Genomic DNA, 72,089 nt, shown 5'->3' on the forward strand with positions numbered 1-72,089 from the left:
CCAACGTCGATAAATGCCCGGATATTCAGACATCGGAAATGTATGTTTACAAAGGAATGGGTTTTCGCCAGCATGACGCCATCAACGACGACCGACATTGAGGCTCTGGCTACCCTTCGAATTACGATCAGAACTATCTCGGAGAGCACATTATGCCATGACTAAATGGAACGGGGGTTTACACAAATCCTTAGCGAAACTGTGAGAGTTTTACTACTGGCCCGGGATGTCGATGGATGTGCAAAAGATAGTGAAAGCATGTAAAGTATGCAAGGTCAGCAAAACAACCAACAAAAATAATCGTACACCCATGGGGGTGTCGGCTTTGTTGTCGGCTTTTTATAAACTTCATAGAACCGTATCCACGGAAATCGAGAACTCAGAAATTTGCTTAGTTACAGCCTGTCAAACATTTTACATCAGTATGGGGTTTTCCAGAATACATACACTCCGACAACGGACAACAATTTATTATCCCAAGCATTTGCTGACCTAGTGGACCGCTACGGCATTCAACATGTAAGAACCGGACCTTATTCCGAACCTAATTGCCGCTGAAAGAAAACCGATTAGTGCTACAAATTCTACGCGCTACAATTGCAACTAATCAAAAAATATGTGCAACTCAGCCGAATAGTAATACAGCAGAGGGGTATAATGCCAAGCTCGGCCAAAATCGCGTGCGCGGTGTTATTTTAGAGCGTAAGGGCAAATTGTTATATGAGCTGGCCGATGCCTAAAGTATCGGAGCGTTCCACGCAAAAGATTTGTATGTCACCAGAGAATCTGAAGTCTTGCTCAAAAAATCCGCAATATATTCGACGAATCGCTAAGCACGGATATCAGAAGAACACCGAGCGGCAAATGGACAACAATATGAACGCCATCGCAATCATGACGGCAAGGAGACTGCGAGATAGTCCAAGCTGGTCCGGGCGCAGCTCCAGAAAGTAACCTCACAACTGCACTCCCCGCTGGAGTGCATATATACCAAATGTATACTCTTATTAAATTTCCCTGTGTTCACATAAATACACATAGTCCGGCTTGCTCAGTCGGTAGAGCATGAAACTCTTAATCTCAGGAGTAGATCGAAGGCACACGTTTATGGGCGCCTGATGAAAAGAGAAGGAGAAATCAAATCACGTCATAATACAGATGGCGTACGAGTTTCTTTTGCAAAGTCATTTCATGCGTCAACGTATCGATCACTTCGATCATGTTACGTACACCCTATTTGTAAAATCATAAGACTTTGAAGATTCGTACATAAAACCAGCCAGAATCTGAAGCAGGGGAAGGATACAAACCATTTCGTTGAGTGTGCAACCAAGAAAATACAGTTCGTCAATAAACGAGTGTCTAATGACCAGTCCAACGGCCGCAATCGTTGACATGGAAATTCTACTTCAGTAACGGTTCATAATTCATCAACAGGGTATTGACTCCCAAATTAAACTCGCATAATTATGACCGAGCATAAAACAGCCGGCAACAAAAAAAGAAACAAACAAACAAAAACTGTGAACCTATGGATTTCATTTACACATACCAGCAAAATCAAAATAAAAACAATTACTTCCAAAAGAAGTGCGGGATTCAACTAGTTTGAGAATCAAATAGCAGCCGGAGCGTGCCGCAGGGAAACATACATAACACATAAAAGATATTTTATTGTTAGCCTCTTCCAAGGCAATGCATCTCTTTGATAAAAATTAGATGTTTAATGTTTAATATTGGTAGAAATAAAAATAACCTTTCACCGGCGAGTATCCGCCTTGTTTTTGATATGCAAAGACAAGAACCCTCAGAGCGACGTTTGTAGTCGTGAATTTTTTTTTGTTGACATCTGCTCCGCTAAAACAATTGTTGTCAACTTCATAGATCTTTTGGGGAGGGAATGTGGCCGAAACAGTGCCCGATCGTTTTACGATCAAGCTAACAGCTACGCTTGTGGGGCATTGTGGACAGCTGACTGACGAACGGTACGAATGTAATTATTTTTACTGGCACTTCTTATATTCTCGTTATATTCTCGTTCTCGTTTTGTTATAGAGGGTAAAAGCTTACCAAGATCCCACGATCCAAATACGACGGGCATACCCTGGCAACCTGGTGCCTGAAAATCGGATGCCTCTTCCTCGGCTCTATTCCTTAACCAGGACACGGGTACTTACACGCCGAAGTAAAAAGAGTTTTATCAAAAATTCAGAATCACAAAAAGGGGGTTATTAAATTCCAATGACAGCAAACAAAATTCTTATGAAAAATATTTAAAATTATCATACAAACTAGTTATAGGGTCTTGTATACGAATATATAAAAAGTCAACTAATCAAGAAACTGTTAAAAAACGTTCGTACCCGTATATTCCAGCTTCTCATAAGTCCTATATTGCTTTTCCACGAGAGCAGCTCATTTGAAAGTTTTCCAGGATCTCACGACAACGACAGCTGAGAAGATTTATCAGCCTTCGAGGCACTCCGCGTAACATTTGGAGTGACATCCATTCTTTGCGATGTCAGGACTGGGAAAACCAGTTTACTTTCCCATACCATTTCCCACATTTTCCCGTATAGCTGGCAATAGAAAAATCCTTTTACAACCGTTTGTTAAAATGAGGCGTAATCGAGGGCCCTTGGTGTTCGCCAGTTGTGTTGGTGCAGTTCGTCTTTGTCTCGACAGCCGAAGGGTTAATGCGGTTACAAAGAAAAATGCATATCCCCACGCCAAATCGATGGGATTCCTAAAAGGTTTTCCAGAGCAAATTTCATATCTAGCCTTGATCTCAAATACGCCTATTGGCAAATTCCATTACATCCTCAGTACCGCGATAAGACTGCCTTCATCACCGGAAAAGCCATTATATCAGTAAAAAGTTATGCCATTTGGTCTTACCAACGTTTCGCAAACAATGACTAGACTGATGGATACCTGCCGAGCATAGAAATTAACTTTTTGGGTACCTCGATGATTTGCTCATCTTTTCAGATAGCTTTCATAGCCATTTAAAGGTTTTAGGTTGGTTGGTTGTGTTAGGGCAGCAGGTTCAACCCTAAACGTGGACAAAAGTCATTTTTGAATGAGAAGTGTAAAATATTTGACTTTGACCAATTTTCCGTAGCCGAAGTCTTTGAAAGCACCTTTAAGATTTTTGGGCGTGGTCGGTTCGTACCGGAAATTTATCTGTAATTTTGTTGCAGTATTCACGCCATTAACAGATCTATTAAAGCCCAGGCAAAAATTCGTGATGACTACTGCGGGTGAGAAAGCGTTTCACAAGCTTAAGGAGATGCTGTGCTCTGCGTCAGTTTTGCATAGTCCTGACTTAAGCAAGCCATTTTACATTCATTGTGACGTCAGCAATACAGGAGTTGGCGGCGTTTTGGTGCAAAAATCAAAGAGTGGCGAAGCATGTCCCACAGCATTTGATTCCAAAAAAAAACTCAATAAGGCCCAAATAAACTATTCGGTCACTAAACAGGAGTGTTTGGCAGCCATTATTTGCATTTAAAGATTTCGAGCTTTTGTCAAGGGTCACAAGTTTACGGTGATCACCGACCACGCGTCTCTTAAGTGGCTGATGTCGCAGGCCAATCTACATTCGCGTCTGCAAGGTAAGCATTGAAATTGAAAAGTTTTAATTTTAAAATTGAGCACCGAAGTGGTAGGCTAAATGTTGTAAAAGGTGCTTTGTCTAGGGTGAATGAAGAAGATGTATCAGCGCTAGATGCTAGTCACGGTTTGCTCGTGCAATTGCTTCAATTTCTAGTACTTAGAGCTGGTCGAAGGAATCTAAAGGTTCTAGACGGGGTAATTTATCGAAGAACAGAGCATGCTTCAGGCGAGCTTATTCACAATTTTTGATGGGTACCCCGAAGATTAGTCACGGAGGTCCTAAAGAATGCCCACGGCAAAACCCCTTCGCACGGAGGGGTTCATATAACTTTAGAGAAGGTAAGACGCTATTACTTTCGAGGAAAGTAGCACCTGCAAGATGACAAAAGCACCTAACATCACGTTGCGTCCTCCTATAGGAGTCCAGCCAGAGTCTCACAGAGCTTTTCAAAAACTGTATGTGAATTTTCTTGAACACTACCCACGTTCGAGAAGTGGCAATATTATATTATATGTATTATGTATTATTATATTATATTATAAATACTTATTGTATTAGATCACTTGTGTTTTTGTTGGCGGTGAAGAAGTTGACAGCTGACCTAATAGTAAAATACTTAGAACAACACCTGTTTCATACGTTCGGGGTTCTGGAGACAATTGTGTCCGACAATCGTAATACATAATGTTCGGCCAACACTTCGTTACTTCTGCTTGCACTTATAAGGTGTTAAGGACCTTGAATTTATTGAAAGATAGATCTCTGGCATTGCCTCGGGAGGATTCTTTCGATCTGGTTCGTAGCAAAGCGTTGGAAGTCATGAAGAAGCAATATGAGAAGAATCAGCGACAGTATTTTTGGCTTTTTGGAACTCCATATAACATTTCTGCGGTCGATGACTTTAGGTCTTTCTTGAAACACATACGTAGTCCTAGAAGTGCAGCTGGTAATAGTTTTGGCCACGAAGTACTACTGTTGCACATTAACGCTGACTTGAACGAACGATGCGATCTTTCCACAAGACTGTTGAATTGGGATTGGTGTGAATACGCTGACTCCTGAAAAGTTTGGCAAGTTCCTTAAAGAACACTGTCTCGAACTGGAATTCCTGGTCAGCGGTAATGGTTCTGGGCGTCCAAAAACGTTCAATCAAGTGGGTCCAAAAAGCGATGCCTAGCGTCTCGGCAGTAAAGTTTTTTTTAAAGGTATTGCTTCTGGCCAACGAGAGAAATGATCAATCATTATTAGGCAATTGCGCAAATTTTGGAAAGCTGGCATGACCACTATTTCCAGATGTACATGATCTAATCTACCATTTGAAACAGCTATATTCTAAGGAATCAAGTGATTGTGTTTGCTGAATTTCGAATGTTGGCAAGCAAAACAGTTTCTGCACCAGGTGGTAATATTCTTGTTCATATGCGGCCAAACGATGGTGAGCCACTAGGGTGAGATAAATTATGGATATATCCAACAACTTGTTGACGTCAAGTCTGAGGACTTTATGGACGCGAACCTCCTGTATACGCCCTGGATACGTCCAGTACAACCAGGAACTTCTGGACGAACGGATACCGGCATCGAGATAGCCGACAAGCTTTTGTGACCTGGTCGCTGTTTGAATGCATAATCCGTCCTAATGACAAAATTTCGTGCTTCAAGAAAGTACCTAAAATTCTTAATAGCTTCGTAAATGGCCAGTAATTATCTGTCATAAATGCGTTAATTTTTTCAGGTGAATTTAACTTTTTTGAGAAAAATTCCAAAGGCTGCCAAGCAAGCATTTTCCCAGTAAAGGAAAAGAAATAACGGCAGCTTCGGTTGCGCTCCTTATGCATTTTTCGAAGGCACGAATAAGTTTTGGTGTCCAATCGATTTTCCGTTGATCATTTTCCTATACATTTTTAAGAAGCTCCCACAAAGGTTCTTGGATGTATGATGAGTGCATATTGACGACAATAATTTACAAGCCAAAGAACCTGAGAACTGACTAATAGTTTCAGCGCGAGCGTGACTCTGCATAACGTGGACGCGATCGGTTGTTGGTTTGATCCCATTACTATTAATGATATCTGAAGAAACGTGATTCTGATTGAGCTACGTACGATTGATTGAATGATTCAATTCTAGAAAAGCTAGAATGATTCCACGATAGGGTAACTTGAATAACATGGGGTTCTGAATATATGGGGACTTGGGGGACTGAACGACTATTGGATAGGTGGGCTTATGAAACCTCTAAGTATTCGAAAGAGGTGAGGATTGGGACTCGGCCGGAGTAAAAGAAGGCTTTGGCACTTTTCATTTCGTTAATCTATTAGACTATTTACCACGCTAATTAGATAGTATTTATCATTACGAACAGGCAATTAAATAGAGTCGGGTATCTTCATTGTTGCCTTTTATATCGGCAACCCACACGGCTTTGTTGAAAGGAGAACGTGATTTTGATGCCGTTTGCTAGACGTCCTTTTTGCTAATCATTAAATTGAATTCATTTCTTACCGCGATGGGCATGTCCTCGACGTTTAAAGCTGACATCTTTGTATTTCGCAAATTGTAGGGTCTCAGTGCCGCTGTCATGTGCTATAGTAATCTTTACAAAAATACGTGTTCCCCATCAGAGCGGATAGTAGCGATCGTATTTATATTGTAAGGTAGGGTTTGAATGGGGTCTGGGAATGCCCCGGCCCTTTTGCTGATCATTAAATTGAATTCCCTCAGGAAGTCCAGCCAAACTATTCCATTAAATTCCTTTAAACAATTTAAAATAAAAAAATTTTTTGAACCACTTTTGTTTTACGAGTGTTTATTCGTGGCTCGAGGTTACCATGAAGGCTTTTTCCACGGCCATAATATCTGTTAGCCCCATTAGGGCATGAATAGTGTTTATAGTTCTTCATATTAGGTCCTGCTATCGTACGGAGTATGTACGGTAGCATAGGCCTAAATTACAGCACTCGAGATCTGAAGTTTATTCTTATCCGTTTTGTTTGAAAAAGTTTAATTTGGATGAGGCCTTGTCATGTATTTTTTTAGTGTTTGTTTGCAGCCTAGAGCGGGAAGTCCGATCTACGTTCTCTGGAACATAATGTTAATTTCTTTGGAAAACTGGTCGTTTCTTGGAACTACCAGAGTCTCTAAATTTAAAACTTGTATCGTGCCCAGCTTGGTCGTAATACGAACTTTTTTGTCCGCTACCAAATTTCTGGCTGGGCTGTCTGCCGGCTTTTGAAGACCTTTCTTATTCGATTTTGTGCTTAGCCAGGCTTGCGGCGTAAGCGCACCTATCATAAGCCTGCGCGAGTACCAATGCAGCTGGCATATATGACAAGTTAACTCTATTAAAGAGTTAACAGTATTAAAAGAGGCTAAGGCCGCGTCTCCACACTTTATTTTGGATTATTGCTATCGCTTGCGAGTGCCTTGTGCTACCCTTAAACGCCTTTAAGACCGTGCAAGCGGCATTAGCCGCCTGTCACCATGAGAGAAAGACTTTACGATGTTTAATGGTTCATCGCATTGTCTTCTGTTATGGAACTTTGTTCATACACCTCTATGGTAGGGGATGTAACCCTCAACCCATTTATCTGCTCGGAAAGATCACATATCTCAAAAATCTGTTTCCACTGATCTATAGATATTCTCTACTGACGGGCTGAAGCCCTTGTTATATGAAATTTCTTGTAGGTTCTTAGTAGTTTCTCATCTGATTCTTCGGTATTTTCTTCCTCCACTGCCAGTTTCCATCCTCGCTACGATCTAAATCTGACATATTTTTTCTCAACTGTGAGAATACTGTTTTATCTAGGAATTGACATAGATTTTTTCCTTTAAAGATCAAAATTATAAATTAAATTATAATTATATTAAATTATATTTATAAATTAAATTATAAATTATAATTCTCGGTAAGGTTTTTAAATAATGGGACTAATAAAAATTTTTTTCAATAATTCTTTTCAATATATCTCTTTGATTAATCTAAATATCTTATAGCATTTTTTCTTAGTTTTAAGAAAACCAAACTTAGAATAATTTTCACGAGAAGTTTACTTACATGATATGTTGAATATTATGTTTTAGATCCCTAAGGCTAAAATTTTTCCAAATGTTCCTTTGTATTTGATAATATGATGATGAATAAAGAAAGCTTTTCCTACAGATATTTATTTTAGAACGGTTTCCGTTTTAAATTCTTCCTCAGTCTCTCCTCAATTTCCGCCAAGGGTCTTTTTTGAATTTGTTATAATTTTAAGAATTTTTTTCACTTTATTCAGAATATTGGAAAGACTGTTTTTTCTTTAGATGTAGTTGAAGTTATTTTTACTTAACGTTTCATTAGATTTTTGTTAAGTATGTTTTCAGTATTGTTTCCCCCAATGTTTTTATTGTTATTGTATTGTTAGTTATTTGTCTTATTTTATCCGTTACTCGTAGAGTGGAAAGGGTATACTAGATTCGTTGAAAAGTATGTAACAGGCAGAAGGAAACGTTTCCGACCATATAAAGATTTTTCATGATCAGGATCAATAGCCGAGTCGACCTGGCCATGTCCGTATGAACGTCTCGGTCTCAGGAACTACAAAAGCTAGAATGTTGAGATTAAGCATGAAAGTGCCAGAGACATGTATACGCAGCGCAAGCTTGTTTCCAAATGTTGTCTCGCCCACCCTAACGCCCATAAACACTTTGAAAAATGTTGCGATATTTTTTCATTTTTTTATATATATTGTTAAGTTTTATTAGTTTTACGAAAACATTTTGCCACGCCCACTCTAACGCCCACAAGCCGCACAAAATTCTTACGCCCACGGATATCTGATAGTCGGGGAACTAGACTATAGCATTTAATCTTGTTTTTATATGGACTCTTGTGAACTCAGTTGGTTGCCAATCAACACAATACTATATATCCAATTATATTTACAGCTTATTTGGTCGGAATTTATTCTGTTATACATATGCTTATACAAGTACGAATAAAATGGAAATAGGTAGTGATTTCGTATTTCACTAATTGTCATTTCGCTTAGATGTGAATGGTGTGATTTGGTTATTGTTAGATAGAAATTCCGCAAAATATGCAGGCAGTAGTGTTCTATTACCAACGTTCCACTTTTAATACATATTTTTATTTCTCTTTTGGTTCTACTGTTGAGGGTACCGCGGCCACATATATATGTATTTCTAATTCAGTAAAATACACGTTTTAAAATATGGTGGACGATCAGGTTCATATTTTGAAATATTTGTGAAACAACTGATTACCCTTTCATTTCTCTAGTTATCTGCAGCTTTGCGAGATTTACCAGGCAGAGTTTTAAACGTCCCTGTTGAAGAACGACAACATCTATTTCAAAATGTATCCTCAGTTTTAAGAAATTCTGGTAAGAGAATAGTTAATCCACTCAATTTTTTCTGTTCAATTATTAGATCAATTATAATTAATCCATATTGTATAATACACCTATTTGTATGTACATCTTGTTACTATAAATTGCTTTTGTACCTTTTGTAAAAACACGTCAGACGGTAATTACATACATATGTACATTAGCTAGCAGCTTATTTTTGACATTTACGAATTGAGTTTCTAGTTCTTGTTAAACTAAGAAAGATAGTAGAAAAATTGAAACGGCTTATTTCCAACAAACGAAAATGATTTTCCTTATTATAGAAACGAAAAAAATATTTAACAAAATGCAAATGTGCCGGCTTTTTGTAACTGGTAGAAGGAAGCGTTTTCGATAAGGATCAATTGCCTAGCGACCAGGGCATGTCCGTATGAACGCCTCGATCTCAGGAATTATAAAAGCTAAAATATTGAGATTAATCAAGCATCTTCCAGAGACATATGTAGACCCAGTGCAAGTTTGTTAAACGATGTTGCCACCCAAACACGCCCACACCTTTTAAAACATTTTAAATATTTTTTTCATTTTATTATTGTTTTCTCCTATAGCAATATATAGCATTCTCTCTTGCATTGCTATAGCATTCTCTCTTGTTTTTTTAGTGTCATGATTTATGAAATGAAATGATTTATTTTTTTATTTCATTTTTTTCGGATCCCCCAAAAGAACACCGCATCTGCACAAAATTAACTAATATATTTTCTTAATATAATTTAAATATATTAAATATTTGTATTTATAAAGCAACCTGAAGAATGAAATCTCAAGCAAACTAACTGGTATAGAAGTGCTCAGTTACGAACCGGTTACCAACAACGATGTGCTACAATTTATCGTAGTTTTGTTTGGTTGTTTAGCTAAAACGATTTTTTTGATTCCAGATTATTGTTGTTGATTGCGGAATAAACGTAATCTGAAACATAACTTATTTGCCGATTGTTACGCCTCCAAATGTCCTGGAGGTCGCTATGTTTGAATTCGAACTTGCCTATGTATATAATCAAATTCTTAGAAAACGAGCAAAAATGGGCAAAAGAAATTACTTTACCGTCAAAAACAATAGTTAAAGGTACAAACTGACGTTTTTAACTTTTGTCAGAAAATTAGTTATACTCCACGAAGCCAGGGGATACGTTAGAATTTTCTATTAAAATACACATAAATTGAATGTTACACAACACAAAAACAGTACAACTACACATATATTAACTACATACATACGTTAAAAACAACATACCTTGGCTTTTATTTTCCATATTTTACTATAATTTATTAACAATCGTACCACGTGCAAAAGTAAGCAAATAATTTGGCGGGAATTGCCTTCTCTCAATCAGCTGTTTAACACTGCACCCCTAAAAGCTCATTAAAAGCTTTAGTAAAGCTTTCCGTCAGTTTTGTTTTTTATTTATTTGATCAATTTTCTTTTCGAAAATAATTGATAAAGGACGAAATATTGACACAAAAAATTTGAACTAATGACAAAAAAACGAATTCTGGACCATAGTGCAGTGGTTAACCAGTGGTGACCAGAGTCCCAGATTTTTGAAAATCGTGAAGTGTAGTGTCGATGGCCGTGGAACGTAATTTCCAAGGGGGCGACTTGATGACTTTATTCCAACGATAGGGTGTTTCAATGTTGTAACTCTTCATAAATTGTATGCATCTACGTATCGGAGATTGGATTTTGAATTACCGACGATGTTTCAAGGCAATTTGAAAGTCTTTGTGAAGGATAGAGTTCGTTGAGCACATGAGTTTTGGTATTAGTTTGAAGGTTGTTTGGACGACTCTGTCTTTAATGTTTGGTAGTCCTGCTTCAGCCAATAAGTATTTAGTTGGGGTCGTTGGGAATGCACCAATGCTGCACCTAACGGCAGCGTGATAGGGAGGCAGGATTTTCATTAAATTAGATGGAGCCTAATAGTCTTCTCGATTATTATGCCGAGGATTTTAAGGGAAGGAACGCGTTCTATATCTATGTTATTAAAAGCTAATTGTGGGTATGTACAGCGTTTTTTACGGATATTGAAAATTTTACATTTGTTTATAGCGAGGGTTGCACCGGAAGTGTTGCCCCAGATTTGAATTTCGTTCAGCATTTCTTTAAACTTATTATTTAGTGTAGTAGTGTTCTTACAGTTGCTAAAAATTATGGCATCGTCTGCGTATATTGAGAGTTTAATTCGTTTATATCTTAGAATAATGTTATTAAAGAACAATCATGAACAATATCACAGAGAGAGGAGATCCTTGGGGGATGCCATTGTGGAGGGAATAGAATTCGGATAGGGTGTTGTTTACTCTGACTCGGATTGAGCGATTGATCATGAAAGCCTTCGTCAAGTTGAAGGTCTTTTAACCTATTCCCCACCGGGAAAGTTAATCCAATACTGTATGCGCCCCTACGCGATCGAACGCCCTTTCAAAATCATGTGCCAGTATGGTGACATGATTTTTGGTAGAAATGGCGTCAGATGCATAATGGTGGAGCTGCAATAGCAAATCAAGAGTGCTATGCTGTTGTTTAAATGCAGTTTGGTGGGGGCTGATAAGTTTAGAAATAAATCACATAAGCTTTTTGGCTAACATTTTTTCAAGTGTTTTGCTTAAACAAGGAAGTAGGGAAATAGGTCTAAGAGGTGTAATTTCGTGTGTTGGCTATTTAGGTTTTAGAATTGGTATAATAATTGCGGATTTCCACGCATGGGAGTAGGAGCCCCGAGCGAGCATTGTGTTATACATTTCTAATTGGCTTCGGAAGGTAGCTGCTTAAACATTGGATAGGAAATACGGTCAAAATCGGGTGTTTTTCAAGCTCACTAATAGTGCAGTTGCAGTCGAGGTCTACAGCTGCAGCGGACAGTTTAGTGGGATTGTATTCCTGAGACAGGAATTTTACTTTAAGGGTCTTGTATTAGAATAGTCCGAACAAAAGTCCCCAAAAGCATCGCCAATGTCTACAGAGTGATGTAGCTCTACATTTTTATAATTCATAGTTCTGAGGGAATTCGAGGAGTTACCTATTAGGTGATTTAGGTCGGCCCAAGTCTTCTTTGTAGATGCTTGGGGGCTTATGTTCCTGTGAATTTTTCGAAGGATCCCCTTTTAGCTAATTTTGATCTGTACTTGAATAGGGCATTGCATTTTCTGTAGATCAGAGCAGCGGTGCTTCGAGTTTGTTTGTATGCATGCCAAAGGGATTGCTTTTGTTGCCTAAGATCTTGGAGCGTTTGGCTCCACCAAGCAACGCTTCTCGGACGTAGAGATGGTTTGGTTTGCGGAATTGCTACATTGGCTGCCGCTTTAATACCTTTTATTATTTTGGCAGCGAACAGATTTAAGTCGTTGGTTGTAGGAAAATTGAAAATTGGTACAGATCCCAATCGGCTTTAACCATCTTAAATTTTGGTGGTGGGGGTAGGGTTTTACTATTTATTCGCGAATAGATATCTGTAATTAAGGGATAGTGATCACTCCCATACAGGGAGTCTTTTACGGACCACGTACAGAAAGGAAGCAGTGATGCGGAGGCAAATGTAAGATCAATAGACGTGAAAGAGTTGTGAGTGGAACAGTTAAGATTGAATTGTTTATGACTTCTTCAATTTGATGCCCTTTAGAGTTATATGAGGGGGACTCCAAATTGGACTCCAGGCATTGAAATCACCAACATATACGATATTAAGAATTTCGCTTGCTGCAACGAATTGGGATGGAGGTATGTATGTATTAAAAATACAGATATTGGGTAGAGCTAGGATTTCAATACCTAAAGAGCATGTACTATCATTTATTGTTATAGGTCTGTGTGGAATGTCTTTACGGACGAGTATGCTGACACCTTGCTTGGCATAGGTATTAGAAATGAAGTTATAGAAATATCCAGTAAATTGCTTAGGGGAAGCAATATTCGTTAGGGAAGCATTAAGATGAGTTTTCTGCAGACAAATAACATCCGGGTTGGTATCGATAATCAAGAGTTGTAGCTTGTGGTAATTGTTAAGGTAACCATTCATATTCTATTGAACTAGTGTAATGGACATGAGCGGGAAGATAAGGCGGATATTATTTTATTAGATATGAGGTAATTCGGGGATGAAGAAATTATGAATCGCTCATAGATTCGTCGGAAGGTTCATTGTTCGGTTTTTGGGTATTTAAAATATTTTTATGCAATGTTGATTTATTTTGAATTATTTTATTATTTTATATTATTTTATTAGATATGAGGTAATTCGGGGATGACGAAATTATGAATCGCTCATAGATTCGTCGGAAGGTTCATTGTTCGGTTTTTGGGTATTTAAAATATTTTTATGCAATGTTGATTTATTTTGAATAGAAGATGTTGATGGGCTGTTTGTATCATGTTCTGCATGAATTTTTTGATATAGTTGGGGAAGGGGAATGAGAGCGGGAGTTATTCGGGGCTACGTCGATGGACGCGTTAATAATTTTGTCATTTTTGTTTTGGTTTGCGTTATCGCTGCATTGATGTGTTGTTTTGGCTATGAAGCGGTGATAACCGGAGTGTGTGATGTTGTCTTGAATATTGTTTTCGCTTCACGCATAGTGCAATTTTTAACGGTCTTAATTCCTTTCCTTTTTTCCTTTCCTTTCCTTTCCTTTCCTTTCCTTTTGTTCTTGGTACTTTGGGCATTGTCGGAAAGATGCCGAATGCTCAGCAGAACAATTGGCACAGTTGATTTTTGTGCATTTAGTTGGAGTGTATGGTGGAAGCGAGCAATCAGAGCAGCGGGGAAAATTATTGCAATGCAGTTTGGCCGAGCAATTGGCAAGACTTGCAACGCATAGGGTTTGGTGTATACTCGCGAACTTTAACAGAGTGCCAAGAGATTTCGATGTGAGATTATATAGTTCGAAGGTCAATAGGATAACTCAACTAGGATTGGACGCACCATCGTAAGATTTCATAAATTTTTACACGTCAGTCACTTTTTGTGACTTAAGTTCATTGACAATTTCATTTTCGGGGATGTCGCAGAGATATGGGGCATAAACAGTCCCTTTTACCAAATTAAGGGCCTCATGAAGGTGGTGTTAATGAATTTATCGGCATCGGCTTGGGTTTTAACTAGCATTAGTAAATTTCCGTTTCTGAGGTTCGAAATTGACACGATGTTTTTAGAGATCATTTTTAAGGCACGATGGACGGCAAAGCATGAAAATTGGGAGATTGTCTTTTCGGTGTTGGTGGAGGCAATTATGATATATTTAGGATTGTCGACAGGTTGGTGGAAGGTCAGGAATATAAAAATATTTCGCCATTAAATAATAAAGTTAATTTTTTTTTTTCATAATTTAAATGGTCGTTTCGAATATCATTGGTGGTCAGTTTGTTTGGAATGAATATATCTTTATCATCTATTATATTCAAAAAGGGTTGATTACTATTTTCAGTTATATTACAGTATTTTATTAATTTTAGTATAATTATTTGAAATTATATTCTATTTGAGGATGTATAAATAAGACTAAAAATAAATAAGACTTTATTCTCTAATTTATTCTCAATTTTTGTTTTTATTGTTGTGGTGTTATTTCGGAGGCTGGATTGTCTGAAAATTGTTGAATATATCCAATGGCTCAAACTCACATTGCTGATCTAATTCATACACTCGGAAATTTTGGTACTCTGAGTACTAGAAGAATCCTGTCCTTGATTGTTTATATTGATTTCTCAAATTAGTTTTATCACTGCCATGCCCAAACTTTTGAAAACATTTTTTTTGTCAGAAATGTATATTTTTTTACGGTCTTATGAAACCTCTCTATATCGGACACATCCTTTTTACTTGCAGTGACAGATATGTGCCCTCAGATCTTAACCAATTCTGCAAAGCTATGCACATAAAGGCTGATTCCTTATCCTCTCTCATCCCCTGTTGTTTTCCCATGTCATTAAATATTTTTGTTATGGCCCTCTTTTCCTCTAACCAATCTCTACTTTTCACCTCAACTATATTTGGTTACTATATATAGAAGTCTATCACGTAATTTTCTTCTACATTGAATATCTCCGGAGTTGTTTCATTATATATCATTGATTATATTATATTATTATATTATATTATTATATTATTGATTATTATATAATAATAATATATATTATATATTATATATATTATATAATTATATAATATATATTTATATTATAAATTTCAAACTCATTAATGATGTTCTGGAGTAATTTTTGGCTATCTGGGAAATAGTATTTCTTTTAAACAAGTTAATGGTTTTGTCTATGTCTGGATGCACAACTTCCTTATGCCTTTTCAGTATTAGGTCTTTAAATTCGGCGTAGATTAAGATATCAATTAGCTTAACAATTTAATGAAACTGTTATGATTTCGGTGTATGCCCTCTGTAAAATCCGTCTTCGTTATTAGGAAAGCAAATTGCGCTGTTCTTAGTGCACAAATATTCCTTAATGATGTTCTTAGCGAATTCAGCTGCCATTTCTTTGTAAATTATTTTCATTTTTAACTTCTGAAAATAATGACACATTGGTTGTATCGCTGTTTCCCTTTTCTAATTATAGTTGTCTATAGAAGAAATTAAGTGGTCTTTCAGTTATTGATTTGTAATTTAGATTATAAAGCTCGCGCTGTGGCCTTTGCGTTTGCACTATCTGCGACTTCACCAAGCATGGCTTCTTCAATTATTGTGCAGAAAAGGGCATCCGCTACATGATTTTCTTTGCCCGGAAGATATTTAATTTTGTAATCAAACTCATTAAATTTTATTTTCCATCTATGTAAATTTACGTTTGGCTCTTTAATATTATTAAGCCATACTTAAGGTTTGTGATCACTTAGTATTTTAAATGGTCTACCAAACAAATATTACCTAAAATATTTCTTTGCCCAGACAATAGCTAACAATTCTTTCTCGATTGTGTCAAAATTAGTCTCATGCTCATTCAGCGTTCTGCTGGCATAACAGATGGGTTTATGATTTTGAGATAACACAACACCAATAGCTAAATTATTTGCATCAGTTGTCAAAGAAAATGGCTTTGAGAAATCTGGATAGATCAAGATCGATCAGATAGATCAAGTCTATACATTTGGTATCGATTACTGCATATGTCTTTATGTCTTTATGTCTTTTATGTCTTAAACTAAAGACAAAGGCAAAGTTAACATAATCCACATAATCCCAAAAATGATTTGATTTGTTTTGGTGTCTTAGGTAATGAAAAATTCGGAATTGCGTTAGTTTTATTTGTATTGGGTTTGATGCCATTTGTGGTTACAATGTGTCCCAGGAATTCAGGTTCCTTCTTTATGAACTTACATTTGTCTAGCTGCAATTTTAAATTTGCATCCTTAGTTTTCCAAAGTCTTTTCTTAGAGACAGAATGTGTTACTCCAATGAAGTGCAATAAATTATAATGTCATCCAGGTATACTAAACAATCTTTCTATATTAAATCTTCCAAAAGATTGTTCATACATCTCTGAAATGTTTTTTTCATGTAAATTTTCAGACCAAAGGGCATGCGTGTATATTCGTAGTGCCCATGTTTCGATAAAAAAGCTATTTTTGCAATGGAATTACATGTTGGGAAGGTACAATTTTCTTCTTCTTTGTACTGAATGTCAAGACCTTCATGTAGGACCTCGAGTCGTACTCGTTACATTCGCGTAATTTATTATTTATCGCGAAGCTGACTATATTGTCGGCAAGGTACTTGTGTTCAAAGTGCTTTACATCATTTTCAACAGTGTCATGTTTTCTTTTCGAGTGAGGCATTTTGCTGATGCGGTCTCCTCCTTCTGTTGAAGGCACTTCTGTTAAGGCACTTTGCAGGTGCGATCTTATCATTTTGCTATTTCGGATAGAATTTCTCCACTGGTGCAGATTCGTCCATTTGTTTTGGGTCAAGGCATTTTCTAGATACGGTCTTGTCCTTCTTTTTTCATAAATGAACCTTTAGGTTCTTGAACCTAAAGTTATAGTTTCCTTTCTCATAATCAGTTTTGGCTTTCGTTTCTTCGGGATATTTTCGACCTAATAGGAAATCATAAGTATCGGAACATTTGTGGATATCGAATTTATGTACGGACGGACATATCCAAGTAGTGAAGTCTACTCTACTAATAATACTCTTCTTTAATTTAATTGGCCTTTTATAGTGTGTACTGTCAAATCTTCTTCTTCCTCTATGTCTGCAAAATTTTCCTTTATGATTTTCATAGAGGAACCTGTGTCGATTATTCCGTTTTAATATTTGTTATGATAGCTTATTAGAACATGTCTAGTTATGTCTCCTGTTAAAGTAAATTGGATTATTGCTTTGATTCATACTTCCCTTGTTCTTTTGCTTATGGCTTTCTAATTTATTAAAATACTGATAGGATCATAGAGACCTAGCTCCATTGTGGCTTGATTTAATTTGGAAATAGTATAAATGTCTTTACGCGCTAGCGTAAGTCTAGCATGTTAATGCTCCTAACATTAACTTTTAAATATTCAGGATATTGGGTGGTCTTGTGTAAAAAATTCAATTGTAGCCTTCGTTTCGAGGTCGTATGAAGTAATATTTGTGGAGTGGTGTCCAAAATTATTCCAGATTGTGGAATCTTCATCTATTACTGGTATGTAGACTGCGTGTTAACAGTTATTTATTTCAAAAGCGGTCGCCATGAAAAATTCCAGAATAAAAGTCACAAGCTTTATCCTAAAGCAAGAGAACGAAAGAAAATATTTGAATAAAATTAATTTTATGAGTGACATTGTAGTGTTTTTCTTTAAAATTGTCCTTATGGACCACCCTCCCTTTATTGAGAACCGTCGTTTCCAGGGGTGCCTCAAAGACTTAAAAACATTGGATACAGGTTATTTCCTAGGAGCAATGAACATAATTGACGACAGCGCTATAGTCAGAATGCTGACCTTGTTCCTAATTCCCTAATTCCCACCATGTATCGTTCGAAATGTTTCCGGGAATAATGTGGAACACAAGGTACACGTTTATAATAAATATATGTTTAGTTATTAATTGCTGAAGTGATAGGGTCTGACCGGCGACTAGACTTAATTCTGGTCATAGTAATAATTATTATTTTTTCTATTTTAAGGTATAAATTCAACAATAATTCGTGGAATATGTAAGGTGATTGGAACTACGATAACGAAATACAAGGACCCGACATCGCAACGAATGGTTAGAGATCTTCTAATAGACCTTCTAACTACTCATCATGATTTAACAATTGAACATATGTTAAACGTCTTTAAAGCTTTTATATTTAAAGAATTCGCTAGTGTATCACCTCAAAAATCGTGTAAATTGGCTGTTATAGCGTTGGGATGGATATCTATCATACAAAAACAAGCACAACGTGAATCAAATATCTTTAAGACCGAGAAAAAAAAATTGATTGAATATCAGTCCTTGTTATATCAAATAACTGTAATATCACCAAACCAAAGAGTTACAGACGCAAGAAAAAAAATATTGGACGATTTATGGGATAACACTGCAATTTATAATGAAACAATGGACATATTATTTCAAATGGAAGCAACTAGTAATGTAACAATTTTGTTAATGGCAATGATTCAATTTAAATCTAAAAACTATAATGCAGTAATATTAAACCAAGATACGGAAAAGCTTTCAGAGTACTTCGTAAAAAGTATGATTTCATGCAAAACCAAACCAGACACGTCCTTTATTGCAGCTTGCAGTCCATTATTGGAATCCCTCACCGATACTGAATTTGATTCTTACATATATCCCTCTTTACAAAGGTCTATATTGCGAAGCCCCGAAAATACACTTCAAAGTATTGGGTTTATTTTTAATATGTTGAACTTTGACTGCAGTCGTTATGCTCATAAAGTTGGAATAGTTCTCATTCAAAATTTATACAGTAAAGGTGACATCGCACGACAAGAGTCACTTGAATCGTTAAAGCTTTTGTCAACAAAATGTTCTGATTGGAATATCGTAAAACAATTACTAGAGCGCATTTTCTCTGTTTTAAATGGATCCGACGGCAAAATTAATGTGATCGAATATAGAATAAATATCATACAGGTAATTTAAAAATGTACATATGTTTTAAAAACAATATAATTTGATCTGCAAAATATGTAATAGAAAAAAAGCACAAAAGAACGAAATAGTCGATCTCCACGACTATCAATAATCCATTACTTAGCTAGTAAGAGTACGTGGGAGAAATTTAAAAGCTTTCTGGCATATCTATATAAATAGTCAAACTAAGGCACTAAGGCAAAAGTGCAGTGCAATACTAGAATGTTCATGCTTACTCTCAATTTTGTAGTATTTATTCGTTACTCGTAGAACAGTATACTAGATTCGTTGAAAAGTTTTTAATTTTTTCCATTTAATTCTTTTATATAATATATAAAATATAATCAATTTATAGTATATATATACTTTATCAAAATCAATAACCGAATGGCTGACCATGTCCGTCTGTCCCTGCGTATGAACGTCGAGATCTCTGGTACTATAGAAGCTAGAAAGTTGAGATTAGGCAAGCAGATTCCAGAGATATAGACGCAGCGCAAGTTAGAAGGAGCTGCCACGATCACACTTGAAAATAGTTTTTAATTTTTTTATTAGTCTTGTAAATCTCTCGATTTGCAAAAAAACGTTTTTCCATTCCCACGGCCAAAACTGCCACGCCCACTTTTGAAAAAGTTTTTAATTTTTTTTTCATTTAATTCTTTTAAATCTCTATTTGTATAAATATTCCAGAAAAATTTTACAATTTCTTGTTCGCACTTCCGCTAGCTGAGTAATGGGTATCTGATAGTAGGGGAACTAAAAGTCTCTGGAAGCTGCGTGCTTAATCTTACTCTGCCTATTACATACTTTTCAACGAATCTAGTATACCCTTTTAATACGAGTAACCGGTATAAAAAACAAGTCGAGTTCACGGTTAGTCAGCTAGTAGACGCACGTAGTAAACATTTACAATTTGGTTCGGCCTACAAATTAAAATGGCCGAGAAAAATATAAAAAAAAATTGAAAAATTACAAATTATCAAACAACATTTCAAAAATGGACGTGAAAGTTTAAGGCAACTTGTGTGGATCTTAGAAAGAGCCTGGCACAAATGTTTTTAGTATTGTGATAGAATAGTTACTGAAATCTCGACCTTCATACGGGCGAACAGACAGACGGACGGACAGACGCACATGGCCAGACCAAAGACACTAGAATAATAAGATGCATAACGCCATGCGATTTTTTCGTGCTGGCTTTAGATCTGGTTTTGTTCAAGAGCCAGAGAGCGCGCTAGAGCGTATCCAAGTACCAAGATACTTACTAGTATCCAAGTAACAAAAATATGTTACTATATGTTAATATGTATATATATTAGTTTGGCAAATATCTCCCTTCCTTTTTGTATTTTGAATTTCGCGGCTATGTACAAAGCGCTACAGAGCTCGTAGAGCAATACTATACATAATTTGAAAGGTCTTGACATAACCTACAAAACGACGCTATGCATGATTAGTTTGGATATTGCGTTCAACAGTTATAGACGTGTAAACATGGAGTTCACTAACGCCGAAACTCGCGCTATTTTAAAGTTTTCCTTAGTTAAAGGCAAATCCGCTAGAGAAACGTTCCGTGAGATTAATGGTGTTTTGGGGGATGGTACTATATCACTTCGAACCGCGGAGGAATGGTTTCGACGATTCAGAGCCGGTGAAAACGACACCATGGATAAGCCAGCCGGCGGAAGACCTGTGACGACAAATACCGATCAAATCATGGAATACATCGAGTTAGACCGGCATGTGGCATCTCGTGACATCGCCCAGGAGATGGGAGTTAGTCACCAAACCATTTTAAACCATCTGCAGAAGGCTGGATACAAAAAAAAGCTTGATGTTTGGGTGCCGCATGATTTGACGCAAAAAAACCTTCTGGACCGAATCAACGCCTGCGATATGCTGCTGAAACGGAACGAACTCGACCCATTCTTGAAGCGGATGGTGACGAAAAATGGATCACATACGACAATATCAAGCGAAAACGGTCGTGGTCGAAGGCCGGTGAATCGTCCCAAACAGTGGCCAAGCCGGGATTGACGGACAGGAAGGTTTTGCTGTGTGTTTGGTGGGATTGGAAGGGAATCATCCACTATGAGCTGCTCCCATATGGCCAGACGCCTAATTCTACCATCTACTGCGAACAACTGGACCGCTTGAAGCAGGCGATCGACCAGAAGCGTCCAGAATTGGCCAACAGGAAGGGTGTAGTGTTCCACCAGGACAACGCCAGACCACACACTTCGTTGATGACTCGTCAGAAGCTAAGGGAGCTCGGGTGGGAGGTTTTATCGCATCCACCATATAGCCCGGACATAGCGCCAAGTGATTACCACCTGTTACTGTCCATGGCGAATGACCTTGGTGGTGTAAAGTTGAACTCAAAAGAGGCTTGTGAAAAGTGGCTGTCCGAGTTCTTCGCAAATAAGGAGGGGGGCTTCTACGAGGGAGGTATTATGAAATTGCCATCTAGATGGAAACAGATTATCGAACAAAACGGCGCATATTTGAACTAAATCCGATCACTGTAACACTTTTTATAAGGCATTGAATAAAGAGCAAAAAAGCGGAAGGGAGATATTTTCCAACCTATTATATCGGCATTTATATTCAATAAAAGTAAATTTTCTGACTTAGTAAAGCACAATAATATAAGTACGATAAGTAATTGTGCTAAGTAGTAAAAAAAAGGTAAATTTTAGAAGTGTACTCTTATATTCCTAATTTCGCGGGCTTTTATAACGAATTTTACTAACGAATATAAATATATCTTCTTAAAAAAAAATAATAGTCACGGCATAAATTTTTAAATAATATTTTATTAGACAATAATCAAATTCGTTTCTTAGATCAAAATTGATTTCGGACCGAAAATCGTCTTCTAGCACAACATGTGCTAGACTGTTTTCACTCATACAAGCAAGTGAATTCTATTTTTAGATTTTTATGCTCTCAGGTTTACGCGAGCGGGGAGAGAGCAATTATTGCCGCCACCAAAAAAGTGGCTGAATAGTGCAAAAGCTATGTATGGCTATTACCATCTTATTGCCATCTTATTATTAGTGTCTTTGGCCAGACCGACTAGGCTAGTTAACTATTAAGAATATATTATGAAATACTGTTTAGTAAAATTTATAATTATAATTATAATTTTTATTTGGGTTTGATTTATTAGTAGTTTATTGCACCAAAGTTATCCAGTTATTGATAGAATTATTTTTAAAGTTTATTGAGGTTTACATATTTGTTTATCTTTTAACAGTTGGTGTCTTGAGGGAATGAGCCTTTTGAAGAGTGATGCTTTTCAAAAGATCGGTTTAAGTTTTTCATATGTACAATGAATATATACTAAATAGTAACGGGTACATAAACGTTGTAAATTTGTGCGTTAATATGTACATCGGCATGTATGTAATTTGCACTGCATTATCCTCGCTGTGCATTACCGCTATCTGCTTCTCTTGTTATTTGTTCACTGCACTTGTTGTTTTCTTGTGAAATTTGGGCCGTTTATTTACCTACGGTGTTGACTACGTTAACGGCACTGCCGCAAGCTTTGGAATCCTTGCCGCCCATATTGGACTGCTCAAATTGCTAGTCTTCGCCCAAATAAGGTGTGGTCACGGCCTTCCTTTGGCATGACTCCGCCTGTTGTCAGAGCTTCAATGGGATTTGGCAATAGCTTTGGCAGAGTGCAGCATATGCCGACTCTTGGCCGCTGCCTTTAACCCTTATGGTCTGGACGATTCTGGTCTCTAGTGATCCGGCTTATGCTCTCCCATGATCCAGACTAGACATTCTGATCCAGCGTGGTGGGTTTTGTGCGTTGCGCGAAATGATTAGCTCTCTGTTCGTTTACGCAATCGGACGTGGATGGCTTTCTATTTTGATAAGCAGGATCTTAAAATAGTAATAGTGCATCCATTCAGTATTTGTTAGTTAATTTCCGAATATCATCCGTTATTCTTCTAATAAATTTTATCTTTCTTTGACCACATTAATCCATGCTAAAGTAATCTGGAATCACTCCTAGCATAGATATCGCATTGTCAATTGATTCTTTTCGTCTTTGAACTAATTCACTAAGCAAATGAGCTGCACGCAGTTCCAGATTGGGAATAGTTTTTTTTTTTTATAGGATTGACTCTTGCTACCTATTATATTAACATTATGTACCTTATTATGTCTGTTATGTATTTACCATAGACCATATGCTTTTCCGAGGCGTCAGCAAATGCGTGAGTCTATATGTCAAAAAAAGTTTTTAAAGTTCTTGGGATTTGAATATTCTCTAACAATAATACATTTTCTTTATATTTTACCTAATCATTTTCGATAAAATTGAGAACCTTATCCTCTGTGTCTTCCTCAGTTAATTTTTCATTTCCTCAAATTGAATCCCCTCTTCTGCAATTCTTGTCAAATTAATGTTATTAATTAATTAGCTTCTTCTACCGTATCAGCTCCAGTCAGTGGTAATCCATATAGAAATCATTCCTAACTATTTCACTTATAATTGTATTCTTACATTTATCTGCCATATCTACCAGAGCTCTGGTAGCCAAATATGGTGCAGATGTAGTTGCATAAGTGAGTGACGGTGGTTAATTTGTAATTTTTAATATTTTTTTCTGGAGAATTTCTTCATAAAATATATTGATATTTTTAATCATTATTATTTATTTTTATATGTCGGTACATCTTTCAATGTCCGTCCATATAATAATAAAGTGAGAAATATTTTGTTGAACTCGTGCTCCAACCCACATTATGTCGTTCAATCTTTTGTTATTCGTAGTTTTTGCTATTTCCCTCAATAACTCACTTCAACATAAATCCATGTTTTCTTTTATATTCAATGTAGGCAGCCTTAAGTTTCTCATTTCTTTTTCATTTTTTGGAATGGAATTGACACATAATAAAATTATTTTCAAATATTTCAGACTCAATATAATTTTTTTCTTCTTCTTCAACTTCCCAATGGCGATCTAAATCTTTTAATTCTATTGTTGTAGCTACAATGGTTTATTTTCCATTGGATTTTTTACATCCAGAAACTATCCACGAAAAATCTGTTGTTTGCCCGAAGGGACCGTCTATTTGTATATTTTAAAATTAAAATCGGGGTCGGCAATTCAAGAAGCAATTCATTATGATTGAGGTATGTAATTGAGAGTGCTTAAGAACGGATTGGGAGTGGGAACAGTTTTGACACTGACTGTTTTAAATGACCCTGTTTCGTTTTAAGCGTTACTACTCGGACTAATGCATCCGTCCCTGGGTGCATCGATAATCCCTGATGATGACAATGTCATACGACATAAATGTCGTATCATTGTTTGCTGAATGAGAAACTCCAACACCAGTCTCCAGGAACGATCTGCTATGGGGGTTCACTTGATGATGCGGCAAATCTCCTATAAGCTGTGTCGAAGTGATTGAGCTGGTCCGAAAAAACCTCACACATTTCCGAACAACTATTACTAGTTGTGTAAAGTAATAAGAACTTGGAAGAATTATTGGATGACGACGATCGTGTGTCAGGCCAGAATGGCGCGACCGCCCCTGACTCGCAGAATGCCTTCTACTAAGATCCGTGATTACCTCAAGAGCTTGCTTCTGGAAGGCAGCCTTTTAGCATTCCTTACCGCGGTCAGCTCAGACGAAAAGGACTCCCTTTGAACGATGCACACGATAGAGAATCTAGCATAGTCTAGCTCCTAAATGTTTAGAAGGCCGGTGCACCTCTCTCCACCTTGCTCCACCCTTCTGGACTGCTAGACAGACGTCTTTCCAACTGCAGGAACCGATTAAGGGCCATTAGATGAGATCTTCCTAGGACCATATTTGGATCCCGGTAGGTTTTAAAGGGAAACCGAAATTTGTAGCAGCCATCCGATCGACTGATCCGATCGTGAGTCTTCTGGAAAAAGGACTCGCACCAGAGGTCCTTGTCTGTTGCAGCTGTCCCAACACTGGGAAATGCAACAGCGTATGATGTTGCTGCCCACAAACTTGGCAGCTCTGATCAAGCAATCGATCATCATTTTGCCCTGCCCACTGTATTCTCCTCCTTTAGCAGTCCAAGGCCAGAAACGTTGCGCAACGACGCAGGATATGGTCGCCGCCGCAGTGGTAACAGTATCCGGGCGACTTGAGCGCTCTTGTGCATTATGCACTCGCACTCGTTTGTTCGGGTCGGTAAATTCTGTGCCATAATTGAAGTCTTACGACGAACTTCGGTTTTCAATCGCATCCATTATGACCAGCCAATCATTCAAAAAATATTATAAATTCTTATAAGTAGAAACTGTGGCTTCCTTGATGGTGCTCCCAAGTGTTGTGGGTCTTCCTTGCGCAACTTTGATGTTACGTAATGCGCCAACCAGAGCTGCGATTCCCCGTCCAAGGCTTGAACGCGGCGGAATGCACCCAGGCAAACATTGACCGTGCTTAACATCGACTGTATTAATTCTGTATTTTCGCAACTCACCACAACAAATAATCATGTAATGTAATCATTCGGTAAATCCTTGCCCCGCACACAACTCATCCACTTACTCCGGTTGCGCACAAGATTCCGCCCACAAGAAGCCGACAGAACAGAAGAGAGCGTCGCAAAGGTCCACGACCTGCAGATGCGGCACCTATTTCTCGACGCCTTCCTTTCCCGCGTCTCGCCAATCGGGAATGAGCGAAGAAGAGCCGCCAAAATTCCAAAAAAAAATAAATAAATAGACCAAAGACGGGCGTTCTGCGGTGTTCGCAAATTCAGACTGATTTTGTCCTCTCCTTCTTTCTCTATCTTCCCGCCGTGTGCACTGTGCGAGCGATAAACTAGGGACAAGCAGCAAACTGAACAACTTTTTTTACAGGTTTATCTTTCTGTTATAATGACGAATTGCTCTAAAAAGTCCATTACATCATGAAGTGCTTGTATTTCTATTGTCGTTTTGACATGGCTTTCAAATAAATTGAACGACTGTTTATTAAATTTAAAAAAAATTATGTGAGCGAAAATTGCATCTACATCTTCCGATAATTTAGCCTCTAATTTTATTATATATATTGACTTATTAATTGTGTCAATAAATGTTTTTATTTACCTTTTGGATTCCAAATTTAAATTTGGCATATCCATAAGCGCATATACATGCGTTCAGAGACAATTAGTCTTTTATTCTCATACCGCTTGCTTAAAAATTCCCAAGTGGATTCATAATTTTCTGCAGAGTCACGCAACAAATGAGTATCCACATTGCTGGCTTCTCCTTTTATTGCTGACTTGAGATAATTAAACGTGAGAGAATGATGAAAGAGTAAAGAGCTCTGTGAAGAGCCCATTAAAAAGATCCCTTTCTTTGGAATCACCAAAAAAAGTGGGTATCTGAATTTTAGGCAAGGTTTGGTAACTCCTCTGCCTTAACATCTGTCGACATTTCAACTTTATCTCGCGTTATCTCTTCCACTGAGTCGACTCAGCGTGGCAGAGTCGACTTGAATGGCTGTTAAGATATTTTGTTTGTCAAACTCAAGTTTACTAATTTCTTCCTCGAATAGCGAACTTTCAAAATAATTATTAAACCGTTATATAAGGTTATATAATTTCTTCCAAAGAATATCTATCTTGTTTTTCCTTGTTTTTAGGAAATCTGTACTATCAGTTTTGACGTCTCTTCTAGATATACTCTATATTGGCCTACGGAATGCCTGCTATAATCTTGATACGTTGTCACTCGTTTTTTGTGACATACCCTCTAATACCCATTTTCTCAGGGTTTGATTTAGGGACTGTGTGATGTACGGAATGAGGTGATTTTTATTTGTGCCAACGCCATCATTATTACATTATACTGCTTAGAAGATATTCATGACATTTATGTTTGACAATGCCCATATTTAACAAATTGCTATGATTAGCAATAAAATATTTTTTAAGCTTATCTAATTTAAAAAACTAATTTTTACTTAAAACTTAATGTATACGACTTTTTAGTTTTAAAGATTTTTAATATGGTCAAAAATATTTTTATACGATTGGACTTGATTGTACATGTTTTTATTCGCAAAAGTTTTGTCTATATATTGACACTTTTTTTTTCAATACACAAAATTTGTTGTATGTATAGTAATGTATAATGTTCAGCTTATCTTTTTTAAGTGTTTGTGATGATGGTGGCGAGCTGGGGATGTTTCATCTTTCTCTCTAGGCTCTTTATCTCTAACTAGACCACCGTAGTGACTATATGTTCCCAGACATCGGAAAAGATCTTAAGTGCGGGAATTTCCACTGCACGACTTTTCCTATCTTCAAGGAAATGCAATACTACCGCATTCATCTTAATTTATATATCTATAATCTATATCTATATCTATATCTAACGATTACGGGTTGTTTATTTTTATTGTCAAATGTTTAAAAATCGTTTCACATACAATTCTTATATACTCTTATATATTCGTAATAATGTGTGAACAATAACCATTTTCTTTTTCAATGTTATAATTTAATTTGCATTTTATATTTCAGGGAGCTGGCAATTTAAGCTTTAACAACATAGATCAAGATCATATGCCCAACATTTTAAATGAAGCTGTTACCCTATTTCGAAAAGCACTGGAGTGTGAAACGCAAGAAAAAGTTATATGCTGTACCTTGGACATGTTAGGGTTGTGGACTCAAAAATTTAGACACCAGTTACCAAATGTTATTATTAATATTTTCAAATCTGGAATACGCCTAAAAAACACAAATCAAATTATTCGGCAAAGTTATCTCGAATGGCTTCTATTATCAATTCAAAATGCGGAGATAAATGACCATGGTTCTATTATACCAGATCTTATTTCATTTTATACTAAAGCTTTGCAAAACTCATCACAATTATGTTATTTGTCGGAAGCAGCGTGCATCGCTTGTATAATGCTTATTTTGGAAAAACCATCTGAAAATTATAACATCTTTTGGACCACAGTGTTCGATATGAAAAAACAAATTTTTTATAATGAAAAGTTTACTGGAATAGCTCCATATACCACGTTATGCAATATATCATTAATGACAAGAATATTGCTGATTTCATATCCTGACAAAATCAGAGGCAATCTTGAACCTTTAGTTCGAACGTTAGTTTATAACTTATGTAGCAATTCAGTAAAAGTTCGAGTATTTACTGCTAGGCAGGTCGAACAAATAATAAACGCATCAAGCGGAATTGAGTTCGTAAAGTTAGCCTTATGCGAGTTTGGTAAACGTATTAATTTAGTTAATATTGAAACCGACGGGGAGACTTCAATGGATCAGTTCGGGACTTCGAATCAAGTGTATGTAGACGCACTTCTTAATTTAACCAACTTAAAACATATTACTTATGAAGATTCTGTGGACGTTGCTATGGATCTATTGCTTATATCACATCACCCTGCAATTGTATCAAATGAGCCATACCTATGGGAAGCAACCATCCAAAAGCATTTTAACTTGGATGCCAAAAATGTTATATTAGCTAAAACAAATGAAATTGTTAATAAATACATTGACAACTATGTAGCTAGCGCCCAATACGAGAATACAATATCAGATTTGGTTCGAATTTGTCCGAATCTTATTGTTCCAACAGTTGTAATTAATTTACAGAACTATTTGAGTAACTTTTCTAACTATAATGCTTCTAATGAGGAATATTTAACATTTTTGACTCCGGATGGCGAGTTGTTTGATAAAAGTGTAATACCTCATATAGACTCACAATATGAAACAGTTCGTATTAAAAGAGAAAATAAAGTTTACAGCTACAAGGAACAATTAGAAGAGATTCAACTTCGGCGTGAAATTGACGAAAAAAGGGAAAAAGAAGGCAAATTAAAAACTATAAGGTATACTCAGAAGCAAGAAGAACAAATAAAAAATCAAATGGAAAAAGAACAGCAAATAAAATTAAGAATTACTCTGCTTTATGAAAAACTAATTTCAAAAATAAGCTTGCTAAAAGCATCGTGTTCTGGGAATGGAGAACAAATTGCCCAACATTTTCATTCTTTATTGGACGGCATATTGAAAGCTTCTAAAAGTCCGCTGTGTGCCGAGGTTCTTACTAACCTGTACTTATTCTTGCGTAATCTCTGCTTTACTTCCTATCCAAAACTTGGGCGCGCCATCGCTGTCGCGACAATCAAACTTCAAAACCCATCATGTATTTTGAAAGAGGAATTTGAAGCTTTAAATATAAATCAAGCTATTAATGATATAATAATTGAACTTGACAATCACGTTAAATCAAACTATCTTGACTCAGCATCATTTTCATATGCCTTCGAGTTCTTAAAACGTGCGTTATTATTGTTAAATACCCATTCAAATTTTGATCTAATTTCGAAAGGAATACAGATATTAGCTCTGCATACAAGCGCTGCGGCTTGTTGTAAGCCACAGTTTATGCCCAGATTTGGTATGTTTGAAATTTTGTTAAATCTTTTAAAGAACAACCATAAACTGAGGGCACAAACTTCAGCTGCCATTTTACAAGTTGCGAAGTGTTCAAATGGTGATAATTGCTCTTCTATTCCGGATAACCATATTATTAGCATATTTCTTCAAGCCTTGCAGCATTGTTCCGACGCTGTAAGAAAGGTGGCATTGCAATCCCTAATAATAATGGTAAATGGAATTGTAAAACACATTAAAGTGGATAACAGTCTTGAAAAAATAATTATAAATCGATTTTGGATAGCAAAACATGATCCAGAGGAAGAAAATAGGGAAGTAGCTTTACTTTTGTGGAACACTGCCAAATTTCCTTTACCCGGATATGTCGATGTTATTAATGATATCACACACCACGAGACATGCATTCAAAAATCCGCTTCAGAATCCCTAATTCCCCTAATAGGCGGTGATGAAGTTTTAATAAAATGTGTTATAAAGAAGTTATTTTCTATTTACAAAGAAAAGTTGTCCCTAATACCGCCGGTATTGGATCAATTCGACCGCGAAATTGAGCCTGCAATCGATCAATGGAAACCACGAAGAGGGATTGCTATTGCATTCTCCACTATCGCTTTCCTGTTATCTGTTGAAGATATAAACGACATTATGAATTTTATGGTTTCACAAGGACTCGGCGACCGAGAAGATATTGTACATAAGGAAATGTTAGCTGCTGCATTAAAGATAGTTGATTTACACGGAAATAAAACAATTGTAAATTTGCTACCAGTCTTTGAAGATTTTCTCGATAAAGCACCAAAATCCCAAAGTTACGACAATATACGTCAAGCTGTTGTGATATTAATGGGTTCTTTAGCGCGGCATTTAGAGAAAGATGACAAACGAATTGACCCAATAGTTAAAAGGTTAATAACAGCACTCTCTACTCCATCGCAACAAGTTCAGGAAGCGGTATCGAATTGCTTACCTCATCTTATGCCATCCGTAAAGGATGAGGCCCCTTCAATGATAAAAAAATTGTTACACTCATTGGCAAAGTCTGACAAATATGGTGAAAGACGAGGAGCTGCCTATGGCATTGCCGGTATAGTTAAAGGTCTTGGAATTTTATCCTTAAAGCAACTAGACATAATGTCAAAGCTGACCGCTTTTATTCAAGAAAAAAAAAATTATAGATCCAGAGAAGGGGCTTTGTTTGCTTTTGAAGTTTTGTGTACTACACTTGGTCGTTTATTTGAACCTTATATAGTTCATGTGTTGCCACATTTGTTACAATGTTTTGGTGATCCATCCCAATACGTAAGACAGGCAGCCGATGATACAGCTAAAGTAGTTATGAGAAAACTTTCCGCTCATGGAGTTAAACTAGTACTCCCTTCACTTTTGGAAGCTCTCGACGAAGATTCATGGAGAACAAAAACAGCATCAGTTGAATTGTTAGGTGCAATGGCATTCTGCGCACCAAAGCAACTTTCATCTTGCCTTCCAAGTATAGTTCCAAAACTTATTCAAGTCTTGGGAGATTCTCACACTAAAGTACAAGAATCGGGTGCAGAGGCTCTTAAGGTAATTGGATCTGTTATTAAAAATCCTGAAATTCAAGCTATTGTTCCCGTGCTTTTGGATGCCTTGGAAGATCCGTCAAACAATACATCTACTTGTTTGCAAAGTTTGCTAAAAACTAAATTTATTCACTTCATTGATGCTCCCTCATTAGCTCTAATTATGCCAGTGGTGCAACGTGCCTTTATGGACCGATCCACAGAGACTCGAAAAATGGCTGCACAAATAATAGGAAATATGTATTCCTTAACGGACCAAAAAGATCTTGCGCCCTACTTACCAAGTATTATTCCAGGCCTAAAATCATCTTTACTAGATCCAGTCCCTGAAGTGCGAGCTGTGTCAGCTCGTGCGCTTGGTGCTATGGTTAAAGGTATGGGGGAAAGTTCATTTGAAAATTTATTACCCTGGCTAATGGAAACTCTAACTTCCGAGTCTAGCAGTGTGGATCGCAGTGGAGCAGCACAAGGCCTATCTGAAGTAGTTGGAGGACTTGGTGTTGAAAAGATGCATAAACTTATGCCGGAAATAATTTCGACTGCAGAACGGGTAGATATTGCTGCACATGTTAAAGATGGATATATAATGATGTTTATATATATGCCTGGAGCATTTCAAGAAGAATTCACACCATATATTGGACAAATTATCAATCCGATTTTAAAGGCTTTAGCGGACGAAAGCGAATATGTTCGTGATACTGCTTTAAAGGCAGGACAAAGAATTGTTAATTTATACGCAGAAACTGCTGTAGCACTATTACTTCCTGAGCTAGAAAAAGGACTGTTTGATGACAATTGGCGGATTAGATATAGTTCTGTTCAATTACTTGGAGACCTATTGTATCGAATATCTGGAGTATCGGGAAAAATGACTACGGAAACAGCAAGTGAAGATGATAATTTTGGTACGGAGCATTCACATACAGCTATTATTCACTTTTTGGGTGATGAACGTAGAAATAGAGTATTGTCAGGGCTCTACATGGGACGAAGTGATGTTTCATTGATGGTGCGACAGGCTGCACTGCATGTATGGAAAGTGGTGGTGACAAATACTCCGCGGACTCTGCGTGAGATTCTACCAACACTGTTCGGTTTACTACTTGGATGTTTGGCAAGTACAAGTTATGATAAGAGACAAGTGGCAGCGCGAACTTTGGGGGATTTGGTAAGAAAACTTGGGGAACGAGTTTTACCAGAAATAATTCCAATTCTTGAAAATGGTCTAAACTCTGACCATTCTGATCAACGTCAAGGAGTCTGCATTGGTTTGTCTGAAATAATGGGTTCTACATCAAAAGAAATGGTCCTTACATTTATAGACAGTTTGGTCCCTACAGTTCGAAAGGCTTTGTGCGATCCTTTACCTGAAGTTCGAGAAGCGGCAGCAAAAACATTTGAGTCCTTACATAGCACAGTAGGATCTCGGGCGTTGGATGAAATTCTGCCATTTATGCTGGAAGGTCTTTCAGATCCCGACCCCTTAATTGCTGAGAATACTTTAGACGGTCTTCGACAGGTAATGTCTATTAAATCAAAAGTTGTTTTGCCGTACCTTGTGCCGCAACTAACATCTCCACCAGTGAATACAAAAGCCTTATCTATACTAGTATCTGTCGCCGGAGAAGCATTAATCAAATACTTGCCTAAAATATTATCAGCATTATTAGAGGCTCTATCAGACGCCTACGGGTATCCTAATGAAGCACAGGAGAACGAGTATTGCCAAACGGTTATATTGTCAGTAACAGATGAAACTGGAATTAGAACAATAATGGATACATTGCTTATTTCAGCTAATTCTTCTGATCTATGCACTCGGAAGTCTGCAGCAAGCTTACTATCTGCTTTTTGTATTCACTCGCCCGGAAACTATTCTCAATACATTCCTCAACTCTTAAGATGTTTACTGAAGTTGTTGGTGGAAAGTGATAAAGATATACTACAGAAATCTTGGGAGGCCCTCAACGCTGTAATTAAAGGCATGAATGCCGCGCAACAAATATCTCACGTATCTGATGTTCGCCAAGCCGTTAGGTTTGCAGCAAGCGAACTAAAAGGAACAGAGCTTCCTGGTTTTTGCTTGCCAAAAGGAATTACTCCGCTATTACCTGTTTTTCGGGAAGCTATTTTAAATGGATTACCAGAGGAAAAAGAAAACGCGGCACAAGGACTCGGTGAAGTTATTTTTCTAACTAACGCACAATCGTTGCAGCCTTCAGTAGTACACATAACAGGTCCATTGATTCGAATACTAGGAGACCGCTTTAACGCTGCGGTTAAGGCTGCAGTATTGGAAACATTATCAATATTACTTCATAAAGTTGGTGTTCTGTTAAAACAGTTTTTACCACAACTTCAGACCACTTTTCTTAAAGCATTACATGATCAAAATCGAAACGTGAGAATGAAAGCTGGAAACGCATTGTCTGAGTTAGTGGCAATTCATTCTAGAGCAGATACATTATTTAATGAAATTCATAATGGAATTAAAAACACGGATGATTCTTCTGTTAGAGAGACAATGCTTCATGCACTTCGCAGTATTGTGAGTCGATCGGGAGACAAAATGTCTGAGCCAATAAAGAAACAAATTTATGTTACCTTATTGGGTATGATCGGACATCACGAAGACGCCACTCGAAGCGCGGTTGGAGGATGTTTGGGAGCGATATTAAAGTACATAGCGTCTGGACAAGTCTATGATTTGTTTAATAATATAATACTGACGAATAATACAGATGATCTTATAGTAAAGCACGGACACACAATAGTATTGTTTGTAGCCTTAAAAGAGTGCCCCAACGAAGTACTTATGTCAAATTTGCTGGAAAAGATTACGTCATATGTTTTGATCAATATTTTATCAGAAAAAGTGCCAATTGCTTGCAATGCTGTAAGAGCGGGCACTTACCTTTTGGACTATTACCTTGTCAATAAAAATGAACTTCCTATTAATATTGTAGTTGCGTTAGCTAGAGCAATGAATCATTCTAGCAACGATGTCAAACAGCTTGTTGCAAAAAGTTGTACCCACCTTTCTAAAAATTTGACAGCAAATCAAAGTAATATTGAAGTTTTAAAATATTTGATTCCTATGCTGGTGAATGGAACTAAGGAAAAAAATGGTTATGTTAAATCAAATTCGGAACTAGCTTTAATTTCTATTTTGAGATTAAGATCTGACGATACGACCTTTATAAAGATTGCAGATCTATTAGAATCGGGTGCTAGAGACTCGTTAAATGAAGTAGTTTCAAAAGTTTTAAAGCGCACAGCTCCGCAGTCTATAATAAAAGAAGAAGAATTGGATGACACCCTGCAAACATAACAAATTTACTTTAAAACCGTTCTAAAAATATCTTGAACATTCAAACAAATTGCTGTATTTATTTTTTTTTTGTTTGTAAATAAAGTAAAGTTTAAAAAAGGCATTAATTTCAACATTTTATATTCGACATCGTATTTAATATTGGGTAAGTATTAGTATAATACTTATTAAAGTTCTTGGTTGGGCGTATCTTACCTGTTTTTGGAAAACTGTTTTAAATGGATTGTCAGAGGAAAAATAAAACGCGTCACAAGGACTTGGGGAAGTTTTTTTTTTAACTATTGTAGAGTAAGAGGGTAGTCAAGGAATCGAAAATCATGTTACAAGCTGAAGGAAGCGGAGTCAATTTGGTCGTCTGTCCGTTCGTATGAACGTCGAGATCTTAGGAACTATAAAAGCTGAGATTAGCTATAGTTGAGATTAAGCTTGCAGATTCCATAGACCCAAGTTCGCTGACTCATACCGCCACGCCCACAAACCGCCGAAACTGCCACGCCCACAGTTTTGAAAGATGTATTGAATTTTATTTATTTTATAATTTGCTTTTCAAAGATGCTAAAAGATAGATATTTGAAAAAAAATAGATTGAGAAGCCGTATCTATAAATTTTGTATAAGTCTAGACTCTATATTTCTTAGGTGTGTCAACTGTTTATTGAATCAAAGATGTTTGTTAATAAATAATATAATAAAAGATAATATAATTGCTTTTAATTTTATTACGGTACCTATGGTGATTGTCACCTCAAAAGTATGATGATATCGATGTTCAGGTTAAGAAAAGAGAAGACTAAGAGAATTTCGAATATTCTTAAATTGTGACAACTATATGTCGAGGCCGTCTATAAAGTCATGTTGTGCTATAGGGAGAAGGATATTAGACTTTATTTCTGTGTATCACAATATTAAAATTACTTAGAACTACCAATTGGTCCATATCGGACGGCTTATATGGGACGGTTTGGATTGGATTCTGGGAATTTAGAAGGCGGCGGAATGTAAGAACACGTAATACAAACAGAGCTATCGGAAAAAAACATCCGTAATAAGGGCACCAACCGCAATTTAGAATCCACCTCTCCGCCTAAAGGGATCATCACGATCATATTGTGTACAACCTGGGAAAACTTCACAGTTTAGTATCTCCGACTTTAGCCAAGACTCTCTAAATACAATTATATAGGATGCAAAGGAAGGATCTTTGGAGATTCCTCTAATAGCTGAAGGATAGTAAACTGCAAATCTAGTGCAGAGAAAAGATAATCAGATCGACGAAAACTATCTCTAGCCAAAACTGCTAATCAGCACCTTCAAGCCACCGCAAGCATCACAACAGTATTTTAGATTTGTGCCCTTAGCTAGGTCATCACTTGTTTGGCCACTTAAAGTTCACTTACTGTGTACCATAATTTTTTTAATTCAGACCTCTGTACAAAGAAACAAAATCAAAACTTGCAAGAGATCAGTTAAATGTAAAATGATTTAAAAGACCTAAATGGTTTACTTGAAGCAAGAATGGCGCGCAACAACTATTTTACATATCTGATGTTTTTCAGCAATCGAACCAAAAAAAAATAGAGCTTCCTGGTTTTGGTTTGCCATAGCGTTTCTTACCTGTAACAGGAGCTTCAATCGGTAAAATCTGTAAAATGTCGGCGATGCAAATAATGTCGGAAATGTTTCATCAAATTAAAGACTGATAACTTTTCGAGCTCGTAAAAATGGTAGCGAAACTCCGTAGACGATGTATGTTTACCAAAATAATCGATGACTTGTTATCAATTTTGTTATTATATACATTAATATAATGTATATAAAATCATCAATAGATGTAAGAGAAATTAATGTACATAAAATAAGTTGAAGACAAACCATAAAGTAAACATAAATAAAAACATAAATCATTGGAATTCAAAGAAGCGCGCACACGCGCTTGGTACGGCAAGGGAGGGTCACACTGACCAAAAAGTGGATCGGGCACACTAATGTGGCCAAAATGAGGCGAGATATGCGGGCACACCCCACCTCGGCAAACCGATATATAAAGCGGACCACAGCCCTCCGAAGCTCATTGAGTCCAGCCGGTGGTCGGCAAAGGTTCTAGTGGCAGAACCAGCAGCTAAGGACCAGTGGGAAAGACTCTAGAGGAGACGTTAACTAACTATCGTAGCCCTTACTGATCACCGGTTTGATTGACCGACCAGAGCGTCTTATTAATTGATAGACCTAAAAGGCCTCTCAACTTTCCTCACTTTGGCAGACCTCAAACCATTCTCACCTTTGTAGACCTAAAAGGCCTCTCAACCTTTACCCACCAACTGGTAGGTCTGAACGGCTTCTCCAATTCTGTCCCGTTCATAGTCATTGGGAAACTCGCCACCGTGAGCCCGTGATTCCTAATCCACTCGAATCCACGCACGCATCCTCCGGCGAGGATAGGTTTGCAGCAAGCGAACTAAAAGGAACATAGCTTCCTGGTTTTTGCTTGCCAAAAGGAATTACTCCGCTATTACCTGTTTTTCGGGAAGCTATTTTAAATGGATTACCAGAGGAAAAAGAAAACGCGGCACAAGGACTCGGTGAAGTTATTTTTCTAACTAACGTAGCTAACTAATCGTTGCAGCCTTCAGTAGAATGTCCTCCAACGCCCTGAGACAGCAATGCATACTAGCAGAACACATCAAAGAGAACAAACTGGGTTAAATACAGAAAATAAACGAACAAAACTGTAAGCATGTGATATTCATTCATCAACACTGCCCCTCGATTACCTTTAACAACAAAGTACTGCCCAAAGCAAAGGAAGTTACTTATCTTGCAGTGCAGAAGAGGTAACCCAACAAAAACATAAGTACATAAGCAAATTAACTTCACATCCTAACAACCTTGCGAGAAGTCTAACGCGGGTACCCGACCGATCCCGTTTTCACCGCAACGACGTTCCGACGCCCTTATTTTTGCAGAAAACATACCGTTGTACCAACAGACTGTTAACTATTGTATATGTCGGAGTCTGATGGCCAGACTTAACCATTTCAACCTCCTGTGCCTTTTTGATGGTGTCCTTGCGTTTCCTCGACGACATTTCGAACTGTTTTCTTACAACTTTAGTTTCTGACTGGCTCGAATTTCACAATTATGCTAGCACAAAACATAGACGCATAAAAGGCACGTGCCTTCTTGACGCCACATAGTAATTACGCAGTGATTGCAATTATTGCCTAACGCATTGTCAGACCCAGGTTACACAGGACAGTCTATCTGTTGGGCTTGTGGATCGTGTGAAAAAAAAGCCACAACTAGGAGGAGGATGGATCAGAATGATGGTTATACACAATCCCCCTATTCTGTCTTTCTTATTCCTTATTCAGTAATGATTCAGTAGTGATGGTACTTAGTGTAGTAGCGTACCTAGTAGCAGTAGTAGTGTACCTAGTAGCGATTGTAACTCAACAATGTAGTGAAGTTTGGAATACCGCATTGAAGTTCGTCAATGCTCTTCTCTAGTTGGAATCCACCAACCCATTTATGAGGCCTCTTTCAGGATCTTCGTTCGCATTGGAATCCACCAATCATCCTAACCCGTGATCGCTATCATCGGTTTGCAGAGAGAACTCTGAGTGAAGTCCGGGGTGAAGTACTGGGGCTTGAGTAAGTCGTGTCTTCAGTGTTTCAAAAGCTAGCTCTTGTTTCGTGTCCCAACTTCATTGCCTGCTTTTGGGGAGGAGTGTGGATATGCTCGTCGAGGGTCGTACTGATGACACTAATGTCATCTAAATACGCGAATGCCGATGGTTCCATAGGGCTACGAAGCTCTTTGGAAAGTCACCGGGGCCGAATGTAATCCAAATGGCATCACCTTCCAATGGAATAGGCCTCCCTCCGGTACGATAAAAGCGGTATATTCGCGACTGGCGGGTGCAATCGGGATCTGCCAGTATCCACTCTAAAGGTCGAGCGATGAGATAAGCCGCGACTTTCGTAAAAGTTCCAGTACGGATTCTGGATAATGGATGGATTCTGCTGCTAGGCCGCTTCGTTTCCTCGGGGCAAGGCCGTGATCTATCTTGTGCCTCCCTGCTGTTGTGGCTTAGTAGCGGCTTCGAGTCGATCTAGTGTAATATCGTCTCGAGCTTACTGTGGGTGTCTCCGTTGTGTCTTTGTCACTTCTTAAGATTCTAGAGGGAGCAGCCAGAAACTCCTCTTTCGATGCGTCGTCCCTCACTGAAACATCAATGGTTTTCTGTTCGCTTTGTAAGATTCCAGGGGGAGTAGCCATGCAAACGAAACGTCGTCCCTCGCTGAGACAACCATGGCTTCCTCATCGCTTCGTAAGATTCCAGGGGGAGCAACCAGGCACTTCTCTTTCAATGCGTCGTCCCTCGCTGAAACATCCATGGCTTCCTCGTCGCTTCCTAGGTTGTTGGTTAATCCATTCTTCTGGTCCAGTTGCAATAGTTCTCCTCCGCAGCTGATGGTGGTCTAAATGCCACAAAGGAAATCCATTCCTAGCCTACTAGATCGTCCATTACAGAGGCTAGCAGGAACAGCTTTACCTGTTGGTAACCCAGGTAAATGGTTACTACCAGGCCTCGCGTAAGATCACGTTGGGAGCCATCGCCAATCGGATCCGTGTGCGAATCTCTTCTGCGACCGCTTTCAGCTGCTCGTTGCTCACTAATGAAACTCCGCGTGTCCCCGGTATCCAGGGTGGCCTTAAATGGTTTTCCTTTGATGCGCCTGTATCCGGCCCTGGATCCTGGCCCTGCTCTTACTTTATAAGTTGACTTACTGGCTTGGGTTCCTCAGGCGGCCCCCTGCCCCCCTGCTTGAGACCCGTTGCCGTTTCCCGATCTCTGACAACATTCTATGGTGTGAAGGCACGCGAAGAACACTTGAGGCTGTCGGCACTCCCGTCAAAAATTGCCGTTTTCTCCACAGTTCATGCGTGCGTTACGCACGTTGGTCGGGGTTTCTGATTCCGGCACGATGTTTCCCTTAATGGTTGGGGTATGTCCGTACACAAATCGGGACATCGTGCAATCTTCGAGTTGCTGAACCCCTCGCACTCCCGAATACTTGGCTGGTTCCAAACTCCTCGGCTCCTTATTATTTCAAAATTCACTAGAAGTTGTTTCAGTTCAGCGAGCGTTCGAAAATGCTGACGCCGGGTGTACAGTTTGTACAGTTGGAAATATATTTTCGTAGACGCGCTCAAGTTCTTGGGCCATGGTATATCCCGCCCGTTACATGAGTATGCGGAGATCGATCAAATAGAACTTAAACAGCTCACCTGGTCGCTGCGTACGTGTCCAAATTTGATCCTCCAGCATGTGGAAATATCGAGGCGGTAAGAAAAACTCTAGGAACTCCTTCCCAAAGGTCTTTCATGTCGCGCCCGACTAGTAGCACCGGCATCGCTTGGGGTAGGGCCAGTAGATCGACTTGATATGTGGCTGCCCTTTCCTAGATGTGCAAACGAGGTTTTTGTGACTTTCTCGGTTTAGGTTCCGTCCCGTAAAAGGGATTTTGTATGTTTTAGTGCTTCCACGACTATTGTCTTACTTCGATCTTTATTTTTCAAAATCTCGAGACCTGGTGCCAAATAAAATTCGTTTTTAATTTAGCTTGCACGATGTTTACGATGAGAATTCTCGACAATGAAAAAAAAATGTAATCTTGCTGACCGGTTGAGGAAAACCTCCACGTGTGCTGAGGAAAACTATGCGAAAATGCCCGGAGAACTCGCAGGCGGCATAATCGCGGCTACACTGGTGGCTAAAATAATGCAAACGCACAGGCGGCACCGTCGCAGCTAACACTGCTAAGAAACTCTACGAAAATGCCTTGAGTACTCGGAGGCGGCACAATTGTAGCTAACACTGATGGGAAAACTCTACGAAAATTCCGGAGTACTCGCAGGTGGCACAATTGTAGTTAACAATGGGAATCATTCATTGTTTTATTATATCTCTCCTTGCTTAGCCCTATCTGTCCCTACCGTACTCATAATGCTCACCCTCCTCGCCATCGCCAGTGTCCTGCTTGTTCTTCCTCGTCCTGGCGACCACGTAAAAAACAGCTTCGCTTCGTAAAAAACACCCCTATGTTCGGTTTTATTGTGGTGGCTTTGGTATTTTTCCCTTGCGAGCTGATCGTGGCTTCAGCGGAAGACTTATGTATTCTCCTAACTTATTCGATAGTTTTGGATGGCCACTTAGGGCTAACTTAAATCTATTACATTACTTGCTAAAAATATATTTACAGGGGTTCTTCAAGAAGAATGAAAGATAAAGGGTGATGATAAAGAGAAATGTGATTCTTCACACACCCCTTACTCCGTGGTGGGTTATAATTGCTGTGAATACCTCTGAGACCTTGGAGTACCAGCGATCCCACGGCGGATCGCCATTCCCGGCATCTGAGATTGTAGGGCATCGTCTTTGCTCATTAGATGTACGCTCGCTGTTGTTCTTGATGATCCGGAATAATACCCGCATCTACTCTGCCTTCTTCTCGGGTGGTGGCCGGTTCGATGTGTGGCCGGGTGTGGCTTGATCGAACAGGGTATTGGGAAGTCTCATTTCGCTTCCTTGCACTATGAAGGCAGGCTTGAACACTGTTGTGTCTGAAATGCTCGAGCTTATGGCTAACGAAAGTTCGGGCAGCAGCTCATCCCAAGTGTTTTGCTCTGCTCCATTCAAGTACAAGGCTAGCATTGTTTTTATGGTCCTGTTTGTCCTTTCTGTTGGGTTCTGATGCGGCGTAGGGGGCGTGTGTTGAAGCTCCATTCCAAAGTTCTTACAGAACGTTTTGAAAGACCTGCTTGTGAACTGTGTCCCGTTGTCACATACGAAGATCTGGGGGATACCAAAGCGACTCAAAATCCTGTCTCGAAAGGATCGCTCTAGAAGGGGCGTGGTTGCTTTCCGAAGCGGGACCAATTCTACCCACTTAGTAAACGCATCCAAAAATACCAATAGCATAGTATTTCCATGGCGAGATCGCGGAAAAGGACCAATGAAATCTGCACATACTACGCTGAACGGTTATTTGACTTGGCGTGTAACCTCCCGGAAGAGACCTGGCCAGTAATACATTTGCGTGACTCGTTTGCTTGTTTTCCTTGTCCAAGATGTCCGGCTGTCGGGTGATCGTGGCATTCCTGTAAAACCCGTTGGCGGTACTCCTCGCCAACACACAGTTTCCACGGGACTTGATCCTCCTCCTGGGGCGTATTTCCTGTCCCTGGGTACAGATGGCTTTCTTCGACTCGATAGTCGGGGAATTCCTCGGGTTCTTGGGTTGCTCGAAGTGAAAGGCTGACGTGAAAGGGCGTCCGTAACCACGTTGAATTTCCCGCGACAATATTGAACGTCGAACTGGTACTGTTCAAGCTCGACCGCCCACCTTGCGATCCGTCCGGTAGGGGCCATAAGTTGGTTTTGCAGTATGCAGCCACTTTTTTGGTGGCGGCAATAAATGCTCTCTTCCCGTTCACATAAAATTGAGAGCATAAAAATAGAATTCACTTGCTTGTGGGAGTTTTTTGCAGTAAGCAAAAAAGTGTGAATGTGTGCGTAGTTGTGCTAGAAGACGATTTTCGGCCCGAAATAATTTTTGATCTAAGAAACGAATTTGATTATTGTTTTTTTCAATTTCGTGTGATCTAATAAAATATTATTTAAAAATTGATGCCGTGACTATTATTTCTTTTTAAGATGTTATTTAAATATTCGTTCGTTAAAATCGCCGCTCGAATTGGCTACCGTTTACATATGAACTCTACATATTAACTTTTATTGAATATAAATCCGGATATATTATAGTAGCAAACGGTGAGCTCTATGTATTTGTCAGTTTTAAGCAAACGGATTAAGAGGAACTAAAAGAAGAAACAATAAACTTGGCGCGCTTGTCTACCCACCCAAAATTGCTCGGTTTTTAAAAATGTCAAATTAGAATATAACAAAAACATTCAACAAAATAATATTTGCATTTCAAATACTGAAAATTGATATGCATTGGTATGCTTGTATACTAGTAATTTTAACTAATAAATATACTAAATAGTTAAAAAAATTCATTTGCAACATGTTTATTGCAAAATTGAATTCTTGCGACAGGACCAGCGCACCTAAGAATCACTAACTTCAAATATATTTTCCACGTCGCAAGTTGAATACTCTAACGACACATTTTCTAGTATAAAGTAATTATGAAATTAATTAGGTATTTAAATAATTATCATGTTAAGGCAATGCAAAATTAGAGTTTTTTATAAGGTGATCGTAGTTTGCGTATTGGCTTCGGCAGGAGATTTAGCTATTCTCCTAACTTATTCGATAATTTTGGGCTTTTAGGGCTAACTTAAATCTACTACATTATTTGCTAAAAATACTACTTAAGTCTACTGCGGTATTATGCTTAAAAATATATTTACAGGGGTTCTTCAAGAAGAATGAAAGATAATAATATACATAATAATATATATAATATATTCACACCCCGCGTCAGCTTTTTGATAGCTGTACTCGGTACCTCTTCCGTCGGCTTCATCTAGGCCATCATTCCGGGTGGTCTCTACTTCAGCTTCTTGTATGGTGACGCTAGAGGGCGGGGGCTGCTGCTTCCTGGCTATCGTGCGAGGACTGTCGTAAGGCCCGGGCCCGAATAGCTCTTGGTACGACGGTGGCGGAGTGACCTGTCGCGGCTGTTCCTCCCTCAGGGGTGTACCGCAATCGTCGGAGTCCGAGAGCTCGATGATTTCGAGAGGGGCATTGGTGGGTGGTTGCTCTACTGTCCCTGTAGGCTCGGTTGCTACGTCGGGTCACCTGGCCTCGGTTGTGGACTTCGTAAGATGTGCTGGGCATCTCGGCAGCATTGGACATCGTGGCGGCGCTTGGCAACTCAATGGTCTTGGTCCTCCCGGCGGTGCCTGGCATTTCGGTGGCTCGGGGCCTTGGCTCACGTTGAGATACCCTCCGAACTGGCCGTTTGGCTCTATGTCCAAGTCGCTTGCGCTCTTAACTCTCCGTGGTTATGCTATGAGTTGGTGGCTCGCCACTGAGTTCCCCTTGAGGGGAGGGGCGTTGGGTAGTCGCGACTACCCGCAAGTGGCCCCATTACTCAGTACGTAGCCCTCTGTGCTCTGTTGCTCGTCGTCTTCAGTAACGTCGTGATGATATGCCTTTAGGTCGCTTAGGCCTACGGTGCGGCGTCAAAGATAATATTTGCATTTCAAATACTGAAAATTAGTCATTTACATTAGTTTGGATATTTTTTTTTACTTGTATACTAATAATTTGTTCTAATAAATAAAAAACTTTATATGCAACCTGTTTATATTTATATTTCATATTTTCCCCGTCGCAAGTTGAATACTCTAACGACACAATTTCTAGTATAAAGTAATTATGAAATTAATAAATATTTAAATAATTATCATGGTAAGGACTTGCAAAATTAGAGTTTTTTATAAGGTGCAAATCGATTTCAAATAATATAGATTGAAAGTCCATAAACATCTGAATTGAAGGACATATTTTGTGAAATTTACAATACACGAGCATACGTGCGCACACAGTGATCGACTATCGTTGTATGCGTACAACAGTGCTGCTGGCTCTAGAGCGCTCCCTCTCTCTGGCTCTTGAACAAAAATTCGAGAGAGCACAAAAAATCGTATGCAAAAAAATCGTTTGGCGTTACGCATCTTATTATTCTAGTGCCTTTGATTGAACCATTTTAATGCTAAATGGTCAGTCACGACTTCGAACTATACAAGGCATTATTTTTAGTTTACCAAATAGTTTTCTTCGGCCCGCGTTAAGAGCCGACTGGAGTAAGCTATGACTCAGTCTACTTCGTTGATGGTCTGTAGCAGTACTGATCCTAACCCGTGATCGCTAGCATTTGCAGAGAGAACTCCGGGGTGAAGTACTGGGGCTTCAGTAAGTCGTGTCTTCAGTGTTTCGAAAGCTAGCTCTTGTTCCTTCATTTGCCGATGCGAATCAGTGCCGTTTGGTTACGGAGTCTCTTGAAACGTCATTTCAAATGGCACTGCCCGCGGATCCTGTCACTCTCGAAGAACTGAAACAACTTGTTTCCTTGTTGAAGTCAAAAAAGCCCCGGGTCATGACCTTCTCGACAACAGAACGATAAAAATCCTACCTGATCAAGCTCTGCGATTTCTGGTACTCATTTTTAACAGCGCTTTACTCGAGGGTTATTTCCCAAAGGTCTGAAAGTCTGCAAACATAATCCTGATACTGAAACCAGGGAAAAAAGCCAACAGGGGTAGATTGGTAAAATTATGGAAAGGATAATTCTTAACAGAATGCGTGACGTTGAGCCTGTAGTATTGGCGATACCTGATTTCCAATTCGGATTCCGGACACAACATGGAACACCCGAGCAACTCCATAGGGTTGTCAATTTTGCGCTAGAAGCCCTAGAAAGGAAAGAGTATGCAGTAGCAGCTTTTCTAGACATTCAACAAGCTTTTGATAGAGTGTGGCATCCTGGTCTTCTACATAAAGCAAAAAAAATACTAACCCCCCAGCTATATCAGCTTGTGGAGAGCTTTTTGTTAGGACGTACTTTCCGTGTGACGACCGATGGATGCACTTCTTCCGTTAAAGTGATCGAAGCTGGAGTACCTCAAGGAAGCGTGTTAGGTCCCTACTCTATACTCCATCTTCTCCGCGGACATGCCCACCCAGACAGCAGTCACAGGATTAGATCGTAAAGATGTGCTGATTGCAACATATGCAGACGACACCGCGGTTCTGACAAAAAGCAACAGCATTATCGAGGCCTCGGACGCACTGCAAGAGTACCTGGACGCATTCCAGAATTGGGCAGAGTTGTCTGCATCAATGCTGACAAATGTGTAAACGTCACCTTCACAAATCGACAAAGTAGTTTCCGTTGTGTCTCACTGAAAGGAAAAGTGCTTGGACCACAAGTCATCATGCAAATATCTTGGTGTGATTCTAGATAGAAGTTTAACCTTCGGAAGGCATGTTACGGCGATACAGAAGTCCTTTAAAACTAAGGTCTCCAAAATGGCCTGGTTAATTGCTTCCCGCAACAAACTTTTCCTCGCCAACAAGGTTAAAATATACAAAAGCATATTAGATCCTGGTCTATTTTATGCCATACAGGTGTATGGAATCGCTGCCAAAACGCATCTGAATAAAATTCGGGTTCTTCAGGCAAAAACACTGAGGCAGATCACAGGAGCTCCTTGGTACATGAGAACCAGAGATATTGAACGTGATCTAAAGGTGCAAAAAATTGGAGACAGGATTCGGGACATAGCGAAAAAGTACAATGACAGACTAGAATCACATCCTAATAGTCTAGCTAGACGACTAAGTATCGCAGCCCACAGCAATCGGACAAGAACGAGAAGAAGACTGAAACGCCACCACCCTCAAGACCTGACCGACCGGGACTTGACATAAATCCTACCTAATTATAAATTCCTAAATATTATAACGTTAACACTATTTCCATTTCTTTAATAATCAAAATAATATAATCTTTGTAAATAACTTAGATATTAAGAATCCTTTAAATTGATACAGATTAGATTAAGTTGTCCAAGAAGGATAATAGTACGCTAGTCAAGTTAAACAATTTCGTTTAATAATAAAAAAAAAAAAAAGATCTTGTTCCGTGTCCCAACTCCATTCCCTGCCTTTGCGAAAATGTTTTTGCAGGTACAAGTTCAAAAAGAAGATCAGGATTCCTTAAGATTTCTTTGGAGACATTGCAATCGTAATGTTCAGGTTGAAACATTTAAGATGACTGTCCTTATACTTGGAACAGCATGCTCTCCCTGTTGTACACAATACATAAATTATATCAACGCACAAAATGCTGAATGTTTCAAGGAAGAAGTTATCGATGCCATTCAGACGATGCATTATGTAGATGACTACCTTGCTAGTTTTGAGTCCGAAAAAGAAGCATTGGAGATCAGTCAGATAGTCAAGAGAGTACACAGGATGGGAAAATTTGAGATCAGAGGCTTTGTATCTAATTCCAAGCAAATTCAAGAACTGTTAAATGATGCAAAAGAAAACCGCGCGGTGGAACAAAACGTTCACATGAGTTGCGATTCCACAGATAAAATTTTGGGAATGTATTGAGATAGTATGTCTGACAATTTTGTTTTCGATCTCAAATTGAACCGCGGCAATACAAAAATTGTAAAAGGAGAGAAATGCCCCACTAAGCGCCAACTATTAAGCCTTGTCATGTCCGTATTTGACCCCTTTGGAATGTTATCGGACTTAATGATACATGGAAAAATCTTGATCCAAGATGTTTGGAGAACTGGAATCCATTGGAATGATCTACTACCAGAAAATTTATTTTTAAAATTTAAAAATTGAGTAATTTTGTTGGAGCACGCAAAACATTTTCGATTGGATAGATGCTATATGCCAGGGTTTTTGTCAACAAAAGATAAAATCGAGTTGCACATTTTCGTTGATGCAAGCGAACAGGCCTTCGCAATCGTAGCTTATCGGCGAGTAACTTGTGCAGAAGATACTAAATTAGTCTTTATTGCAGGCAAGACCAGATGTGCACCATTGAAGATGGTATCGATTCCCAGACTCGAGTTACAAGCAGCGGTCTTAGGAACACGTATGAAAAATACCATTTTAGAAAACCATGACGTGACTGTGTATGAAACTACACTATGGTCGGACTCGCGAACTGTGATTTCTTGGATACAATCAGATCATCGACAGTTTAAGCCCATCGTTGCACATCGGGTCAGCGAAATATTGGAATCGACTGCTGAAAATAATTGGCGATGGGTGCCCACTCATTTAAATACAGCAGACAAAGCAACAAAGTCAAGCGCCCGTCCAAAGTATTCTTTCGAAAACGTATGGATCAGCGGTCCCGAATTTTTACTTGCTGAAAAGGATACTTGACCGACAATGGAGTACAGTTCAATTGCAGATGACAGTATTGAGAGGCGTAAAATCACAATGACTGTAAAAACTAACCAATGTGTAGATATCAGTAGATTCTCGAGCTATCTAAGGTTGTGATAGGATCCTATCGTGTGATAGGATTGATTTTGAGATTTGCTTACAACTGTAGGAAGGAGATTCAATACAGAGATAAAGGAGAATTGTCTGCACATGAGTTAATTTTGGCTGAATCAAAATTGTGTAGAATGAGGTGGCTGACTTACAAAGATTAGAATAAGTTTCTAAGAGCAGTTCGATTTACAAGCTTTCTCCAAAACTAAATGCATGTGGAGTATTAGTTGTGGCGGAAAGAATTGACTATGCCATCGCTATACCAGAAACACAACGTCAACCAATAATATTACCAGCCCGACATAGCGAACAGAACTTATTGTGAAATTGTTTTATGAAATCTGTCACCATCAAAACGAAGAAACCATTGTAAATGAAATAAGACGCAAGTTGCGGATCATAAATCTACGAAAAGCTGTTGCTCGAGCAAAATCAATTTGTCAATATTGCAAAAATCGCAATGTCAAGACAATCGTTCCTTTAATGGGTCAATTACCCAAGGAGAGAGTAACACCGAATCAACGAACTTTTACCTATACAGGACTAGACTACTTTGGTCCAGTTTTGGTTACCATCGGAAGACGGCAAGAAAAAAGGTGGGTTGTACTTTTTACGTGCCTAACAATCAGAGCCATGCATTTAGAACTGGCTGACGATTTGTCAACAGATGCTTTTATTTTATGCATAAGGAATTTCGTGAACAGAAGAGGTATTTCCGTACCCATACGATCAGATATGGGAACGAATTTCGTCGGAGTAGACAACGAATTAAAGCATGTTAAAGATCTTTTTGACTGGAATTACATTAAATCAAAAATGTCCAATAAAGGAATTGACTGGCAGATAGAGTTGACAACTGATAGAGTTACCAAATATTTATGTCAGCAGTTACACAATTTACATTTACAAACACCCTAGCAACTAAGTAGCTTCGGATAAACAATGCTGATGCGCCCCAACTGAGTTCAGCGCCCCGCGCTATGAACGGTCAGCAGCGGCAATCGGACACCCAGTATCCGGGGTACCGAACTGTGCTGCATAAATGCTGAGTCGGCTTGCCGACCATAAGCTTATGGCGTGATGCATTGGAGCTAGGGTAAATTCATATTTTTCCATATTTTTTGTATTCAGTTCTAAGCGAGCACTTTAGAAATAAAGACACAGCTACTCCGGCGACTTGCCGTAAAATATATATTTCATTTGATTTAATTTATCCACGCTGAGCCCGAAGGCCAGTGTCCAGCAAGGGGGCAAAGTCACGCCCTCCACCGTAATCTACGTAAGAAGACATTCCTCCTGGGTAACACCAGGACCAGGGGACAAGCCATCTTCGTGGATCCGAACACGGGACCAGGGGATCATCTTAGTAAACCTATCTACCATCCGTAAAGGAGGAACACTGGATAATAGGATTAACATAATTTAGATGACCCGGAGCCTTTAACGCCTAATAATTTCTTGCTGGGAACGACCAGTTCTACTCAAACGCCAGGAGATGTTTTCCAATTTTTTCCATCCTTAACAATACCGCATTGCACAGCAATTAAAAGATTATTCTTGGAGTCGATGGGTCAAAGAGTACTTGCCGACTTTAACTAGACGAACCAAATGGCATACAATGACTAAGGATAAGGACTGAGGATAATCAACCGAGCGAAAGTTGGAAAAAGGGATTAATAGTCAACACGATTCCTGCTGAGGATGGCCATATAAGAATAGCAGAAGTTGAAACATCCACTGAAATTCTTAAGCGTCCAGTATTAAAATTGGCAGTTTTATATGTTTTAGGTAAAACTCCGGACTAGTTTTACGGTGGGCGGGATGTTGCTGTTTTATATAAATAGTTAGTTTCCGTTTCAAATTCAAATTTTCAAATAATAATTTTAAAGTGTTACCACAATCCCACCAATAATATTACTAGCCTCCTATCGATACTTCCAACGAACACAGATCTCAAAAATGCTGCGTCGCCCATCACCAGAAAAGCAGTTTTGGAAAAGACTGGCGGCGCGACAACACAATTTAATAAATCGTTTGTTTCTGATATCATCTTGCTAATTCTTGCAAATTTTGTTTATATTCAGTAAATAAATGTATTACTAATAGAGTGAAACATAGCGAATTGAGACAATTATATTTGGTGTTGTTTTCCATTTGCCACACGAAGTGGCCACAGGTAATAAAAAATCAAATTTTTCCAAAGGTAGAAATTGAAATTTAACAAGGATATTGTAAGTCATATCGCCGCTGACATCGTAGATTGTGTTTTTTTTATCGTCGATGAAATTGACCCATGTAAAAGAGGCTCCCAAAAATAATTCGGATTTTTACACAAATTTCGTTGTCTTTGCAGGTAAAAAAGGTCTAATGTGTTTTATTTTTAAAATCGTTGGTTTCTGGAAAATGCCTTTTAGAGTTTGCGGTCAAGCATAAATTACTGGTTCGCCAGTCACTTCCGTAAGGCATATCTTCCACAATTTCAAGAATTAGCTTTTGAAACTATGAATCGATATTCTGAAGCAAAAGTACATATCGACTTAAACAAAAAATTATTTAAAGTGTCTAGAGGTAGTTTTCTCTTAATTTCCTACAGTGTACGGCTTAACGAACAATTTTTAATAAATGCATACTGAATCACGTAATATATATTTTTTTACCGGTTTGAAGTTAGGTTGCCGTTTAAAAACCCTTCACATTATGCCATTCCCCATCAATGCGTGTTAAGGCCCTAGAGTGCGTCAACAAATGTGCGCGTTGTGTTCGATGCTTCCTGCAAAACAGAGTCTCAGTTGGCCTTAAATGACATCTAGATGTTGGGGCCGACGATTCAAGAAGAGTTGTACTCTACTCCGCTTCCTGCTGCACAGGTATGCCCTGACTGCCGATGCAAAAGGATGTATCGTCAAGTGATTGTGATTGTGATTGGAGCTAAAGGTAACTAAGTCTGTAGTGTCTCTGGCTCTTCAAAAAACATGTTTTGAATTGACAAAGTGGTTTTCAACTCACCTGAGGTCACTGCATCGATACTTATCCTGGATTCAGAAGATTGCCTAGCGAAGATGCCTTCAAGTTCAAAATGACCACTTCTGTCAAGGGGCTTCGAGCGACAAAACGGAACATACTATCAGTGACATCGATACTGTTTGACCCCTCGGAAACAGCTTGGAAAATGTCAAAAAGCTCTTTGCCTCTAACTGGATATGATATCTATTTCTCGGTTCGTGCATACCGTCCTGATGTCACCGGTACAGTTACATGCCTTTAGCCGACGCAGCCAAGAGAGCTATGGTGCTTGCGTCAATATTGACGATGGTTAATACTGCCGATGGTTAGAAATGATCGTTGTTGACTTCAAAGTCGAAGGTAGCACTCCCAAGGCTTGAGTTATGTGCCGCTCACCTTCGCGCAGATCTCTGCCGTAGAATCACACCCTTAGTGTTCACTAAGGTTCACTACCACTGTTGGCTGTTGGCCCAAAAAGTGGATACTAAAAAAATTATAACCAGACCAAAAATTACAATATACGTTACACGTCGCACGTTATTAGTTGATATAAGTGCACAAATCTCTTTAGTAAAAGAAAACTCAGATTCATTTAATAGCATAGACTACAAAGACATCTTATACTAAGACCAGATAATATCCATCACCCTATTAACATCCCAATACACAATATCCTTCAAAGCAATTCAACCGTTTTAGCAGGAAGATTCGAAGTTATCTGAAAAATTTCTCAGACACATAGTAAATGCTTATACCAATCCAAGATCTCCAAAATGGAATATTAATTGAAAATTGCATTGAATATTCGGAAAACCTTTCTGCGAATCCTTAATACCACAATAATTAAATACAATACAAGTTGAACCTCTAGATAATTAAATCAGCAAAAGACTAAAAAAACAACTTTCCACCTGTTACGAGAACTGGCTGGTTCGACAGCCCTTTTTAATCATTAATATCAAATTAGTACAAACGATATTGTATAATTCTTATTTAATTTATTAACGATTTGGTTTATTATACATACAGCGTTGGTTAAGTGCGCTTAGAATGTAAGTGTCGCGAGAGACCGATTAGAACAAACGAAGAACGACTTACGACTGACTTGAAGAGTCCAAAGCAAAAGCGTAAGAAGCTGAGCATGCGCAAAAGCTCGTTAAAGAAGAAAGCGATAATAACATAGTGAGATAATTGAAAGCTAATATGTGCAAGAAGTGACCGATTACAGTGGGCAAGAAAGATTATTTGAAAATGTGATTTACGTTAAAGTTTAAATTGGCAAAAGTATAAATGTTTTAGACAAATTAAATAGATCGCTAGTTCTGCTCCCGACATGCTCCCCCCGTTGGAAGAGGCATCCTTTCAACCGAAGTGGTATCGACGGGCAGAACAGCAATCTTGTTGACGGCTCTCTTGACTAGTCCAGTAGAAGTGCGTATTATGGCAACACGCACGCTTCCATCTTCGCCAGGAATGGTTTCTTCAATTCTTCCCAATCGCCATTGAAGTGGAGGAAGGTTGTCTTCTTTGATGACGACAATGTTTGGCTCCAGATTTCGAACGGCCTTGCACCACTTGCCACGCTCTTGAAGAAGAGAGAGGTAATTGGAGCTCCACTTTCGCCAAAAGTTTTGCTGAATTTGGCAGACGCGTTGCCATCGACCAAGACGATTAAGGTCCAAATGCGTGACGTCAGGCTCATCGAAGGTAGCAAAGGTTGACCCAATCAAAAAGTGACCAGGAGTCAAAACATCTAAGTCGCTAGGATTTTCTGTAATTGGACAGAGAGGTCGTGAGTTTAGCATAGCAGAGATTTCACAAACAAGAGTGCGCAGTTCATGAAAGGTCAGGATCGTTTTTCCAACAACTCGATAAAAATGAAATTTGGCCGATTTTACAGCCGCCTCCCATAATCCACCAAAGTGAGGAGAGCGAGGTGGGATAAAATGCCATTTTACACCGATTGAGGAAAGGGCGTTGTTGAAATCCTTGGTTTGCGGATCACTGAGGAAGAGTTGACGAAGTTCCTTGAGCTCACTCTTTGCACCAACAAAGTTGGTTGCGTTGTCTGACCAAATTGTATTTGGTTTTCCTCTGATACTACCGAATCGTTTAAGAGCAGCGATGAATGATGACGTAGAGAGGTCTTCAACCACTTCCAAATGTGTTGCCTTAGTGGTGAAGCAAACAAAAATTGAGATGTAGCATTTGGATGCAGGCCTGTTTCTCACTTCAGATTTGCAATAAAATGGGCCACAAAAATCGACTCCTGTGATGAGAAATTTGCGATTTGGCTGCACACGATCGGCTGGCAATGGAGCCATGATATGCTCGCACAACTTTGGCTTCAGACGAAAACATCGTACGCACTTGCTGACAATGGCTGCAACTGTTTTTCGTTTACCGATTGGCCAAAATCTTTGCCGAATCGTAGCAAGAAGACTTTGTGGTCCAGCGTGTAGGAACTTGTGATGGTAGAACAAAATCATTGATGAAGTCACGGCATGTCGTTTTGGAAGCAGTATGGGATGTCGCGCGTTGAAGTCCAAAAGTGAATTTTGCAGTCGTATTAATCCAGTCTCGTCGATAAATGGATGCAAGGAAAGTAGATCGCTTTTGGGTGAGAGTTCCTTTTTCGAGTGCAAAGCCTTAAACTCGTCAGCAAAATGAATCAATTGTATGCCTTTGATGAGTAAATAAGTGCCACTTCGAATGTCTTGAACCGTAAGTTCACCCTTTGAGCGAGGGCGATCTTTGAATCGAAGTTCCAAAAAGCGATGAATGTAAGCGAAGACTCGCTGCAGTTTGCCAAATGAGTTTTGATATTTGCAGCTAAACGATATATCAAGTTGATGAGCTGCCACTAAAACTTGACGACGACGTTCGGGAAGCTCTGCTATAGGTGGCACGATTGCAGGCCAATTGTTTGACTCTGAGCGTAGAAAGGCAGGCCCTTCACACCATTGGCTCGATGTGACTAGCTCAAGAGGCTGGGTTCATCTGCGTTTGCACATGTCTCCATGTCATGTTTTTGGTATTATCTTGTATTTGAGCCACCCTGTTAGAAACAAATATGTTGAAATTGGATGGGGCTTCACGAATCCAGGAGAGCGCTATAGTTGAATCCGACCAACAATAAAAGCTGCAAGAAAATGGAACGATTTTAGAGATGTTGTATATGAGGTCAGAAAGTAGGTGTGCTGCAGCCAATTCCAATTTGGGGATTGTGAGTGTTTTTAAAGGAGCAACTCTTGATTTAGCACAAAGTAAATGCGAAGTAATAGATCCTTGACTTTCTGAGCGAACATATATACAGGCACCATAAGCGGATATGCTGGCATCGCAGAATCCATGTATTTCCAAAGACGCAGAAGGAAGCAAGACGAAACGAGGAAATTTGAGATATCTGGCAGTTGAGAATTGCGATTTATGCTCCAACCATGATGTATGAAGATTTAAAGGCAAGCTTTCATGTTGAGAAATTAAAGATCAAATGATCGCGATTTGGGTCCCAAACAAGACCAAGAGTTTTTGTAATGTCAGTTCCGTCGTGAAACTGAAGCAGCTTTTCTAAATCCTCTTCAGATTCGCCTTCGAGAGCGGCAGCTTCATTGGAATACCATTTTCTTATTGGGAAGTGACCACGTCGTAACAGCTCTTTGACCTGCATCCGAATTTGCGTTACTTCTTCAACAGAATCGCCTCCCGAAATTAAGTCATCTACATAAAAGTCTTGGCGAATGATATTTGCTGCAAGTGGTAGATCAGCCTCCTCGTCCTGAGCTAATTGCTGCATAGCTCGAATTGCTAAGAAAGCAGCCGGCTTAGTTCCGTAGGTCACCGTATCCAAAGTGTATACCTTGACCTCGTCATCAGGATTGTCGCGCCACAAAATGCACTGCAGATATTGATCAGGATGTGTCATGCGGACACAACGGTACATCTTGCAAATATCGCCACACAAGGCAATCCTGAAAAATCGGAATCGAAGTAACGTGGTGAATAGCTTGGGTTGAATTGATGGTCCAGCCAAAAGAAGATCATTCAATGATTGGTTTGTGGTTGATTTTGCTGACCCATCAAATACAACACGCAATTTTGTTGTTGTACTATCCGTTTTGCGAACGCAGTGATGTGGCAAATAGAATTGAGGCAAAGTAGACTGCTTGTTAGAAAGCGACATGTGTTTCAAATCGAGGTATTCCTTAAGAAAGGCTGAGTATTGCAACTTTAAATCCAAGTCTTTAGCAAATTTGTTTTCGAGAGATTTAAGACGGCGTAATGCACGCTCATAAGAGTCTCCAAGAGAGTTCAAAGGAAATTTAGCTGGCAAGCGAACTGAATATTGTCCAGAGCTGAGTCGAGAATATCCCTTTTGAAATAGCTGCTCACACAGCAAATCATCGTCCGATATGGAAGATGCAGATCCAACGCAATGATCTATCTCCCAAAATCTTTTCAAAATCTTAGGTAAATCTTCAACTTCTGGAGAATGGGATGCTTCTAAGTTTGATACGGCCAATGCTGAAAGGCTTCTTGATGAGGGAGCAACAATTCCACCTACGATCCAACCGAGTCGTGTCTTTTGAAGATAGGGCAAATTTTCTGCAATTTTAATTTGGCCCGCGCAAAGTAATCCATAATATAGACCACCTCCAATTAAAAAGTCTATTCGTTGGCTTTTATTAAAAAGTGGATCCGCAAGATGAATGTTCAGAGGAATATTCCAATCAGAAGATTTAATGTCAAAATGCGGATGATAGCCGGTGATTGTGTTTTGTACGGCAGCAGTAAGCGATGTGTGATACGATGAATCACGAGATTTAAGCTCAACGTCGATTGAACTATTTGATGAGAGAGAAGTTTCTCCAACTCCCGAAATCCGTATGCCAGTTCGATGGGATTTCAGCCGAAGTTGGTTGGCGAGGCGAGTGGTGATTAAATTTAGTTGAGCTGCATTATCTAATAGAGCTCGACAAGGAACAAAAACTCCAGAGCGATTTTTGAGATAAACTACAGCTGTGGCTAGCATCACGTATTCGGTCTGATTTTCATTTTTGGGCTTAGGTGATGCAATCGATGTAGATTTAGATACAAGAATAGAAGATGAATTGGGCTGAGAATCAAGAGGAGATTGCCTAACGACAGTGCTGGTGCTCAAATCCATGTGAAGCAATGAGTGGTGTTTGGATTGGCAATGCTTGCAATGCCCAGACTTGCACTGTTGTAAGCTGTGCCCTTTATGAAGGCAGTTTAGGCAAAGATGAAGACGCTTTGCCTCCTTGTAACGCATCGTTGGAATCAAATTCAAGAATTTAGGGCACTTAAACAAATTATGGTCTTTGGCGTTACACAATGGGCAAGAGGGGCCAGACGAAGAGATGAGGGCATTTCGATACGGTTTTAATTTTCCCACCTGAGCGCTGGATGTTTGGGTTACCACAGCGTTTTCCAAATTTTCCATCATTCGGCATCTCTTCTCTAAAAACGTTGACATCTCGGTCCATTTCGGAAGCTTGTACGTTGGCAAAGACTCTTCCCATTTTTCGCGTGTAGCTGGATCCAATTTTGAAGCGATGAGATGAATCAGCATTCCATCAGCAATTTCCTGCGATGATGCTATTGTGCTCAAAGCCCGTAAATGTGAATTAATTTTGTCGCTCAATTCACGTAGACTGCTTGCAGAACCTCTCTCAACACCTTTGAACCCAAAAATTGACCGTACGTGTGCCTGAAAGTGTAATAATTTGTTATCAAAACGTTTCAATAATAAATCCAATGCGATATCATAATTTTCACTTGTCAGCTCCAGGGATCGTATAGTGTCCAACGCAGCGCCATCTAAGCAAGATCTTAGATGCTGAAATTTCTCCACTTTGCTCAGATCCTCGAGTTATCCAACTGCGTTCTTGAACATGGAGTAAAAATCTGGTCAATCCATGTAAGAACCGGAGAAACGCGGTAATTTGAATTCAGGGAGTCGAGAGCTGCTACCTGAACACCGAAAAGTACTTTGATCCTCGATCACATTTCGAATTACCGTGGAATTAGCAATTAAGGATTTTTGTAAGCGATTGAGTTCACGATTTAATTTTGATCTGACACTGCAATAGACTTGGTTAAATTCGGTTCGCGCGTCAGAAGTCAACTCCAATAAGTCGAGCTTCTCTAGAGTGGTCTGAGATGCGTCAAAGTCTGATTGCATTCGAGCAGAAATTTCAATGCGCACCTCAAGATCCGACTCATCAAAATTATTTAGCTCTTCTTGAGTTAAAAAGTTGTTTAAAGCCACGATTTGCCGAAATATTGAAGACGATTTAGCCTTATAAAAATCAATGTCCCTTGATCCCACAGTAGGGTTAGGAGATCCCGTAATCTCCGAATTCATTTTTATAATTTTTCGAAAAGTCTAAAAACTGCACAAAATGTATATAAAGTCCGAATGTATATACTCTTAAAGGTTAGTGAACCTTTGAAACAGCTATTTGGTCACTTCGAAATATCACGCGATAGAAAAGAACGAAAATGTATGTGTTTGTATGTATATATATATGTATGTATGTATGTTATATATATACCGAAAGCGCGGCACTTGAAACTAGCTGTATGGTATGTAAACCAAGCATATGTGATCCACTATGCACTTCTCAAAATTTTGTATTTAACTTTTGAAACACGTGTACAAAAGAATTTTTTAAAAATGTTTGAGTTTTTTGTTCGTTTAGAGCCTTTACACCGAATATGTACAAAGCGTTTTTTAATAATTATTAAAAACGATATTTTAATAATTAACCGAACCGAAAATTAGTGGTGTATCACGTCGGGGTCACCAATGTTACGAGGACTGACTGGTTTGACAGCCCTTTTTAATCATTAATATCAAATTAGTACAAACGATATTGTATAATTCTTATTTAATTTATTAACGATTTGGTTTATTATACATACAGCGTTGGTTAAGTGCGCTTAGAATGTAAGTGTCGCGAGAGACCGATTAGAACAAACGAAGAACGACTTACGACTGACTTGAAGAGTCCAAAGCAAAAGCGTAAGAAGCTGAGCACGCGCAAAAGCTCGTTAAAGAAGAAAGCGATAATAACATAGTGATATAATTGAAAGCTAATATGTGCAAGAAGTGACCGATTACAGTGGGCAAGAAAGATTATTTGAAAATGTGATTTACGTTAAAGTTTAAATTGGCAAAAGTATAAATGTTTTAGAGAAATTAAATAGATCGCTAGTTCTGCTCCCGACACCACCAGTTCAATGAAGTTCTTAAATGCACGAAGTACATAGATATATTCGGAACTGAAATCAAACCGATATAGACTTATAATTTTTACAAACAAAAAATAAGAATAAAGGATGATGAACCATATACAAATAGAAGAAGTAGAAAAACAAGAAGACAAATTAATCAACGATAAAATAGTAGAACCATCCGTTTCTGAATATAACAGCCCATTAATAATTGTACCCAAAAAGTCTTTACCAAATTATACTAATGAAAGACGTCGTCTAGCTATTGCCAAAAAAATTGTATCTGATAAATCCTTCCCAGGCATTTTTGTATATGAATGACCTAATCAACGTTTTTGATTTATGCAGAAAACTTTAAATTGCACCCAGAAAAGTTATAATTTTTCAGACACGAAGTTGCCATTTTCGGATGTACATGTACTGATGAAGATATTTTAACAGACAGCAAGAAGTATGATGTCATAGACCCAACGGACGCAGACAGCGCTAGAAGATTTGTTGCATATTGCATTTATTACAGACGATTTATAAAAAAATGTTCCAATTATATACGCTACATAACAAAATGATGTAAAAAGAATGTACAAATTTAATGGACAGATCAATGTCAAACAGACTTCCAGTATTTAAAAGTTCAATTGATGAAACCAACACCCAACAGTAAACCAATTTGGAGAAAGAGTTTTATATAACAACGGATGCAAGCGAAAAAGCATATGGAACTCTTATAACTCAGCTACTAATAGCTTGTGCATCAAGATCTTTTACCAAGGCAGAAAGCAACAAAAGCATTACAGGACTAGAGTTAGCAACTATTTATTGGGAAAATAAACCATTTTCGACCATATATTAATGAAAACAATCAAATTACAAAGTAAAAACCGACCGTGATTACTAACATACATATTTTCTATGACTACCCCAGCTCGAAATGAACCCGCATGAGACCAGACTAAGAGGAATACGACTTTATGGTGGAATATCCTAAGGGAAAAGACCACCATATTGCAGATTCATTATCCTGACTGAAAAACATTAAACCTAATAATTTAATTTTAAAAGTCACTACCAGAAATCAAAGTAACAGAAAAATTCTTACGCAGAAAGAAATCAAGTAAATTTGCGTAGGCAAACTAAAAAAAAAAATCTTCTCAGCCCATCGTATAAATTAGTTTATTAGTAGTGGGACAGGGGACGGTCCCCCACTGCAGACCACTGCGGACGGTCGTTCCACGCTCCAGTTGGAGATCGCTAAGAGCGCTTAGCCGGCTGGCTGTAGTTCCTATGTTGGAATAGGAAGATTATGTTGGAAGGGGAACTACCCTTCTTAACTGCTGGCCTAGAGACACAGCCAGTTTTCAAAATGATAAAATATATTTAACGACTGTTGCCGGAGTAGCTAGCTCTTTATTAGTTAAGGTCTCGCTTATAACTGAAACTTAAATTATAACAAAAGTGACTCGCAGCGGCCACGCAAATATGCAGTGTTTAACCTGCTCCGCACGAGCATCCGGCCCAATGCTGGGTCAGCACGCCGGTATTATGTTTCATGCAGTGAGCCAACTGTTCTAGTACGTTGGCTCGTGTTAACTTATATAGCGAATAGTAAATAATAATAGTAAATAGTGAATCTACTAAAACATGGATAAAAAGTTATAGTAAGAATTGATGTAAGCAATATGTATACCAATGGAATTCTCGACTATGGTCAGTTCTTTCAAAAGCTTAAGAAAGAAGCCGAGCGAAAAGATTTTTAATACCACCTCAATAGAATCTTTTATGATATGGGGCAATTAAATATTACAATTTCTAAGGGTGGCGCTACTCAAGCCGGTGACCTAATTAAATAATGAAAAAGATAAAGAAGCAAAACTGAAGCAAAACGATCCAATACAAGGAGGTCATACAGGCATAGCTAGATCATTAGCTAAAATAAAGAGGCATTATTATTGTAAAAACGTGAAAAAAAAACTACATCAAAAAATGTCCCTATGACTATAGCCGAAACGCCACAAATGGCTATTGACATGGTAATTCTGGATTCGATCGGTCCACTACCCAAATCTGAAAGAGGAAATAAATATGCAGTAAAACAGTAGCAAATGCTATATCTGAAGATTTTATTCTGAAGTACGGTCCAATGAAGGCGTTCATCACGGACATGGGAACAGAATAAAAAAATTCAATAATTGAAGATTTATGTAAAAATTTGAATATCAAAAACATAACATCTACTGCACACCATCACCAAAGCTTAGGAACTGTTGAAAGAAGTCATAGAACATTTAATGACTCCATCAAGTTTGATATCTTAATAGACAAAACTGATACCCTCTATGGCACACTGTCCATCATATGAGCTAGTATTCGGTAAAGCATCTAACTTACCAATCCACTATATGGATGAATCAAAGTATATTAGAAGTACCTTATAAAAGAGCTAGAATAATGATAGAGAGAGAAACGCTCAAATACTCTTGTAAACTAAATAATGCACATTTTTTTAAAAGGATGGAGATGTGGTAGCCACACATCGTTCTGGTACTCTCTGTACCTATATGTCGGCAACGTTTTAAACACTTAAATACAAACACATTGTTACACTACTTGCACTCCAAGATCCCTCCGCAGCTCGTCATCAATCATGGTGAAGGAGGATCCTTCATCTAGAAGCGCATACGTATCCACCTTCCGACCAGCTCCGTACAGCAGTACTGGCAGTATGCGAAACAGTACGCGGACTCCTTCGGCTTTAACGCCGCTTAAATTTCTGTGAATGTGCGGTCGCGCTGCACGCGGAGCACCTTTCTGGAAACTGCGGGCTGCTGATTTCCTTCTTAGTCCCTGAGCCGTGTCCCATCGCGTAGCGAATGCATCCTGGATGCGGACTGCGTCTGCATAGGAGCCGGTGATTCATCCTCCGGCATCCATTAACCTGGAACTCAGCTTGCATATAGCAGATCTAGCCATGTGCTCGCTTCGCAGGCATCTGAAGCTGAGCCGATGCCTCTTCACATAGCTCCACCTTCCCAGTGGTGGAGCATCCACAGATGGGACATCGATATGGTCGATGGGAGGTCGATATGGTCGTTGGTCGCATGTAGAATTCTGCGACTCGGCTCCTCGTAGCCCAAAACCGTACACGTTTGCGTACTCCTGCGCGATTGTAGCAGTATGCCTGGCCCAGTCCACTCGCTTGCTCGTAGGAAGCTTGGCTAGAAGCTCCTTCATGAGGGTTGTGTGCCCCAGGTGCTGCTTCGCCTTCACTGATTGCAAAAAGGCCGTTAGTTGACTCACTCTGGTCGCGATGGGAATGATCTTCGCCAAATTGTGCTCTGAAATCGGCTACAAGTCGGTGGGTTCTTCCACGTTGCGCGTTGCCACGTTGTGGCGTTGTGGACGCTCACGCCCGGTAGTACGAATCCATGCGCTGACTGCGCTGTGCCTGTGTCCAACAGTGGTTCCACAACATGGTTGCTAGTCGCTAGCAATGGCGGTGCACTCCAAGAAGGCGACAGCGTGCAGGCCGCACCGGCCCCGTTATAGGGGACCCAACCGACCCCGTTGTTTAAGGCCTCTCCGTTAGATGTGGTCTCCAATATGGCGGCCGCCCCGACGCTTCACTGTTGGCGCCAACTGCGCTTGGGCAAGCTGCGATTGATGCGCGATTGGCTGTGTACACACTTGTGCTCCAGTCTCCGCGAACGTGGCTTTTGATCCCGCAGTCAGCTGTGAAAGCAGTGCTGGTAAACGTTCAGAACCCCTCGGTCTGGCAGCCCTGTTCAACCGCAGGTTATCTGCACTCGCAAGCTGTCAAAAGCTATCTGCTACGTGAATCGACAAACGCTCGCGTCACCGGTTGTAGCATACATTCCTAGGATTGCTGGTGGATATCTTTTGACAACAGCATGGAAATCCCAGGATAGCAACATAAATATGCAGGTGCTAGTGACTATAGGTGTAAAAGGTCAAGGAGCAGTTCAACAGCCAACCCCACCGCTATCGCGTTACAACATAAACTGAGGCCCTGGCGACCGAGCTGGAGCGGAATAACTCCCACCGGTGAAGCATCCCCATCCCCCCACCCTATGAAACCCGCGGAATGCCTGACCTGAAATGGGAGGCTACGTGGTCTGCGTACCTGGCGGAAAGTATAAACACGCACACCTGGCAGAATGCACAAACTATTTGAAATGTCTGCGAATAACAGTATTACTCCAGGTGGCAGCCACACATGTGGAAATCTACCCTCAGTTAATTCCGAGGCTAAAGCACGGATTCCAATCATACCAATCATTCCCCCCAAACCCGCCCCGACGGCGGCTCACTTGGCCGTCGGATCAAGTAATGCAACAAGTGCACCAACAGCGAAAGAGGAGTCCAAAGGACCCCTCCCCTTAACCAAAGCGACAACAATCCCTAGAGGCCATTAGAGCAGAGTCCATCCAGCAAAGCGGATCAAGACCCCTCTGCTGGAAATAGAGGATATCGGAGCCATTCTGGACGACTTTTTTGACCTTTCAGGCCAAAGGAAGCCTGCGGACTCACAGCGCCTACCCAGAGCTCCGCTTTATGCCACAGTTGCGGGAAAAAAGCCATACAGGCTACAACAGCGACCGGCTGAGTTCCGCAGGAAAAGACCGCCGAGAGAGAGGCCTTATGCGCTGATCATCACCCCAATAGCAGGTCCAATAGTTGGTCACAAGAGGCCAGGGCGGAAGACTCAGAGACATTGGGGAAAAGAGGACGGCCAAGTCTTCCCAAGATAAAACGCATAAGCTCAAGGTGGACATGGGATCAGTGCGCGGAGACATTACCAGCCTTCGCACGGTGACGCAATCCAAAGTGTTCTTGATTCGTGACCTCGACGATTTAACCACAGAGGACGAACTTAGGAGTGCCCTGGAGTCTCAGGCAAATATCACAATAGACCCGGCGACAATCAAGAGCCTACGGGCAACGTACAATAGAGGAAAGGCAGTTGTAGCAGCAGTTCCAGCCAACCTGGCGGACCCGCTGGTCAAGTGTGTCAAGCTGGGGGTAGGATGGTCCCATTGCCAGATCAAGGAGTTGGAGTCTCGGCAAAGGTGCTTCAAATGCCTGGAGGAAGGACACACTGTGAAAAACTGTAGGAATACAGTGCTGCTTCAGATGCGGGACCGCCGGACACAAGGCCGTACAGTGCCCTAACGCGGCTAAGTGCTTTCTATGCGCAAGCAGAGAGAGCCGACCGATCAACCACCAAGCGGGCAACCGAAATTGCCCATTGGCGGACAAAGGAGCCCCAAAGGCATCACTATCAGTTAAATCTGAATGACTGCACGGCAGCCCAAGACCTGCTAGTGCAGACGGTGCGAGAACGCATGACAGATCTTGCTTTACTTAGTGAGCACTACCGGCTAGCCCAGCCAGGATTGGGTACGAGGAAATGGTAGATCACTCCTCTGAACTAGTGTTTTTTTTATTTTTGGCGCATGGTGCCAATTTAAGAAGTTAAGTAAAAAGTTTAGTTCACGCTCATATTTCCATATACATTTATTTAATTGTGGCAATCTTATTTGTCGGCATTAGGCCGTAAGTAAAAGTAAATACTGTATACTGTATATACTGTATACAGTATAATATACTGTTTCGTACGGCTATCAAAATGGATGAAGAAAATCCCTATTCCATCGTATAAATATAATATATATAATACATGGAATTCATGTTAGGATCTCGAGACAACCGTCGCTCAAGCAACAAAAGCCGTCGTTTTGCAACCTCGAATGAGTTGCCCAACCCAGCCATTCGGATCGGACTTAAACGGAAGCCTAACTTCAAACCGACCTGATGGCAATACTTGGGAAGTCTTCCTGTAATTATCTTCACATGACTTGTGCTCAGGCAACAGAACTTTCTTTGGATTTTGCATTTCCTCCAGTGGCCAAAATCTCTGTAGTGTGCTGTCAATCAGTTCTTAAATACAACTGAAACTATTCACAACTTGTTTCGGGAGCGGATATTTTTATCGGCCCGAGACAACACAAACAAGAAGGGACTTTTGTAAAGTTGGTACACCCTAGGTACAGCCTATTTGTAAAATCATTTTGAATATGACTAATCAAAACCAGTACTTGACTCGCCTATACCTGCTAATCAGATGGGAAATTCTTAAATTTTTAGAAAGGATTTAACCCAAGGCAGACAAAACAATCCTCTCAATTTTCAACCTTCAACTTCAAATTATGTTAACAATAATGGGCCGGTTAAAAGACAACGAGAAATTCGGAGTGGGCAAAGCAGGATGGATGTCAATTTTCAACAGACTGCCTCGGACACTCAAGAAACGCGGGAAAACGAACCAGTCCCCATGTTCTAATAAGCTATCATAACAACTACTATAAAGGAATGATCCACGCAGGTTCCTCGATCAACATCATAAAAGAAAACTTTGCAAGCCTAGGAGGAAGAAGAAGATTTGATAGTATACACCATAAAAGGGCGAATAAAATTAAAAAAGAGTATTATGATGAAACCCACTCCAATAAGTCCTTCCGTACAAAAATTCGATGTCCATAATTTTTCCGATAGTTATAATTTCCTGTCAGGCCGAAAATATCTCGAAGAAACGAAAGCACAAATTGACTACGAAAAAGAAACCGTAGGTTCAAGAACCTACAGATTTAGGTACGAAGAACAAAAAACCGAAACCGCACCCGCAAAATGCCTTAAACCCAAGCATTAGCAAAATGCCTCGCTCCAAAAGTAAACATTGACATAATGGACAATGATGTAAGACACTTTGATCCAAAGATATAGTCAACTTCGCGATAAATAACGAATTACGCGAATGTAATGAATACAGACTCGAACATCTAAATGTAGAGGAAGCTGAACGTTTAAAGAAGGTCCTATACGAATATAGAGACATTCACTACAAAAAAGGAGAACATTTTACTTTCACTAATTTTACTATTAAACATGTTATCCAAACTCAACACGAAGATCCAGTTTACCGAAAACCTTATAAACCTTTTTGTCTATTGAATTTCGCGGCTATATACAAAGCGCTACAGAGCTCGTATCGGCAATACTATACATAATTTGAAAGGTCTTGACTTAACCTACAAAACGGCGCTATGCATGATTAGTTTGGATATTGCGTTCCACAGTTATAGACGTGTAAACATGGAGTTCACTAACGCCGAAATTCGCGCTATTTTAAAGTTTTCCTTCGTTAAAGGCAAATCCGCTAGAGAAACGTTCCATGAGATTAATGGTGTTTTGGGGGATGGTACTCTATCACTTCGAACCGCGGAGGAATGGTTTCGACGATTCAGAGCCGGTGAAAATGACACCATGGATAAGCCAGCCGGCGGAAGACCTGTGACGACAAATACCGATCAAATCATGGAATACATCGAGTTAGACCGGCATGTGGCATCTCGTGACATCGCCCAGGAGATGGGAGTTAGTCACCAAACCATTTTAAAGCATCTGCAGAAGGCTGGATACAAAAAAAAGCTTGATGTTTGGGTGCCGCATGATTTGACGCAAAAAAACCTTCTGGACCGAATCAACGCCTGCGATATGCTGCTGAAACGGAACGAACTCGACCCATTCTTGAAGCGGATGGTGACTGGCGACGAAAAATGGATCACATACGACAATATCAAGCGAAAACGGTCGTGGTCGAAGGCCGGTGAATCGTCCCAAACAGTGGCCAAGCCGGGATTGACGGCCAGGAAGGGAATCATCCACTATGAGCTGCTCCCATATGGCCAGACGCTTAATTCTACCATCTACTGCGAACAACTGGACCGCTTGAAGCAGGCGATCGACCAGAAGCGTCCAGAATTGTCCAACAGGAAGGGTGTAGTGTTCCACCAGGACAACGCCAGACCACACACTTCGTTGATCACTCGTCAGAAGCTACGGGAGCTCGGATGGGAGGTTTTATCGCATCCACGACATAGCGCCAAGTGATTACCACCTATTCCTGTCCATGGCGAATGCCCTTAGTGGTGTAAAGTTGAACTCAAAAGAGGCTTGTGAAAAGTGGCTGTCCGAGTTCTTCGCAAATAAGGAGGGGGGCTTCTACGACGGAGGTATTATGAAGTTGCCGTGTAGATGGAAACAGATTATCGAACAAAACGGCGCATATTTGAACTAAATCCGATCACTGTAACACTTGTTATAAAGCATTGAATAAAGAGCAAAAAAGCGGAAGGGGGATATTTGACAACCTAGAATTCTATGCCTCATGACTACCTAATAATCTAAGAATATTTATTATTATAAAAAATAGAACTAAAGAGAGTACGTGTAGGTTGCTAAAATTATTAGCTAGATCGTAAATAGATAGCTTTATAAATTATAGAAATTAGTAATAGATTTCAACACTATCATTCAACACTTTAATCGATGTAGCCCATTGTCTCGCCATCCGGGCTGGCCGCCTTATCAGTAGGTGTTCAATAACCTTATGCAATGCTTTAAGTAGTTTATTGGAAGTTTATGATCTCCTTCCATAGTGGAGTAAGGTGTAAGGTGTTTTCTCCAAAAATGACTGTTACGAGGACTGACTGGTTTGACAGCCCTTTTTAATAATTAATATCAAATTAGTACACACGATATTGTATAATTCTTATTTAATTTATTAACGATTTTGTTTATTATACATACAGCATTAGTTAAGTGCGCTTAGAATGTAAGTGTCGCGAGAGACAGATTAGAACAAAACGAAGAACGACTTACGACTGACTTGAAGAGTCCAAAGCAAAAGCGTAAGAAGCTGAGCATGCGCAAAAGCTCGTTAAAGAAGAAAGCGATAATAAAATAGTGAGATAATTGAAAGCTAATATGTGCAAGAAGTGACCGATTACAGTGGGCAAGAAAGATTATTTGAAAAATGTGATTTACGTTAAAGTTTAAATTGGCAAAAGTATAAATGTTTTAGACAAATTAAATAGATCGCTAGTTCTGCTCCCGACATGCTCCCCCCGTTGGAAGAAGCATCCTTTCAACCGAAGTGGTATCGACGGGCAGAACAGCAATCTTGTTGACGGCTCTCTTGATTAGTCCAGTAGAAGTGCTTATTATGGCAACACGCACGCTTCCATCTTCGCCAGGAATGGTTTCTTCAATTCTTCCCAATCGCCATTGAAGTGGAGGAAGGTTGTCTTCTTTGATGACGACAATGTTGTTTGGCTCCAGATTTCGAACGGCCTTGCACCACTTGCCACGCTCTTGAAGAAGAGAGAGGTAATTGGAGCTCCACTTTCGCCAAAAGTTTTGCTGAATTTGCAGACGCGTTGCCATCGACCAAGACGATTAAGGTCCAAATGCGTGACGTCAGGCTCATCGAAGGTAGCAAAGGTTGACCCAATCAAAAAGTGACCAGGAGTCAAAACATCTAAGTCGCTAGGATTTTCTGTAATTGGACAGAGAGGTCGTGAGTTTAGCATAGCAGAGATTTCACAAACAAGAGTGCGCAGTTCATGAAAGGTCAGGATCGTTTTTCCAACAACTCGATAAAAATGAAATTTGGCCGATTTTACAACCGCCTCCCATAATCCACCAAAGTGAGGAGAGCGAGGTGGGATAAAATGCCATTTTACACCGATTGAGGAAAGGGCGTTGTTGAAATCCTTGGTTTGCGGATCACTGAGGAAGAGTTGACGAAGTTCCTTGAGCTCATTCATTGCACCAACAAAGTTTGTTGCGTTGTCTGACCAAATTGTATTTGGTTTTCCTCTGATACTAACGAATCGTTTAAGAGCAGCGATGAATGATGACGTAGAGAGGTCTTCAACCACTTCCAAATGTGTTGCCTTAGTGGTGAAGCAAACAAAAATTGAGATGTAGCATTTGGAAGCAGGCCTGTTTCTCACTTCAGATTTGCAATAAAATGGGCCACAAAAATCGACTCCTGTGATGAGAAATGGGCGATTTGGCTGCACACGATCGGCTGGCAATGGAGCCATGATATGCTCGCACAACTTTGGCTTCAGACGAAAACATCGTACGCACTTGCTGACAATGGCTGCAACTGTTTTTCGTCCACCGATTGGCCAAAATCTTTGCCGAATCGTAGCAAGAAGACTTTGTGGTCCAGCGTGTAGGAACTTGTGATGGTAGAACAAAATCATTGATGAAGTCACGGCATGTCGTTTTGGAAGCAGTATGGGATGTCGCGCGTTGAAGTCCAAAAGTGAATTTTGCAGTCGTATTAATCCAGTCTCGTCGATAAATGGATGCAAGGAAAGTAGATCGCTTTTGGGTGAGAGTTCCTTTTTCGAGTGCAAAGCCTTAAACTCGTCAGCAAAATGAATCAATTGTATGCCTTTGATGAGTAAATAAGTGCCACTTCGAATGTCTTGAACCGTAAGTTCACCCTTTGAGCGAGGGCGATCTTTGAATCGAAGTTCCAAAAAGCGATGAATGTAAGCGAAGACTCGCTGCAGCTTGCCAAATGAGTTTTGATATTTGCAGCTAAACGATATATCAAGTTGATGAGCTGCAACTAAAACTTGACGACGACGTTCGGGAAGCTCTGCTATAGGTGGCACGATTGCAGGCCAATTGTTTGACTCTGAGCGTAGAAAGGCAGGCCCTTCACACCATTGGCTCGATGTGACTAGCTCAAGAGGCTGGGTTCATCTGCGTTTGCACATGTCTCCATGTCATGTTTTTGGTATTATCTTGTATTTGAGCCACCCTGTTAGAAACAAATATGTTGAAATTGGATGGGGCTTCACGAATCCAGGAGAGCGCTATAGTTGAATCCGACCAACAATAAAAGCTGCAAGAAAATGGAACGATTTTAGAGATGTTGTATATGAGGTCAGAAAGTAGGTGTGCTGCAGCCAATTCCAATTTGGGGATTGTGAGTGTTTTTAAAGGAGCAACTCTTGATTTAGCACAAAGTAAATGCGAAGTAATAGATCCTTGACTTTCTGAGCGAACATATATACAGGCACCATAAGCGGATATGCTGGCATCGCAGAATCCATGTATTTCCAAAGACGCAGAAGGAAGCAAGACGAAACGAGGAAATTTGAGATATCTGGCAGTTGAGAATTGCGATTTATGCTCCAACCATGATGTATGAAGATTTAAAGGCAAGCTTTCATCCCAATCGAGCTTGTCTTTATGCAACAACTGCATGAATATTTTGAGTTTTGTAACTATGGGAGATATTAATCCAAGAGGATCATAAAATTTAGCGATGGTTGACAGGATGGATCTTTTTGTTGCTTTTTCGACAGCGAGATCTGTTGAGAAATTAAAGATCAAATGATCGCGATTTGGGTCCCAAACAAGACCAAGAGTTTTTGTAATGTCAGTTCCGTCGTGAAACTGAAGCAGCTTTTCTAAATCCTCTTCAGATTCGCCTTCGAGAGCGGCAGCTTCATTGGAATACCATTTTCTTATTGGGAAGTGACCACGTCGTAACAGCTCTTTGACCTGCATCCGAATTTGCGTTACTTCTTCAACAGAATCGCCTCCCGAAATTAAGTCATCTACATAAAAGTCTTGGCGAATGATATTTGCTGCAAGTGGTAGATCAGCCTCCTCGTCCTGAGCTAATTGCTGCATAGCTCGAATTGCTAAGAAAGCAGCCGGCTTAGTTCCGTAGGTCACCGTATCCAAAGTGTATACCTTGACCTCGTCATCAGGATTGTCGCGCCACAAAATGCACTGCAGATATTGATCAGGATGTGTCATGCGGACACAACGGTACATCTTGCAAATATCGCCACACAAGGCAATCCTGAAAAATCGGAATCGAAGTAACGTGGTGAATAGCTTGGGTTGAATTGATGGTCCAGCCAAAAGAAGATCATTCAATGATTGGTTTGTGGTTGATTTTGCTGACCCATCAAATACAACACGCAATTTTGTTGTTGTACTATCCGTTTTGCGAACGCAGTGATGTGGCAAATAGAATTGAGGCAAAGTAGACTGCTTGTTAGAAAGCGACATGTGTTTCAAATCGAGGTATTCCTTAAGAAAGGCTGAGTATTGCAACTTTAAATCCAAGTCTTTAGCAAATTTGTTTTCGAGAGACTTAAGACGGCGTAATGCACGCTCATAAGAGTCTCCAAGAGAGTTCAAAGGAAATTTAGCTGGCAAGCGAACTGAATATTGTCCAGAGCTGAGTCGAGAATATCCCTTTTGAAATAGCTGCTCACACAGCAAATCATCGTCCGATATGGAAGATGCAGATCCAACGCAATGATCTATCTCCCAAAATCTTTTCAAAATGTTAGGTAAATCTTCAACTTCTGGAGAATGGGATGCTTCTAAGTTTGATACGGCCAATGCTGAAAGGCTTCTTGATGAGGGAGCAACAATTCCACCTACGATCCAACCGAGTCGTGTCTTTTGAAGATAGGGCAAATTTTCTGCAATTTTAATTTGGCCCGCGCAAAGTAATCCATAATATAGACCACCTCCAATTAAAAAGTCTATTCGTTGGCTTTTATTAAAAAGTGGATCCGCAAGATGAATGTTCAGAGGAATATTCCAATCAGAAGATTTAATGTCAAAATGCGGATGATAGCCGGTGATTGTGTTTTGTACGGCAGCAGTAAGCGATGTGTGATACGATGAATCACGAGATTTAAGCTCAACGTCGATTGAACTATTTGATGAGAGAGAAGTTTCTCCAACTCCCGAAATCCGTATGCCAGTTCGATGGGATTTCAGCCGAAGTTGGTTGGCGAGGCGAGTGGTGATTAAATTTAGTTGAGCTGCATTATCTAATAGAGCTCGACAAGGAACAAAAACTCCAGAGCGATTTTTGAGATAAACTACAGCTGTGGCTAGCATCACGTATTCGGTCTGATTTTCATTTTTGGGCTTAATCGATGTAGATTTAGATACAAGAATAGAAGATGAATTGGGCTGAGAATCAAGAGGAGATTGCCTAACGACAGTGCTGGTGCTCAAATCCATGTGAAGCAATGAGTGGTGTTTGGATTGGCAATGCTTGCAATGCCCAGACTTGCACTGTTGTAAGCTGTGCCCTTTATGAAGGCAGTTTAGGCAAAGATGAAGACGCTTTGCCTCCTTGTAACGCATCGTTGGAATCAAATTCAAGAATTTAGGGCACTTAAACAAATTATGGTCTTTGGCGTTACACAATGGGCAAGAGGGGCCAGACGAAGAGATGAGGGCATTTCGATACGGTTTTAATTTTCCCACCTGAGCGCTGGATGTTTGGGTTACCACAGCGTTTTCCAAATTTTCCATCATTCGGCATCTCTTCTCTAAAAACGTTGACATCTCGGTCCATTTCGGAAGCTTGTACGTTGGCAAAGACTCTTCCCATTTTTCGCGTGTAGCTGGATCCAATTTTGAAGCGATGAGATGAATCAGCATTCCATCAGCAATTTCCTGCGATGATGCTATTGTGCTCAAAGCCCGTAAATGTGAATTAATTTTGTCGCTCAATTCGCGTAGACTGCTTGCAGAACCTCCCTCAACACCTTTGAACCCAAAAATTGACCGTACGTGTGCCTGAAAGTGTAATAATTTGTTATGAAAACGTTTCAATAATAAATCCAATGCGATATCATAATTTTCACTTGTCAGCTCCAGGGATCGTATAGTGTCCAACGCAGCGCCATCTAAGCAAGATCTTAGATGCTGAAATTTCTCCACTTTGCTCAGATCCTCGAGTTTTCCAACTGCGTTCTTGAACATGGAGTAAAAATCTGGCCAATCCATGTAAGAACCGGAGAAACGCGGTAATTTGAATTCAGGGAGTCGAGAGCTGCTACCTGAACACCGAAAAGTACTTTGATCCTCGATCACATTTCGAATTACCGTGGAATTAGCAATTAAGGATTTTTGTAAGCGATTGAGTTCACGATTTAATTTTGATCTGACACTGCAATAGACTTGGTTAAATTCGGTTCGCGCGTCAGAAGTCAACTCCAATAAGTCGAGCTTCTCTAGAGTGGTCTGAGATGCGTCAAAGTCTGATTGCATTCGAGCAGAAATTTCAATGCGCACCTCAAGATCCGACTCATCAAAATTATTTAGCTCTTCTTGAGTTAAAAAGTTGTTTAAAGCCACGATTTGCCGAAATATTGAAGACGATTTAGCCTTATAAAAATCAATGTCCCTTGATCCCACAGTAGGGTTAGGAGATCCCGTAATCTCCGAATTCATTTTTATAATTTTTCGAAAAGTCTAAAAACTGCACAAAATGTATATAAAGTCCGAATGTATATACTCTTAAAGGTTAGTGAACCTTTGAAACAGCTATTTGGTCACTTCGAAATATCACGCGATAGAAAAGAACGAAAA

General features: G+C 39.5%; 1 protein-coding gene across 2 annotated transcripts; it reads left to right on the plus strand.

The window, feature by feature from the left end:
- The first annotated feature begins 8,714 nt into the window (after window positions 1–8,714).
- Window positions 8,715–37,062, plus strand: LOC26526330 (eIF-2-alpha kinase activator GCN1). 2 transcript variants are annotated; one of them, XM_026983579.1, is made up of 5 exons: window positions 8,715–8,853; window positions 8,907–9,009; window positions 18,146–19,110; window positions 27,638–33,156; window positions 36,889–37,062. In XM_026983579.1, the coding sequence occupies exons 1-5, from the start codon at window positions 8,839–8,841 to the stop codon at window positions 36,917–36,919; spliced, it is 6,633 nt and encodes a 2,210-aa protein (XP_026839380.1). In that variant the 5' UTR covers window positions 8,715–8,838; the 3' UTR covers window positions 36,920–37,062. The 2 variants fall into 2 exon arrangements, with proteins under 2 accessions (XP_026839380.1, XP_015015490.1); XM_015160004.2 differs by lacking the exon at window positions 36,889–37,062 and having other exon boundaries at window positions 27,638–34,507.
- The last annotated feature ends 35,027 nt before the right edge of the window (window positions 37,063–72,089 follow it).

This window comes from Drosophila erecta, unplaced genomic scaffold (assembly GCF_003286155.1).
Source record: "Drosophila erecta strain 14021-0224.00,06,07 unplaced genomic scaffold, DereRS2 tig00000389-arrow-arrow-pilon, whole genome shotgun sequence".
In the NCBI taxonomy this organism is placed as follows: domain Eukaryota; kingdom Metazoa; phylum Arthropoda; class Insecta; order Diptera; family Drosophilidae; genus Drosophila; species Drosophila erecta.

Excerpts from the sequence above, each read along its gene's own strand:
- LOC26526330 (XM_015160004.2), top strand. Across the intron at positions 9,010-18,145 it reads CTCAGTTTTAAGAAATTCTG|GTATAAATTCAACAATAATT; the intron begins GTAAGAGAATAG and ends TTCTATTTTAAG. Across the intron at positions 19,111-27,637 it reads ATAGAATAAATATCATACAG|GGAGCTGGCAATTTAAGCTT; the intron begins GTAATTTAAAAA and ends TTTATATTTCAG.